Here is a 70,108-nt window from a genome sequence, read left to right as displayed (position 1 = left end):
GTATGGGACCCAGAATAGCCAAAGCAATCTTGGAAAAAGAGCAAATCTGAAGGGCTAACAGATCCCGATTTCTAAACATTATAGTAATTGAGACTGTGTTGTCCTGGCCGACGTATAGACATTTGTGCCCAGAGAATAGAATTGAGAGTAAACCCATTAAAATAAACTCATTCATTTATAGTCAATTAATTTCAACAAAGGTACCAAGAAAATTCAGTGAAAGAATGATCTTTTCAATTAATGGTGCTGGGACAACTGGATAATGACATGCAAAGAATGAAATTGAACCTCTACCTCATAACACATACAAAAATTAATTTGAAATAGAAGAGCTAAAACTAGAAAATTCCTAGACAAAGCATAGACACAGATCTTTGTGATCTTGGTTAAGCAACGGTTTCTTAGAAATGACATCAAAAGAAGCGCAAGAAATAAAAGAAAAAATAAGTTTACTGGACTTCATTAAAATTTAAAACTTTGGTGCTCCGAGGGACACCATCAAGAAAGTGAAAAGACGATCCACTAAATGGGAGAAAATATTCGCAAGTCATAAATCTGATAAGGGACTAGCATCCAGAATATATAAAGCACTATTCCAACTCAGCAATAAAAAGACAATGGACTTAAAAGTGGAGAAAAGATTGAAATAGATATTCCTTCGATAAAGGTATGTAAATGGCCACAAAGAGCATGAAAATATGCTTGATGTCATTGGTCATTGGGGATATGCAAGTGGAAGCACCATGGGAAGCGGCCTTGCGGCAATGAGGATGGCCACGTAAGGAGATGGGTGGCCGGGCGCCCCGTCTTGCCTCCAGGCCAGGGAGAAGCCGAGAGGCGGGGAGGCCGTTGCAGGAGGGCCAAGCGGGACTGCACCCTAACTGCTCTAGCAAGGGGAGCTACGGTTCTGGAGGGAGACTCCGTGACACCCCTACTCTTTAGTCCTTCCCTCCATTCACAGGGACTCAAAAAACCCCAACTGTGGGAAAAAATACATCACATAGAACTGGACCGTTCTGTGTGGCGTCAAGTATCTTCACATTGCTGTCGCGCCAGCTTCCACTCGGGAAGCCCCATCTTTCCAAGCTGCACGGCCTCACAAGGAGCTGGCAATGAGGGGCGCTGGCGGGGTGGCCGGCAGAGGCCCTGGAGGGCGTCTGGCAGGCCCTCGAGAGGTACAGTGTGGGGTCCACGCGTGACCCCGGGGGCCCATCCTGGGTGCGTACCCGAGGTGGCTGAAACGTGCAGCCACACGAACATGCGTACGTGAGTGTGTTCCAGAAGCCAAAGCGTACAAACAGGCCCCAAACGGTCCAGGCGCTGAGATGTCTGTGAGCCGATGAGCGGATAAAGCCGAACGGAGTGTGTCCATACGATGGGAAATTGTTCTGCCATAAAAAAGAACGAAGCACGACGCGTAGGCTGGGACCCGGGCCGGACCCTGAAGACACTGCCAAGTGGCGCAGCCACGCACACAGGGCCGCCGCTGGACGTCTCGGTTACACGCGGTGTGCAGCGAGACACGTCCACTGTGCTCCCAAGTACACTGGCAGCCGCTGGGACCCTGGTGGGGACACAACGGGGCGGGCCTGCTAACGGGCGTCGCGTTTCTTCTGGAGGTGTTGAGAAAGTTCTGGAATTAAACAGTGGCGACGGCTGCACGACGTTGCCTGTATACTAAACGCCTGCGAATCGTACACTTGGAAAGAATGAATCTTATGGTTCTGTGAATTATACCCCAATTTTCTAGAAAGGAAAGAAAATGCCCGTTGCGAAGCATAGCGCACACACGATGATCCGCAGCTCTGTGCCAGGAAGGCCTAGACTCCTGAAGACATGACAGCTGACGGGTCCTCCCGACACTCACGACACACAGAGACGGACACACACAGACGGGCTCCTGGCCTCAGAGCCCGAGCCCGCCGCAACGCCCCATGAGGGACGGTGAGCACATGCCAGCAAAGGTACCCGTGTCACCTCTATTGCCAGAAAAAACATGCTCCCACCTCGCTCCCCAGCATGTCGAGCCAATAACCGAGTGTCCTGCTCCTTAAACAAATATACGTCTGGCACATTGCTAGTCTCTCGGGGGGCGTCGCTGTATCATGGATCCAAACGACCCTCGTAACGCCCGCAGTTGGCCTCCTTGAGGAGTCTTTCTTTCTTTTTAGGTTTGTGAGACTCCTATACTTTGTTCTCTCTTTTTCTTTTTTTTTTTTTTTATTAATTCTTGTATTTTTTATTTTTTAAAGATTTTACTTATTTATTCATGAGACACACAGAGAGGGGCAGAGACCCAGGCAGAGGGAGAAGCAGGCTCCACGCAGGGAACCCGACGTGGGACTCGATCCTGGGACCCCAGGATCACGCCCTGAGCCTACAGTGGGCACCAAACCGCGGAGCCACCCCGGCGCCCCTCTCTCTCTCTTTTTTTTTAAAAATTGGAGTTCAATTTGCCAACATCCAGCATAACACCCAGTGCTCATCCCATCCACTGCCCCTTCTTTCGCTGCGCTAACCTCCCTGATGGACATGGATTGTCCCCATGCATTGTATGTCATATTTTCATAAATAAAAGGTTCCTTTGGAAGCTAAACGTCACACTTCAGCCAGAATCGACTAAATAACGCTGCTTGGTGACGCTCGACCCCAAGCCCCCCGCCCCCCCATTGCCACGCGACTTGTGCGCCCCGGCCCGTGTCGCTCACAAAGGCTTCTGCTCCAGGTGAGACCCGCGGGCCGCCCGGAAGGCAGCTCGTGGTGGACGATGAGCGATTTGCAGACGTGCAGGTAAGTCCTTGACGTGCGACTGCCGTGGTGCGATGGGCCCAACGGTGATCTAGACCTAAAATAGCCCTACTTCTTTCTCTATGCATTCCTTCAAGGGTTTGAGGCTGTTTCTCTCGTAAAGTGGCCTCATTTTCCCAAAACCTTCCGTCGTCCTTGGGTGGCAGGCTTGATCGTCTTGGGGGGTCAGAAGGGCCTTTCTCAGGAGAAGCCCAAGCGTGGACTGGTGCTGTGTTCCTGGGCTCCCCGCCTTCCCGGCTCGCCCCTGCCCTGGGGTTTCTGGATCCCTCCTCGGGCGCTGCGGGCTCTCAGGGTGGGTCACACACAGCGGAGGGCTCCCCGGCAGCAGCCGCTCCAGGATGAGGCTGCGTCTGTCTCTTCAATCTCTGTCCATGTCATGTCGTCGGCAGCTCCTCTTCTTGTCCTGAGCTTCTCTCGAGCGTCACGGAGACACTGGGGCTGCTTCTGCTCCCCGCTAGACACGGTCTGTCGCGACGTCCTGTCTTTGGGCTTCATCTGGGGTCCACATATTTGGTTGGAGACGCCCGGCTCTATCCTAGAGGCGCGTCCCCTTCGGCGCTGGTCATGCTGGGTCCCACTGCAGACCTTGGCCCTTAGCTCACAGGGTCGCTCTGCGTGTGTTTTCGTTTCAGCGTCTGGGCCTATTTTTAACTCCTCAAAGGAGCACTGCCAAGAGCTCTGGCTCAGCGCTGCCGAGGCCCGGTCAGCCCTAGGGGAGGCCAGAGCAGCCGCCATGAGGGAGCGCGAAGCAGCCGCGTCCGGAGCCCTTGGACCACATTCCTCGCCTGAGGCTGGTCTACAAGCTAATCACACGTTTGCTCCGATTTCCAGTGCGCCAGAGCAGCTTATCGTTTAAAGAAGCTCACCAAGGAATTCTTTGTAAAGTAATGAGCTTTGCAAATGAGTTTGGCTTCGGAAAAGCAAAATCTAGAACCATCCTTTAACTTTTCGCCAAGCTGTATTAGTGCCTACTGGGTTCTCTCTCTCTCTCTTTTCTTTTTGTAATAATAAATTTATTTTTTATTGGTGTTCAGTTTGCCAACATACAGAATAACACCCAGTGCTCATCCCGTCAAGTGTCCCCCCTCAGTGCCCGCCACCCAGTCACCCCCACCCCCCACCCTCCTCCCCTTCCACCACCCCTAGTTCGTTTGCCAGAGTTAGGAGTCTTTGTGTTCTGTCTCCCTTTCTGATATTTCCCACTCATTTCTTCTCCCTTCCCTTATATTCCCTTTCACTATATTTATATTCCCTACTGGCTTCTCTTAAAGGGAGGCTCACCTCTATTCAGAGAGAATGAGAACCCTCAGCTCAGAGACTAAAAGTCTTGAATTATCTTACCTCTTAGTTTGCCTTCTCATCAGAATTATAAACTATTTAAACTATTTTGCCTCCTTGGTTTTGGAAAAGTGACCGTTGGTGACCCTCTTAGGATGTGATAGGATTCGGGGTTCATGCCTCAGAGGGAGCTGCATGGTTCGTCTTTCCCAGGGGCTCCAGCCTGGCCCAGTGAAGACAGATGATCTTCCCCACGAGGAGGCTCCAGGAAATTCCAGAAGGAATCGTATTCTGCCTACATCATGAGCTAGCGAGTCAGAGACTCTCACCTGGTCCCCGTCTCTGGGGTAAGTCCCTCTTGGCCTAACCTGTAGGGCCACGTTGGTTGGACAGGTTGGCCCAGTGCCTCAGGACCGACCCCCGGACCAGACCACCTGGCTCCTCCCGTCTACCCCGTAAGGACGATGCAGCCGCTCACCTGGGCAGGAACACGTCCATTCTGGCTCTCGTGAGGCTGGACATCCAGGTGTGCAGGACGCTGGCTGTGAGGTGGGGCTCGATGTGGCTCAGCGGGGTGTCCTTGTCGCGCGGCCGCACCAGAAGCAGACTCGCGGTACTTCCCAGGTAGGGCAGCTCCAGCACCTGCACCTGATGGCCCACAGGGTCCTGGAACTGGCCTGGGGGTCCGCAGAGGGGGAGTCAGTTCCGTCCCGGGAGCTGGGGAACCGAACTGCGCCAGGCCCTGGAGGGGCCGTCTCCCGGGACTGCTAAGAGTACATTTTATTGACAGGGTGTGTGTCCCACCCTCGGGAGGCCGTTTGAGGCCAAAGTCACCTTTTCTGATGGCAAGACCTCGAATTTCTAAGATGGCCTCCCGGGGCTTGGGTCTCAGGGCCTGCAGTGCTGGGCAGCACCCCGGGCCCTCCGGTCCTACAGGGGACGCCTTCCAATCCTGGCCTTTTGTGGCCGCATGGGGAACCAGGCTCCTTGTGCTAGACCTTTCTTTCAACAAAAGCTCTAAACCCACGGATCATATAAAACTGGGAAATTTAGTACCGGGGACAGATGGAGCAGCGGGGGTCAGGGCGGCAGCAGGGGAGACACGGGGAACAGGAGCCTAAGTCACATGTGTGTCTGCTTATCCGCGGGCCTTCCTCCCCGCGCACCTCGCCTCCCCTCGGGGGTAGGTGCTCATCGGATAAGCAAAGACCTAAATTCACCGACCAGGCAACGTTTGGGATGGGCATCAGGGCAGGAGGGCAGCCGTGTTCTCAAGGCCGGGGTCCCTGAAACCCCGTCTGCGGGGCTCCCCCGAGGGAGCAGAGTCAGCCCGCAGCTGGAGGGGTGGAGCCCGGGGGTGCAGGGGGTGCAAGGGGGGCAGGCCCACGGGGGCCCTCTCGGGAGCCGTCCACCCGGGTGTGGGCCTCCCCCTGGCACCCCTCGGGCCCAGCACTCAGCCTGCGGCCTGTCCCTGGGCGCAGGGACCCTGGGGCGCCACCGCGGCTCCCCTGCGCCTCCTGGGGGTGCCCCACGCTCCCCACCTGCGCCCGCCTGCAGCTGAGCCCGGCCCGCTCGCTGCGCCCCTGCGGGAGGAGCTCACCGTAGTTGACCTCTGCCGTCTGGTGCATCGTGGGCACCTGCAGCGCCAGGCCCCGCGCGCCCGCGAAGGGCAGTGGCTGGGTGTCAGCGGGAGCGAACCCGCGGCGCCAGGTGCTCCGGAAGGACATGGTGCTCAGCAGTGCCAGCCGGGCCCACGCTGCCTCGGCCTGCCCCAACTCGGGGCCCGCGGGGCCGCCACCTGCGGGGACAGCCCGGCTGCTGAGTACGCCCACCGACCGGGCTCCGAGGCGCGGCCGCGTCCCCTCCTGTCTGCCTTGGCCTCACCCCTGCCTGCCGCCCGTCCTGGCTCTGGCCTGGGTCCCCGGCACCGCCGTGTCCCCTCCCGCCCGCCGCATGGCCTCACCCCTGCAGGCCTCCTGTCCTGGCTCCGGCCTGGGCCCCCAGCACCGCTGTGTCCCCTCCCGCCCTCCGCCCGGCCTCACCCCTGCCCCCCCCAACACCGCTCACCTGAGCGTGTGGGCGGGCCGCGGGGCTCACGGGGCGGCGCTGGCTGCAGGCTGCTGTTGGCCCAGCGAGACACACGCTCCATGAAGCAGGGCGACACGGCTGCGCCCGGATGCACGAACATGGTGCAGGCCAGCTCCACCTGTGGGCCGCGGCCAGGGCTGCGCAGGGCGGCATAGGCGCTGCGGATGGACGTGCTCACCTGCGGGGCTGCGGGTGCGGGACACGTCAGGCTGGGCGCTGCGGTCACTGTCCCCGTCACCCTCCCCATCACCCTCCCCTGCCACCCTCCCCCGTCACCCTCCCCCATCATCCCTCCCCCGTCATCCCTCCCCTGTCACCCAGTATTACCCATCCCCATCACCCCATCACCCTTCCCCCATCACCCCCCCTCCCCGCTCCTCCAAGGCCTCACACAGGGGGCCTTCCCCCTCCCCCGCCAGGAATCGGCCTGGGCCCATGGACTCAAAGCTGGGGCAAGGCCACGCAGGACCTGAAGCCATCAGGCCCCGAGGGGGCCGCACAGAATCACAGGTCCTCCTGGCAGCTGGTCCTCCGCCTCCGGGGCACAGCCAGTCAGGGCTGAGTGACCGAGACAGCCGCACCATCGGGCGTCACCGCCCCTGGTGCTCGGCTCAGCGGCCTCCCTGCACAGCAGGTCAGCAGCCTGGGCACGTCCAGGGAGGCATCTCCCAAGATCGACTGCTGGTTGACAGCCACGGGGAGCCCACGAGGCCACCAGCGCCACAGCCCACACCCCACGGGCCTGCTGCTACCCCACAAGAACCCGCCAGAAGGTAGAGGAACCAAGCCTGGGGCACAGGGGAGCCTGGCCACAGAGACACAGCACGGGCCTCACATGTGGGCCTCACACCCGGGGCCTCACACACCTGAGGGCCTCACACCTGAGGTCTCACACCCAAGGCCTCACACACCTGAGGGCCTCACACCCAGGCCTCACACCCGGGGCCTCACACCTGGGGCCCGACACCCGGGCGGCCAGCAGCAGCGCCTTTAACCCCATGACGTGGCATCGCCCCTATGATTGTGCCGCCACATACAGACCAAGGGGCTGCCCCCGGACAGACCTACAGATGGCTAAGGTGGTTCAGGGTCACGGGGCTGGGGAAGGGTGACCGGGGACACTGGCTCCACCAGGGGCTGCTACATCTGTGAAGGCCTGAGCGCAGCACCTCCTCCCTGCGGCCTTTGGGGGCTCCCGCCTCCTACTGATGGACGGGGGGATGTGAGCATGGCCGGCGCTCCTACTGCAGCCTCCGAAGGAGTCCTGTCCCTCCTTTCCCCCCAAAGCTCCTTCTTGCCAGAGGGGGGCTGGGATCCTACAGATGATGCCGTCCAAAAAGGCAGGAGGCGGGCAAGCTCTGGGCCCGCAGGGATCAGGACCCTGGAGGGCAGACACGGGGAGGGGGGTGAGGGTTGGAGAGGGTCTGTGGCCACAGAGTGGGAAGAAGCACTAGAAGAAGCAGGGCATTTTGTCCTCATTTCTCGTGCCCACGTGAGGCCTTGCACTCACCGGGGAGCCCGCGAGCCCCTTCCTTTAGGCCCCATGTGCCGCCCTGCGCTTCCTGATGGGGACTTCCTTCGGCTAACAACTAACTAACTAACTAACTAACTAACTAACTAACAACTCACTAACTAACTAGCAACTAACAACTAACTAACTAACAACTAACTAACTAAGGCCTGTAACCACGAGCCTGGGAGCTCCGTGACTGGGGTTTACCTGCCAGATGAAGCAGGTGAGCGGAGGTGGCGTCGAGGGTGTGCCTTGGTGACGGGGAAGGGGGCTGCGGTTAGAGGCAGAAAAGGAAGGTCCTCCTGCCGCATGCACCCGCTCAGGGGCGGCCCGGGGCCAAGGATTGTGGGGGGACGTGGGACTGGGGACCGAGAGCCTGGACTTGAGTTCTGCTCTGTGCCTGCCGGTCTGCCTCTTGTCCCGTGTAACCTGGGGATGAGGATGTGCGCGGTTTCCATGAAGACCAAGTGACGTAATGACGGTGGGGGTGACAGCGGTCGTGGCCAGCCAGGGCTCCCCCGAGGCCGCCGCCTCCCCTCGGAGGCTCCCCTCCCGGCCCTGGCCCCGTGCTTCCGGCGCCGCTACGAGCCTCCTTTGACAGTTTGCCCGGGAAAGCCCCCGACGTCCCCAGGACGTGCGGTGGGGACGGCGCTCCTTCCGGGCTGCTGGGCCTGTCTCGAGCAGCAGGTGCGACCCCGGGGGAAGACCGCAGGAGGCTGCCGAGGAGCTGCCTGCCACCGTGGCCGGGGTCGGTGCAGACGCCGCTGGGCGCCGAGCTTGCCGAGCTGCCGCCCTGAAGGCCGAGCCCAGCTGCTGGTGCTGGTCTGTGGGCCCGACGTCAGCGGGAGCCTCTGTCAAGGCCGAAAGGCGCACGAGGGCCCCCCTTGGGCCGCGGGCACTGGGCTCCCCTGCCCCGAGCTCACCTCGTTGCAACCCGCCCGCTTCGCAGCGGCGCCTCTACGAGCTCACCGTGCGGCCCCGCAGCCGTTGGGGACAGGAGCCCAGGGGTGCAGCCGCCTGGTGGGGGTGGCACGGCCGTGAGGCTGGAGCGGGAGCGCTGCCGGGTCAGGGCCGGCCTGGAGGGGAAGGGGCGACGGCGGCGCCCTGGGCCTGGCGCCTCAGGGTGGCCCTCGCGTGGCCCTGCAGGGCCCAGCTCCAGGGAAGTGCTCACGGCCTGCCGCCGCCCATGCGCTCTAGGATCCTTAGCTCAGGCAGTCGCCACCCCCATCCCTTGTTGAGGAGAAGAGAACCCCACGCGTGGCTGAGCATGTCAGCGGGAGCCGCTGGGCTCGGGGCCGGGCACCCAGGCGCCCACCCGCGGGGCGGGCCTCTTACCGTGGAGCGAGTAGCCCAGCGCCTGCACCAGCTGCCGCGCAGTGTCCCCCTGGGCCGCGAACTGCAGGATCTCCAGAGCCAGGGACACGCCGGCCGGGGAAATGACCACGTTGGTTCCATTGCTGGGCGCCGCCGCCGCGTCCCGGTAGAGGCGGAGCGCAAGCTGGGTCCTCAGCAGGCCCAGGTCCTCGCGGAGGCTGCCCCGCGCCCCGGGGAGGCAGGAGGGAAGCAGGAGGAGGAGGAGCGCGAGCAGGGCGGGCCGCATGGCGGGGGCTTCCTGCAGCGAGCGGAGCAGGTGCGGGGTGAGGCTGCCGGGCAACCGCGGGGAAGGCCAGCAGCTGTCCCCACGGCCCCCACGCGCCCTGAAGCCGAGCTGTGAGTTGCAGGGATCTTGGGCCACTTTGCCGCTCACCGAATGTATGACCTCGGCCGAGGCCCCGGTCTGATCACCAGTGAACCATTAGGTCGGAAAACAAGTGTAGGAAGGACACCCTCCCCCCTCACGGCTTTTAGTGTTTCTCCGGCCTAGAGCCGGGTCGTGTGTCTCATGAGCAATGACTGATGATAGGAATGGATCACGTGGCCCTGCCAAGCCTCTCCCCGGTTAACCACCAAACAGTCTCACAAGGGAGCCATCGTGGTGTCTCCAGCACAGGGAAGACAAGGCTTGGGGCACACAGTGAACCCTTTAAGAAAATACGCCAGGGAGCGTCCATCAGCCGACGAGGGGACAGAGAAGGGGGGTACACCTCCAGCGGGACGTCCCGGAGCCCTGGAGAGGGTGAGATGTGGCCGTGGGCAGCAGTGCGGATGGCGCTGGAGAGCACAGTGGAAGCCGAAGAAGTAAGGGACACTAATAGCACCCGGCTTCCCCCGTGCGTGGAATTTAAGAAAAAATACATGAGCAAAGGGGGGAAAAGAGAGAGAGAGAAATCAGGAAATAGACTCAACTCTGGAGAAGGAACTGCTGGCGAGCAGAGGGGAGGGGAATTGGGGATGGGTTATGGGACCAGAGGGGAAGGAATTGGGGACAGGTTATGGGACCAGAGGGGAGGGGAATTGGGGACAGGTTATGGGACCAGAGGGGAAGGAATTGGGGACAGGTTATGGGACCAGAGGGGAAGGGAATTGGGGATTGGTTATGGGACCAGAGGGGAAGGGAATTGAGGATGGGTTATGGGACCAGAGGGGAAGGGAATTGGGGACGGGTTGCAGGGGGTGCTTGTGATGAGTAGTCGGGGGGGGTGCAGGTGCTGAGCCTCCGTGTGCACAGGTACACGACCACATGCGGTCATGAGCAAGCCCTGGTCTCCCACGGGGGCTGCGTAAAACCTGGAGGACATAAGTGCGCCTGACAATCTTGGTACAGGAGCTGATGGCACCTGGAGCATGGGGGTCCCTGACGTCCTGTCCTCGGAAGGAACACACGTTTCCAGGCGGGGGTACAGAGGAGCTGCCCCTCCAGGGAACAGAGCATCAGCGGGAGGGGAGGTCGGTGCAAAGCAAGGGAGGCCCCGGCCCCAGTGCCCACGCCGTGCCTCCTGCAGTCGTCTCACTGGCGTCCTACGGCAGCGGCGTTGGGGCCCTGGTCCCCTGTGACGCCCCACGAGGAGCTGGGCCCTCAGGGGACAAGCCTGCTCCCCTCAGCAGGAGCGGGCTCGGGGTTCGGAGGGCCTGGTGTGGGGCGTGGTGGCTGGGCTCGAGGACGCAGCGGTCCCCCGGGCCCTCTGCCAGGTGGCCGAGCCCCGGCGTCCTCGAGGCTCCTCTGGCCTCCCGCCGGGATGCTCGGCAGCCCGCGTCCTGTGCCCGTCCCCCGGCCGGTGCCCGCCTGGACGGCCGCGACAGCTGCTTACCGACGGCCGCTCGCCCGGCCTCCCGCGGGCCCCGGCTCCGTCCCGTGCGTGTGCGCCTGCTGCATGGATGTGCTCCCCTTTTTAAAAAGTGGAGCAGAGCCCGCTCCGAATCACAAGACGGCCCGGGGAGGACGGCGGTGTTGGCTGTCTCCGCCGGCGACGTCTCTGCCACTCGGCCCAAATTCCTGGAGGCCGAGGCCCCGCGGGAGCCAGGGGACGGATCGGGCTTGGCGGCCCGGGGAGGGCCGGCCACACCCGCCGCCTTGTCAGGCTTGTGACCCGGTTGTGGCAGCGAGGAGCCCCCGCGGCCGGTGCACCCGCAGGAATTCCAGGGCTGCGGCCGTCCGGCCTGTGCTGGGCACCGCCGAGGCCTCTCCCCTCCTCCCACGGAGAACAATAGGTCAGTCATGGGCCTGGGCCTCGCAGCCCACGGGACTCAGAGGAGAGGGACAGCTCGAGACGGGGCACCACGAGGCTGAGACCCAGGGACCCACGGGGCGGGCTCACGGCCGCCAGGCCCACGGTCCCGCAGGCAGGAACCCGCCGGCGTGAGCCCATGGGGACCCCTGTGGTGCGACGAAGTGCTCGCTGGGGAAGTAGAGGCATGTTCTGTGGAGTCTGCCCTGCGACTGGCGCATGGGGCCACACGTTCCCATCAGGGTCTCAGACTTACAAGAGGCGACAGGCTGTGAAGTGCCCCCCGGTGAGGTCAGAGGAGGAAGGCACGGGGGGGGGGGGGGGGGGAACGGGGAGGAACGGAGCCCTCGGCTGTCCCCCCGGGCGGTCAGCGCTCCCCCTGGAACCCTGGGGCTCCACCCGCGGCTCACCCCGGTCGGGGGCCGATTGATTTATCAGCCCTTTGTTTATTTTCGTGGGCAATTCACTTTGAATTTTTTTTTTTAAAGATCTTTTCTTCTTAAAGAGGGAGAGCGCAGGGTGGGCAGGGGCAGAGGAAGAGCGAGCGAGCGGGTCCCACGGCAGCAGCACACCCTGTGCAGGGGCGGACTGGCCCGTGTCTCCGCCGCGCCATCAGGACCTAGGCACCCCTCACCCCGGGTGCGCAAGTCCCCGAGGGTCATCCTGCCGCTCCAGCCCGCGGTGCTGTTGGGTCCTGGGGCAGTCGCAGGCCTGGAATGGCTCATGGAGTCTCCAAATCTAGAGGGTGCGTGAAGGGCACGGTGGGTGTGTCGTGCCCTCGAGAACGGAGCACGATGGCGGAGCACATGTCACAGCACAGGGGCCGGGCGGCCCGCCTCCCCCCTTCCCGCCCGCCCTGCTTCCTGCTTCCTGCCTGCCTGCCCCTGCCTTCCCTTCCCTTCCTTCCCTCCTCCCTTCCTTCCTCCTTCCTTCCTTCCTTCCTTCCTTCCTTCCTTCCTTCCATTCTTTCATTCTTTCTTTTTAACCAAACTCTACTCCCAACGTGGGGCTCCGGTGCAGGACCCAGAGCTGCGTGCTGTACCTACTGAGCCCCCAGGCGCCCCCCGAAGGGTTTCATCACCCTAAAGCCTTGTGTGCTCTCCCTCCCCATCTCCCACACCCAACCCCTCAGCCACTGATCTTCCACGACCTCTATTGTGTGGCTTCTTCCAGACGTCACGGAGGTGGAATCACGCAGTACATCTGACTTCTTCCACTTGGCACTAGGCGTTTAAGGCCCCTGTGTGTCTTTTTGAGCCTTCATAGCTCTTTTCATCGATGAAGAGATGTGTGCATGTTCATGTATCCAGTCCCTGACGTCTTGATTGCTCCCAAGTTTTGGCGATCGCGTAGAGGTTGCTGTAAGCATTTGCGTGGGGGTGTTTGTGTGGATGAACGTTCCCAACCCAACCGAGTCAGTGCTCGAGAGCACGACTGGACTGTATGGTAAGAGTATGTTTGGTTTCCTAAGACACCACCAGCCTGCGCCCGGGGTGGCTGCGCCGTTACGGGCTCCCACCACCAACGCGTGAGAGCTGTGGTTGCTCCACATCCTCATGAGTGTGAGGTGGTGTGATCGATGCATGGCTGGCATGATCTTGAAGGTTGTAACGGAGGACGGGTGTCACCGGGTGTCACCAAATTAGAGGCAGCAGTACTGGGCACATGTTAGAGGGACTCAGGGTGAGCTTTTCTTGCCATACGCGGATTCTGATGGGAAAGAATGACATTTGTGGTTACAAGAAGTTTAAAGCATAGAGAGTGCACGAAGCCAGGTGCTGTGTACCGGAAGTAAGGGACCAAGTGACAAGGCCAAGGGGTGGAGGGGGTGTGGGGACGTTAGGAATGCCGGGGCTGCACGCCAAGGCCTCGCGTGGGTTTGTTCACGCTGAGGAGCTCTAACGCCCGGCCCAGCTGCTGTTTGTTCAGTTCAGTGGCAGAACCAGTGCGAATAGCAATTCTGCTTAAAAGCTAGTTCCAAATAAGGTTTTGGGATTAGCTAAAAGCAATTATTACTTAGCTTGGAGAAAAATCCTAAAAACAGAGCAAATTAAGCAGAGTAACTAAGGTTGAAAATAGAAAAAAAAAAAAAACCATCAAAATGTGTTTGGGTGTTCCGGGTCCTTCTGTCTTGCTCTCGGGGTTACTTTCTCACACGTTTGTATATGATTCGAATGTTGGCAGTTTCCGTCTAGTCGGATCTAGAAAATACGAGGGCAGAAGGGAGAGCTGGGGTCGGTGCCTGTCCTCGTCTCCAGCACTCGGGCTGGGATCCCCAGTGGCGAGGCCGTGAGTGTGCGGGGCGATGCACGCGGGCTGGACCCATGGGAGCCCCGGAGACCCTGACTCCAGGACAGCCTCGGCACCCTCGGCCCTCACCCACGAGGCTCCGCGCACCCGTCAAGGTCAAGGCCGCGGGGCCGGGACGCAGTCGCCGCCCGAGGTTCCGGAGGCAGCGGCAGGTGTGGCACATCAGGGGCGGGTGGTTTCCAGCTCCCAGGCAGCCGGCACTGGGGGCATCCCGTGGGGGATAGAGGTCACCATCGGAGCCCACTCAGGCCGAGGTGCCAGCCTTGGGGTCTCCTCGCCTCCTGGAGCTGCGGCCCCAGAGGCCGCCCGAGGGCAGGACACAGCGGGTGGTGGCGGGCAGGGTGCTTGTCGCAAAGGGCCCCTGGCTCGGCTCTGCAGCCCGTGACCTCCTGTCACCTCAGGGGGATGACACACGGGTCGTGGCCTGGAGGGGGGCTCCGGGGCTGGGCTGCCACCTGTGGCAGGTGTGGGAGGTGGCAGTGGTTGTGCCTGCCTCCAGGTGGCCAGTGGCCGGAGGCTCAGGCTGCACCCTGAAGTGGGTCCTCGCTTCTGGAGGGAGGACGGGGGGTGGGTGGGGGGGGATGTGGAGGGGGAGGACGGGGGGCAGCTCCAGGGCGTCCCTGGGAGCCAGGGGATGTGCAGGGTTGCCCCGAGCTGAGGCTGCTGCGAGCAGAGGCTGAAGCCCCAGGCTGCACAGGACACAGGGAGACACGAGCGGTGCAGGAGCGCTCGTTCCCTTTCCGGTGCCCAGGGCCGCGGTGGCCACTGTGGCGCGGTGGCGGCTGAGTGAGGCTGGGACGCGTGGGCGCGGGGCAGGGGCGGAGCGGGCCGGCTCCAGGCTGCACCTGTGGGTGGGCTGGGGGCCGGGCCGGACGCTGGCCATGGGCACAGGCAGGCCTCTGGGGCCCCGGGGGCTGTGGGCTCGTCTTCTGGGCGACGAGGGCCTGTGAATCCTGCAGGCCCCCCCAGGGCGGGAGGGCAGGAGGTTTCGGGGCCACAGGGTGGCATGCCCCGGGGACACCGGGCCCAGCACACCGTCCCTGGGGACGCCCTCACCGCCGCGCCCAGGCCTGGTTGAGGGACACGCGGGGGCTTCACACCCGCCGGGCTCCCTGCGGCCCTGGCGGTGGGTTGCACGGCTCCTATGATGACATGGAGGCTGACTTGTCGTGAGGAGTGACGCGGAGTCCGAACAAGACCTGGGGCAGGAGGTTGGCCAGGAGGAGCCACCCAAGCCCACAGTGGAAAGCGGGGTCCTGCGTGTGTTTCCTCCCCAAGTTCGGGGCCCCGCGGCCAGCGGGAGGGTGCGGGTGGGGGCGGGCTGCCCGGCGAGAGTCCCACGCTCTTGGGGTCTGTCTGCATCTTCCCCGGAGGCAGGAGTCCCTCCTGGTGCCCCCCCGCCGTCTCGGGGGTGCCAGGGAGATGCAGGCGGCCGTCGGGACGCACCTGCTCGGGTGGCCGGGGCTGCGTGGCCGCTGGGCCGACTGGGACACCCGGCCTGCCCTGCAGTGTGTCGGTTGGCGGTTACGTCGGCAGCACTGGTCGGGCCCCAGGTTCCGCAGCCGCGACATCGTCGGCACGTACACTCCTTGCAGGTTGACCCAACTCACCAGTATCGTCCGTGACTTTTCTGTGCCATTGGACTCGTGCTTTTGACTTTGGGGTACAGCAGATGTCCACCTCCTCTGGGGGAGGCAGTGCGTGCGGACTGGTGGCGGAGTGAGGACGTGCACAGCTCTAACTACGTCTGAGAAAAAAGTATTTATGAGCAAAGGAACGTTTGGGTGGAAAAGCTTGTTTACCCGTCTCAATCCCCGCAGACGGGTCCTGGTCGACGCCTGCTAAAGTATAGGATGCGACGACCGGTACCGAGATTAGCTGCACCCGCCCCAGCCCAGCCCGCACTTTCCCCCCAGCACCCACCGTGTGCCTCACACGTACCCATTGGCATTTTCCAGAACACCAGCTCCTCCCCCCGAGGCAGGAAAGCGCCACTTTCACTTGGGAACGTGTCATTGAAAAAATGGTCCCCAAAGTACTTAGGAGAATTATGATGATCTGATTGTTTTGGGTGCTCGTGGTCCGGGTTTGGGTTTCCTGGAGACCACGCTCTGTGGGGATGGGAGAAGTTCTTAAATCACAGCCGTAGTCCTGATTCTGAGGATAGCACCTGGCATGCGCAAGGTTGAGTAAATGAATGAATGAATGAATGAACGAATGGGAGAATGACTCCTAAGACACACCTTGCCCACTCCTACCCCCCACTGCCAAGGAGTTCAAAATACTCCATTTGACCCAAAAACTTCTTTCTTAGAGATGAGAAGAACAGGTGTTTTAGCCATTATACAAATTAAAAAAAAAGGAAAACTCTAAAAACTCTCTCCGTGGCTTCCCAGGTGGAGGGCTCTGTGGTAATGTGGGGTCTCCTGGGTCCTCATCCCGGTCCCGGGGGCGGGAGGCCCCCACAGCCATGGGGGAGCTGCTGCGCACCTGCCACAGGCAGCCTCTTGTCCCAGGCCGGCCCTAGGGCCCCGCGTCCTGCCAATCACGCTGGGGAGGGGCCCCCGCACCTGTCAGGCCCCTGGCTGGTCCTGAGTCCTGGGGGGGGCAGCTGCCGCCTGCACCTGTCAGGCCCCAGGCTCCTCCTGAGTCTCTCCCCCCCCCTCAGGGGAAGCACCTGCTGGGGTCAGGGGCTGATGTCTGCTTTACAGCCTCCAGGGGGACCAGGGAGCCAGGGTCAGGGCCGAGGGCCGCGATGCTGGCCGCCCTTCCCCGAGGCCCCGGGAGCTCTCCGTGGGGCAGGGGCCAGCCTGTGTGGACGCGGGCTGCGCACTGAGGCCCGCCCACCGGGTCCTGAGCCGGGTGACCGCCGCCCGTGGGGCGATGCCGGCCCTGGCCGGCCGCTGCCTGAATCCCTCGGGGCCAGCTGTCTAAAGCGGCTGAGCCTCCGGTTTCCGATCCATAAGTCTGCATCAAGGGAGTTGTGAGCTTGGAAGCGGCACCGAGCATCCAGAGGAGCCCGTGAGCGGGAAGTCCCTACAAGCTGGCTGCTGCTTTTGGGGGGAGCCCAGCCTTGGTAGCTGGTGCTGGGCTGAGCCTCTTACGAGCATTGCCTTATTTAGTCTTTATAACCGTCGTGTCGGGGAAGATCTCTGGGTCGGGGTGGAAATATTCTAATGAAACTGCGAAAAATGCGAAGAAGGAAACTAAAAATACCCGTGATCCCCGCGATCCAGTAGCATTAGTTGGCTACTTCGATTTTCCTCCCTTCCTCTGGAATGCTGATGCTGGCGAGGTCGGGAGGGAGGGCTCGGGACACGTGGGGGGGGGGGGGGTGTGTGCGTGTGCGAGGGTTGTGCGCAGGTCTGTGCTGGCCCCTGGCTCCGGGGCACTGCAGGTGGGGCGCGGGGGCTCGTAGCTCTCGTGCCACCCGCTGTGAGGTCTGCCAGGCTCAGGCAGTCAAACAGGAAAAGGGTCAAGACACACTTGGCGTCTCCAAGCCCAGGAGAGTGCATGTGATAAAAGTGTTTTTTAATTTTTTTTAATTTTTTATTACTATGGGAAAAGTGGTTCCCAAGTATCCGGGTCTTGCCCGTGTCTCATGAAAGCTCACAGTACCTGGAAGGCGGGTGGCAGCCGTGGTTCCCGTGGCGTAGAGCACGGGGGGCGTGGAGAGGCTCCCCGGGACCCGGCCAGGACGTGCCAGCACCCCGAGCCCAGCCGGGATGGACTGGCTGCCTGGCCCCCGAAGCCCCTCTGGCGTCCAGGAACAGGGTGCCCACTAAACTCGGCCTTTGCCACCAGGCTGCCGGGATTCTTTCCTGCAAGATGGGTCTCGGTGTGGAGGGCACCTGCCTGCAGGCAAAGGGGAGGCGGCGTCTGGGCCACGAGCGGGGCAGGGCCGTGTCTGGCGGCCGGAGGCGCCCCGACCCCCAGAGGACCGCATACCGATGCCCCCTGCCCGCGCCGGGCGGCTGCTTGTGTGCTTTCAGGGACTTTTGTCCAAAGAGTGAAGCTGAGCAGCCGGTCCTCTGAGCGCCCACGGGTGGATCCCCAGGGCAGGCTCAGGCCCTGCACGGGGGGTACGGGGGGGGGGTCGGCGTCCTTCCAGCCCAACACAGGCCGCCTCTGGGGCGGGGGGCTGCGGGGAGGGCAGCGAACCGCGTGGACACTGGGAAAGCGGGAAGCGCAGCTGTGGCCGTGGGTGCTGCGGGTGGCCGGCCTGGGCTCAGGCTTGGGCTACTCACGCCCCCTGCCGAGCCCTGGGGTCCTCAGTCCGTGAGACGGACACGGTCGCCGAGCGTCCCTCCCAGACTGTGAGGAGGCTCCCCGCGGGGCCACGGGGTTCACGACACCGGGGCTCCACGAGGGGCGGCCAGTCACGGTCACTGCGGTTCTGAGGCCTGGACCCACCCGGGTTAGCCCACCCGCCTTCCACGTGTGCACTAAAGAACCACCTGCGCTGCTGCGTGCGTCTCCTCGGGCCGGAGAACCGCCGCACACCCGGGCCTCAGGGCAACGCACAGCTCTGGCCCGCAGCCCGGGACGCTGGGGGTTGGCAGTCGAGCAGTCGGCGGCTTTGGTTCCTTCGAAGGCTCTGGGGGGCACGTGCTCCCTGCCCCCTCTCTCCACTCTGGGCTCGCCCGTGCCTGGACACACGCGATCTGACTCCTGCCTCTGCCGTCACAGCAGTCACGCCGGGGCCAGGGCCCCCCAGCCCAGTGCGATCTCATCCTACTCTGATCGCGCCCGCGAAGACCCTGATTCCAAGCAAGGTCACACCTGCAGGAGCTGCCTTTCTGGGATCTGCAGTTCGACCCACGACACCCGTGCACCCCGCTGCAGCCGGGCGATCCGCACTTTCCCGTTCGCTCTTTTCCTGCCATTATTTTCGAAGAGTTGGTCACATAATCCCCCCAAGAGTTCGGTGAGTCCATTGCGTTGGCTGAACCGCCGCATCCTGAGTCCAGGCAGAAGTGCTCCGGGTAGCAGGGGAGCACCGCCTGGCCCGAGGTCCTCACCCTGCTAGTCAGGGCTCCGTCGCTGAGCCGACAGGTGGATCGTGACGTCTGGCTCTGCGCAGGACACCGTGTGCGGTCGGGGATGCAGACTCAAGGAGGGCGCCGGCCCTGCTCCCAAGCCGCTGGGCCTGGTGGCAACAGACGCGGGTGAAGAGCCACGTGCTAAATACGGTGATGCCGCGTGGCCTGTACGGGACCCGGGAGGCCAGAGAGGCGGAGGGGCCCAGTGGGAGGATCACGCCCTGCTGGGGGGTGGAGGGGGCCTGGGACTCACGGCTCCTGCAGGGCTCTGAGCAACCGAGAGGACGATCCCGGCAGGCACCCGGCTCGGCAGGTGTGGGCAAAGTGTTGGGCAGGAGGAGACACCCCAGGAACGGGGAGGAGGGGCCGTCTGCACAGAGCAGGCGTGGGAGGGAGGGGCGAAGCCTGGGGCTGCGGAGGTGGGGACACACGCCTCGGGGAGGGACCCAGGACCACGGCTGGGGCCGCAGCCCACTTCTCCACCAATTGCCCCGGACAGGTGCCTGGGTCGGCTCCGCGGGGGACCAGAACCAACGGGGCGTGTGCTGGGGTGTGTAAAAGCACTAGAAGAACCTGGCTCACACAGCAGGGCCACGGAAGGAGCCTCGGCGGCCAGGCAGGAGCAGGTCCCTCTCCTGCAGTCTTCTTCTTCCCCTCAGGCCTTCAACTGCTGCGGTGAGGCCCACCCACACCAGGCAGGGCAAGGAGCCTGACTCCGGGCACCCATTCAAATAGTAACAGACACATCTGGAAAGTCTGATCACCCACCGGGGCACCCCGGGGCCCAGTCGCGTCGAAACAGAACCAACACCCTCGCAACGAATCTCAATTTCTGGAACATCCGGATCTTTCCCCAGGCCTGGGAGGGGACCGACCTACCGTGCTGTTACCTGCTGTGAACACTGGGAAGGTAGTCTAGCTTGGCCAAGGGCAAAGCCGGCCATCGATAGGGAGGGACGTCTGTCCAGTACATTAGGGACAGTTGTGTCCCCAGCTCTGGCGGCCTAGGGCGGGCGGGCTGGGCGGGCTGGGGTGGCGCCAGGACCCCGGGCCTGAAAGGCCTCCGGGACACTGAGGCAGCCGAGCTCGCTTCCGGGAGAGCCTGGCCCCGCGATGCCCTGGGGGCCCCAGCTCAGTGTGGGGGGCCCTGGCCTGGCGCTTTCTTCCTACCGAAGGGCAGCGCGGTTCTGGGGTTCTGGTTCCTCCCTGGTCCCGGGGTCCCTCGCCCCGGGGCGCTCCCCTCTGTCGGGGTCAGGGTTGGGGTCGCCGCGGGGCTGCCAGGGGTGGCGCAGGGGCCTGGGGATGGTGGGCTGGGCGTGGCGCTGCCACCCTTGGTGGGGTCCCCGGCTTGGGCGCTCAGGCGGGGTGACGGCTCCCTGCCAGCGGGCCGCGGGCTCACCCCGGAGAAGCACGCAGGTTACGGGGGCACAGACGTGCGGACGCCCTCCCCGCCCCCGTGCTCAGTCCCAAATGAGGGAACAGTTAACAGTTGTCACAATTATTGGCCCGTTTTCATGGATGAAGAAACCGAGATTAGAGAAATTTCTTTCGTTTCCCCCTTCCTCCCTTCTGACCGGCTTGGGTGTCTCCCCCCACCACCACCCCGCACACCTTTTTTTCCTTCCTTTTTAAAATTTGTTACAATAAACAGGTATTTCCTGAGCACCTCCCACTGGCCAGGCACTGTGCTTGGGGGCTGGGAGGGGTGCCGGGGGCCGGGGGCTGGGGGCTGGGAGGGGTGCTGGGTGGGGTGCCAGGTGTAGGTGTCAGGGCTCGGGGGCCGGGGGGGGCGTCCGTGCTGGGAGAGGTGCAGGGTGCTGGGTGGGGTGCCCGGTGCTGGGTGCCAGGGCCTGGGGCCCGGGGCCCAGGTGCTGGGAGGGGTGCGGGGGCTGGGTGCTGGGGACTGGGTGCCAGGAGGGGTGCTGGGTGGGGTGCTGGGTGCCGGGGGCCGGGGGCCGAGAGGGGTGCTGGGTGCCAGGAGGGGTACCGGGAGGGGTGCCAGGGGCCGGGGCAGCAGTGAGGTGCACGGCAGGCGTCCCCCGAGGGACTCACAGCCGCTGGCGCAGCAGCAGGGGGCGAAGAGCATCAGGCGCGGGCAGTGCCATCACCCTCGGGCACCGGTTAAGGGGTAACGGGAGCTTGTTGACCGAGGTCGCAGGTGCGGGCCGAGGCGCTGCCGCCTGACTCTGCGGGGTGGGTGGGCTGCGCCCCGTCCTTGCAGAGGCCGCGTCCTGGGGCCCAGGGCCGTGACCTGGGAACCCCCGGGGAATGGGGTGGAACTGGATCGCTGTCGCTGGTCAGTCCGGTGGCGCCGCCGAGCACGGGGACCGCCCGGCTGCACCTGTCGCAGGTGGTGTCCTTCCTCTGCGCGGCCGACAGCCCGGGGCTCGGCACCTGCCAGCCGGAAACCAGGTGGCCTCGACGCCCCCGAATCTCCGAGACCGAACCTGTTGTGGAAAAGAGGGACCTGAAGGTAGGAAACCAACAGAAATCCACTTGTTTGCCTGCCAGCAAATCCCAAAATCTTATCTTTTGAGCACAAATCGGAGGCTAAGGCCCGGGTTAGGTGCTGGAGGGGTGAGGGAGGGGGACTGAGGGTGGGGGATGAGTGAGGGCGAGGGGCGTGGGGCGAGGGGGTGGTGAGGGGGTAGTGAGGGCTAAGGGGGGGTGAGGGGGCGAGGGCGAGGGGGCGAGGGTGGGGGGTGGGGTGGGGGCAAATGCGGTGGGCCAGGCTGGCAGCTCCTCTGACACCGGATGGGGGGCTGGGTGTCCTGGCGCCATGTCCCCGGGCCGCGGGGTTGGGGCCGCGCAGGCCGGTGGCCGGTGCCTCCTCTCGGTGACCGGCCGTCCCGAGGGCGCTCAGACCCCGCATGTACTGGGCCCGGTGGCCAGGGTCCAGCTGTGTGCCTGTGTCTCCCGCGCTGCCCCGGGCCGCGTCCTGCGGTCCCTCCTGGCGGGGGCAGCAGCAGCCCTGGGGAGGGGGGCAGCAGGCGGCGGGCGGCTGGCTCCCAGCGCTCCATAAATGTGATTAGTTCACCCCAGAATAGTTCATTGCCTCCCCCTCCCAGGAACGCAAGCCCCGCGACATCCCACCTGTTTCTCTGGTTCCCTTGCTCCGCTCAGACGCGTTGATTCGCTCGTCAGCTCATCGTGGACGTCGGTGCCTCCCCCCCCTTCAAATGCGCGTCCGTATCAATTTAGTTTTGATCTCAACTGTGTCTACAAATAGAGCAAAAGCATTTTGACTCGCATGCGGTCAGGCCTGTGGGTGTTTCGGGAGCTTGTCACGCTCACGGAGACGCGTCCCGCAGCCGCGGCGGCGACCCCCCACCCTGCAGCCGGGTGAGCCAGCCTCAACTTCCTCCACCGCACCCGCCGTCGCTGAGACCCCGGCTCCGGGTGGCCCGGTGGCCTGTGTGTCCCGGAATGCCCCGGAACGCAGCATTATTTGGGTAAACCCCTGGCAGTGGGCGCTCCGGGGAGGCGTCCTCAGACGAGGGTCAGGCTCTGCCTTTCTTCTCTGCTCGTGGAAAAGCACGCGATGTTGTGGGTCCGCCGCTGTCCTCGGCCTGCTCCGGGGCCTCCGCGGCCTCCCCCGCTGTCACCTGGGAGCCAGCCCCACCCGCTCCAGGGCCAGGCCGGGCCCCTGCAGAGAGCCCCCCCCCACGAGGGCGGACCTGCACCCCTCTGGGCCCCGGGAGCTCGCGGTGGGGCCGCGGCGGCCCCTGTCTTGGGGCCGCACCTCTGGGACGCGGGTGTGGGCTGAGCGGCAGGAGTCCGGGTGGTCCAGGCCCGCGACAGCGGCCCCTGCCCGGCCTGAGCCCTGAGCCCGCATGTGTCCGCCTGCAGCCCTCGCCCCACTCGGCGGCCCAAGAGCCACGGCGTCACCCCATGCGGCGGCCGCTATTCCCTCCGTCCACACTGGGCGGCCCAAAAGCAGGGCCGTGGCGAGTGGACCCTTTCCGCTTCCCGCTTTGGTAAGTGCAGCCAGGCCTCTGCTCGGACTCCAGCTGGGCTTTTTTTTTTTTTTTAAATTAAATTAATTAATTAATTTATTTATCCATCCATCCATCCATCTCCCCATCCCAGGACCCCGGGGTCATGTCCACCGCTGACCCCCCAGGCGCCCCGTCAGCCAGGTCCCACTCGGACCTCCCGTTCTCGTGGCCCAGGTCAGTGGCGGGGCCTTGACTGACCGCGTGGCCCCTTCTCATTGCTTCGGGTCATTGATATGTCGAACCTCAGGACTTCAGGAAATGGCAGTGTGTCCGTCTGTAACCGTGTCCTCCTGGATCCCCATCATTTCTTTAGAAAGCAAAGGCCCATCTTGTTGGGGAAGCTGACAATGGTTGTCAGCCTACGCGGGTCCTTTGGTGATGAACAGGGAAAAGCGTGAATTTCAAAATAAGGCGAGAACTTAAAAAAAAAAAAAGTCTTTGGGGTCTGTGTGTGTGTTGAAATGACACGTGGCCTGACGGATGTCTGGCCGCCTGGTCTGACACGCGGGTGTTAGAGAGCTCTGCCCCGCACCCCATCCCACGCGTGTCTGGTTCTCGCTGGTTCAGGGTTCATCCCATCCCTGCTCCTGTATTCCCGCCATATATCTGGGCTTCCGGGACGTACTAGGTGCTCAGCCAATTCGGGGCAACTGTAAGAATGCGGCGGCTTCCTGGGAGCACCCCCTTGTCCCGGTTGTGGCAAGTGTAGTCCTTATTTTTTGTTCTTTGTATTTTTAATTTATTTTATTTTTAAAATTCTTTTCTTTTTCTTTTTTTTTTAAAGATTTTATTTATTTATTCATGATAGACATAGAGAGAGAGAGAGAGAGGCAGAGACACAGGCAGAGGGAGAAGCAGGCTCCATGCAGGGAACCCGATGTGGGACTTGATCCCGGGACCCTGGGGTCATGCCCTGGGCTGAAGGCGGTGCTAAACCACTGAGCCCCCCAGGGATCCCCTATTTTTATTTTTTATTTTTTTTTATTTTTATTTTTTATAAGTGTGGTCCTTGAAAAGGATTTCCTCTCCTTAAGAAGGAGCACCTGGTAGGTGCTGGCTTGGAGGCTTTCCACACACGCGTTGGGTGTCCTCCTCCAGGAACCCTCCGAGGAGGGGACCCCTGCTCCCATTTGGCAAACAAGGGCCCTGAGACTCGGGGCAGGTGTTTGCAGGTAACTGGGGGCAGACTCGGGCCTCCTTGGGGTCTCTGTCTCCTCAGGGGCTTCTTTCTGACCTGCCTTTGGAAGTTCTCAAGCCGCCAGCCCCAGCCATGCGCTGGGAGCTCAGAGGGCAGGAGGCCAGCATGCAGCTCCCCAGGTCTCACGCCGGGGCTGCGGGCAAATCACTGCTGAGTGCTCCCCGGCGTCAGGCTGTTGACCGGCCTCGTGACGAGCCTGTCTCTTTGAAAGGCTCCATATCCACGCGTGGGCTCGGGGTGTGGGTGACAGCGAGGCTTGTCTAGGGACAGGGCCGGGCATCGGGGCTGGGTCAGGGTCTCCGCACACCTGGAAGCGTGGTCGGCACGGCCTAGAGGAGCCCCGGCCCCACGCGGGGTGCAGCCCCCCGCAGGCCAGGCACTGGGCAGAGACGCCCACTGTCCCTGCCGCGGCTGTGCCCATGGGGTGCTTGGGGCCAGGAGCACCTGCTGGGCCCAGTGGGAGGGGCAGGGCCGAGCCCGGGGCGGTTGACGTCTCCCGGGGCCTTTGTCGTGGGGGCCTGGCCCTGGGCCGCCGCGTGTCCCACCGCCTCTCGGAATGAGGACGCCCGCCGGGCTGCGTTGGGTCCAGCCCCCCCGGCCCCCCGGCCGCCCCCGAACCTCGCCAGCTCACTATAGCCTGGGGTCCCGGGACTCGCGCCGCTCGGGGGCCATGGCTCGGGGGCCATGGCTCGGCCCGGCAGGGAGGTCACCACTGCGGTCACATGAGGGCTCTGGGGGGCGGCGGGGTGGTAGGAGGAGCTTGTCCCCCCTCGGGTGCGGGCCTCAGTGGACCTGACCTGGCCTGGGTCAGACCCCGCCCCAGGACGTCACGGGTCTGACGGTTCTTAGCTCGCAAACCAGGCAGCTGGTGAGACCTGAGGAGCGACTTGCTCGCCCCAAGGTGTCGCAGGGGTGACGGTGTCGTCTGGCAAACTGAAGTGTCAGGGCTTCCGTGAGGAGATCCCGCCGCCCGGGGTCCCTGCTCCAGAACCCCGCTGAGCCGCCGCAGCTTCCTGCGGGCCTGTGGGGCCTGTCAGGGAGCTCAAGGCCCACTTTCGGCCTTCGTGGCCGCAGAAGCGTCAGAGACCAGTTCTGGCCGCTGGGAGGGGAACTAGAATTACGGCGAGGGCACTGGTGGCCCACCGCATCCCGGGGCCGGGCTACAGCCCCTAAGCTCTGCCCGGGGCGTCCGATGAAGGCCCCCCGGGTGCATGCTGGTTGCTCGCTGCTTGCTGGGTGCTCGCCAGGTGCTCGCCGGGTGCTCACTGGGTGCACGCCAGGTGCTTGCTGGGTGCACGCTGCTTGCTGGGTGCTCGCTGGGTACACGCTGCTCGCTGGGTGCACACTGCGTGCACGCTGGGTGCTCGCTGGGTGCTCACTGGGTGCTCGCTGGGTGCACGCTGGGTGCACGCTGGGTGCTCGCTGGGTGCACGCTTGGTGCACGCTGGGTGCTCGCTGGGTGCACGCTGGGTGCACGCTGGGTGCTCGCTGGGTGCTCGCTGGGTGCACGCTGGGTGCTCGCTGGGTGCACGCTGGGTGCTCGCTGGGTGCTCGCTGGGTGCACGCTGGGTGCTCGCTGGGTGCTCGCTGGGTGCACGCTGGGTGCACGCTGGGTGCTCGCTGGGTGCATGCTGTGTGCTCGATGGGTGCTCGCTGGGTGCTCGCTGGGTGCATGCTGGGTGCTCGCTGGGTGCTCGCTGGGTGCATGCTGGGTGCTCGCTGGGTGCATGCTGCGTGCTTGCTGGGTGCTCGCTGGGTGCTCGCTGGGTGCATGCTGGGTGCATGCGCACAGGCCCGCCCTGCCCGTCCCGTGCTCCTTTGCACTCCGTTCTCAGCCAGCAGCTGGGAGCTCGCCCAGGTACGCATGCCACCCCCTCCACGCCTGCCCCCACCTTGCCTCTCTCCGCTCCACGGACACAGCTGTCCTCCCGCCTCTCGCGTTGCCCCCCACCGCCGTCCCCCTGACCCCTGCAGGGTGGCCAGGACACTTCGGCGTTCTCTGCAAATGTCCTGCTGCCTGAAAAAAGGCCTTGACCGGGCACCCGCCCCACGGGAACCGCCCCTTTCCCACGACCCCACTCAGCGCAGCACTGCCGGGCCCTATGTGCACAGACACATGGTGTGTGTTTCTTGGTTGGCGGGTCCCTGGCGGTCTCCCAGCTCCAGGCCTCGTTGTCTGCGAGTCCCCCCGTGGGCTCCCCGCTGTCTGGCCCGGCGAGTGCTCCGTAAATGTCACAGCTCTTCTTCCACAAATGTTTGCTGAATAAATAGATGGAGGAGCCACGTTGGCCGGAGAGGAGGGGAGGGACGTTGGTCCTGGGCAGGGTGGGGCCAGGAAGTTGATTTCATTTTATTTTATTTTTTCTTAAAGATTTTATTTATTCATGAGACACAGAGAGACAGAGGCAGAGCCCCAGGCAGGGGGAGAAGCAGGCTCCATGCGGGGAGCCCGACGTGGGACTCGATCCTGAGACCCCAGGGTCACGCCCTGGGCCACAGGCAGACGCTGCACCCCTGAGCCCCCGGGAGTGAGGCAGCCTGGGAAAATGGCCCTGATGGGAGCCCTTTGGCTGTTTTTTCCCCCGCAAAGCGAGCTCCCCTCGCAGGCCTGCAGGCTCCGCGCATGACGTCTGGCCACCCCGACCGCGTGGGGTGAAGTGGTCTCCGGCAGGGCCTGGGCTCCTGCAGCGGCTGCCGGCCTTTCCGTGGGGGAGCTCCGGGGGGAGGTGAGGCCACAGAGGCCGCAGCACAGACCAGGGTCCTCAAGCTTCCATGCTTGCGGTGCCCGGGGGTGCCCGTCCCCACTCGGCGGCACCGTCCTGAGCTCCGGACACCAGGCCGCAGCCTTCAGACCTCTGAGGCCTGGGATCCGGAGCTGCAGGTGGGACTTGACGGGGGCAGCAGGGGACTCCGACGTGGCCATGGGTGCCACCCCCGCTGCTCCTGGAGGGCCCTGCAGGCCAAGGTACGGGGCCTGCCCCCACGCGGGGACGTCTACATCCCGGGTTTGCCGGCGTGGCTCTGTGCCCACTGTGCGTGTGCTCTGGTGAGCGGGATGCCGCCGTCGAGGCAGCGTCCAGGGCATGGCTGATGCGCCACCAAGACGCAGCCTGGGGATGATGCTTCGAGCCTCTCCTGTAACCCTTGATGCACAGCACCTCGGACTTGGAGGCCGGGCTACTCAGACCCAGCCGGGTGCTTTTCCCTTTTCCAGGTTTGCATTCAGGCCTCTGGGGCGTCTGTGCCCCGAGAGTACCCCAGGCCCGGGAGGCCCCAGCGAGGTGCTCTGCATTCGGACTGCTTCTCCGGACCAAAGGGGCTCTCGGTCTCCTTCATCTCTGCGTCCCTCTGGTAGTCGCAGTCGCCGGCCTTGTCTTCTGGACCCTTCCCTGGAACCTTCCAGCGCCTCAGCCTACAGCCGCATCCATCGTTAGGTTCCCAGCGCCTTATTGTCCCCGGCACGGGCCTCCCCTGCAGGGAACTGAAAGATGGGAGGGTCTCCGCTCTGGCTCCGTCCACCGGTTTTGGAGGGACAGCTGGGCTTCCGCCGTACCCAAGCCGTGCTGACGGGTACCAGGCCCCAGGCCGGGGAGGCGGCGCCGTGTGGTTCCCGGGAAGCCCTCGGAGATCGTCAGACCCCGTAACCATCGCGGTTTGAGGGTGAATGTACCAGCCATGGCCTCCATCAGCGGTCCTCAGCCCCGGCGGCCCCTGGGAGCTCCCCGAGGAGGACACGTAGCTCGGGCTGCGGGGTCCTCCTCTGAGGTTGGAGTCCTGGGGATCCCTGTAGCTCGGGGGAGGCCGGGAGCACTGACCTGATACGAGTGAGCCCGGCAGGAGCTGGAGAGGTGGCTGTTCCGGGAGTGCCTCCTGGAAGCACCGGGGTTGGGGGCGGCCCGAGGCTTGGAGGCGGCCCCGCATCCTTAAAATGTGGTCCCGGGACCCGAAGCCTCAGCGGCACCCGGGAGCCCGTTGGAAATGGGGATTTGCAGTCCAGGCCTGCTGGGGCAGGAGATCTGGGGCTGGCACCCAGCAATCCACATGGTAACAGCGCCCCAGGGCATCCTGTGGCAGGCGTGGGCTTGGGACTACCGTGTGCGGACCTGGAGGATGCACCGCGGGGTCTGCTCCTTGTCCCTGCCGGCCCCGTGTCCCGCGGGGTCCCTTATGTGCCCCGAGTCCGTGCATGGAGCCGGTGTTAACCAAGCCTCTATGACGGCTGGGCAGATGGGACAGGACCCCGTCCTTAGGGGACTCGCAGCTGGTCGGGGAGGAAACGTTTCATCTCAAAGTCACAGCCTGGTAGGGACTAAGTGGGGAAACCTCCTGTGCAGGGAGAGAGCAGCACACGGCGGGGCCTCGGCCTGGCTGGGGAGGACGGCCTTCTCCAGAGCCGGGCCCTAAGGTCGGCAGGAGCAGGGCGTGTTTGTGCGAGAGCGGGTGAGGAGGGGAAGGGTACGTGTGAGGGACCCACCGTGGTGCTGAGGGATGCGGGGGCCGGGCTGAGCGCTGGCCAGGGCCCGGGAGCCGAGGTCGCCTGGTGCTGCCGCGGACACGGCGTGGAGCAGTGCGTCCCCCTCCCTGGTGGCTCCCCCCGCGGCCCCCCCGGCGGCCCGCACGGGAGTCTGGTCTTGGCCGGAGCTCCTCGGGCCTCAGGCAGCAAGTCGGCTCACTGTGCAGCAAGGATAGGCCTGGGCGAAGCGGGTCGTCTAGCTGGGGTCGTGTCTGCGGACCCACAGGCATGGGACACACCCGCGAAGTCGCTGCCCCACGGCTGGAGCGACCGCCAGGCGCCCCGGCTTCGGTCGGGCGGGCACGGGCATCCAAGGGCGCAGGGAGGCTGCCGTGGCTCGGCGGGGAGCACCGTTGGTCGGCCCCCCGGGCCCTTGGTTCTCCGCGGTGCCGTCTACACTGCGTGGGCCCAGGCAGGACCCGAGAGCGAGGTGCGGCCGCCCCGGGCCCCCCCGGCCCTTCCCACTGCGTCTCAGACCCACCGGGTACTGTGCGCTGGGCACTGCCGAGAGGAGGTGGGGGTTCCGGAGGGAGGGGGGGTCGAGGAGAAGCCGAGCCAGGCGTGCCCGGCGCGAGGGAGGGGATGTCGGGGCAGCTGTGCGGCAACACCCGTGCGTCCTTCCCTCCCGGGGGCAGGCAGCCGGCTGGGCTCGGACTTCACCTCCTGGCGCCTGGAGCCGCCCTGGGCTGGCGAGGCCATGGAGGACGGGGCGACCAGACGACCGGGGCAGGGGAACAGGACAGCCCGGGGGACAACAGGAAGGGAGGGGGGACAGGACGGGCAGGGGAGCAACAGGGCAGCCGAGGGGGGACAGGACAGCCGGTGGGGGACAGGACAGCCAGGGGGGACAGGACGGGCGGGGGGGGGGCCAGGACGGGTAGGGGGGCGACAGGATGACCGGGGGGGGGGTGACAGGACGACCGGGGGGTCAATAGGACGGCCGGGGGGGCAACAGGACAGCCGGGGGGGGCAACAGGACGACCGGGGGGGGTGACAGGAAGGCCGGGGGGGGGCGACAGGACGGGCAGGAGGGGGACAGGATGGGCAGGGTGGTGACAGGACGACTGGAGGGGTGCCAGGATGGCCAGGGGGGGCAACAGGACAGCGGGGGGGGGGTGACAGGACGGGCAGGGGGGCGACAAGATGACCGGGGGGGTGACAGGACAGGCACGGGGGGACAGGACGGGCAGTGGGGTGACAGGACGACTGAGGGGTCGACAGGATGACTCGGGGGTCGACAGGACGACCGACCGGAGGGGGGGCGACAGGACAGGCGGGAGGGCAACAGGACAACAGGGGGTGGACAGGACGGGCGGCAAACATCGTGCACCCAGGACAGAACCTAGCGGGCGGTTGAACAAGAAGGGGACGAGCAGGGCGAGGGCCACCTGGGCCGGGCTGAGGGGCTTCTCTGCAGAGAATCGGGGTGCGGGGTCGCCATACACGTGGGAACGACGGCCGACGCTCGTTTGAAAGAACACCCGGGCCGAGATGGCCCACCAGTGAAAAGAAATATTGACCCTTGTTTTGTTTTGTTTTGCTTTCCCTCCGTGGGTGTTGGCGACCGCGGTTCACCAGGGGGCGGTGACAGCGCGCTGTGCGGCCCCGCGCTCCCCAAACGGGCCGTCCACGGCCTTCGGTGCTTTCGGATCCCATCTTCGTGGCGTCTTCATCCACTTCCAGGCGACGGTGACCCGTGATGGCCAGGCCGTGCTCTCATAGACTCTCACGATCCTCTACTTTGGCCGTTAGTGAATTCTCAAGCTAAAGCAAAAAATTAGGAACTGCCTCTGGTCGTCCGCTCAGGTTCCTGTACCCCCCGGAAAGCTCTTGGATCCGTACGGGTCGTCGCAAGCGGCAAGATTTCTTCCCTCTATGGCCGGGCAGTAGTCCATCGTGAGTTGAGTTTTATGAGTTCTTTATATATTTCGGATATTGGGCCCGCCCTTGTCAGACAGACTATTTGCAAATATTTTCTCCCATTTAGTAGGTTGCCTTTTCGTTTTGTTGATGGTTGCCTTCTCCGTGCTGAAGCGTTTTTAGTTTGACGTAGCCCCGCTTATTTTTGCTTTTGTCGTCTTTGGTGTCAGATTAAAAAAAAAAAAAAAAAAACCGTTGCCTAGACCTATGTCAAGAAGCCTCTGGTCTGTTTTCTTTTAGGAGTTTTATGGTTTCAGGTCTTATATTTGTGTCCTTAATCCGTTTTGGGTTCGTGTTGTGCATGGTGAAAGGTGGTGGTCCAGTTTCATTCTTTTGCATGTGGCTGTCCCGTCTTCCCAACACAATTTATTATCAAGTTTTTAATTTAAATCCCAATTTTTACTTACATTTTATTAAAATGCCGTAGTGTTATATTAATTTCAGGGGCACAATATAGCGATGCAACACATCCTCCGCGCGCACTGTGACAGGTGTTCTCTTAATCCCCGTCACCTGTTTCACCCATCCTCCCCCCGTAACCGTCGGTTTGTCCTCTATATTAAGGGTCCGTTTCTTGGTTTGTCTTCCTTCCCAACACAATTTATTAAAGAGATTGTCTTTTTCCCATTGCACATTCTTGGCTCCACTGTTGATAATTAATGGACCATGTATGCTTGGGTTTATTTCTGGGCTCTCTATCCTGTGCCACCGATGTGTTTGTGTTTATGCCACTCCCAAACTGTCTTAATTTCTAGGACTTTGTAGCATTGTTTGAAATCAGGGAGCATGTTGTCATCCGCTTTGTTCTTTCAAGATTGCTTTGGCTTATTCAGGGTCTTTCGTGGTTCCATATACATTTTTCTTCAATTTCTTTCATCAATGTTTTATAGATTTCCATATATAATGTTTTATAGATTTCGCCTCCTTGGGTTAAATCAATCCTAGGCATTTCATTCTTTTTTGATGTGATCATAAAATGAGACTATTTTCTTAATTTCTCTTTCTGATAGCTTATAATTGGTGTATAGAAGTGCAGCAGATTTTTTTTTGCATATTTTGTATCCTGCGACTTTATTGAATTTATTAGTCCTAATGAGGTTTTCTGTACGTAACATGTCATGTGTAGACAGTGACAATTTTACTTCTTCCTTTCAAATTTGGTGATTTTTATCTTTTTTTCTTGCTTAATTGCTCTGGCTAGGACTTCCAGTACTGCGTGGAATTAAAGTGGTAATAGTGGAAGTCTTGGGGCCCCTGGGTGGCTCAGTCTATTGAGCATCCAAATCCTGATTTCCACGCAGGTCATGATCTCGGGGTTGTGAGACCGGGCCCTACACTGGGCTCCACACTGGGCATGGAGCCTGCTTAAGGTTCCCTCTCTACCCCTCCCCACCCCAATCTCTTTAAAAAAATTAAAATAAAGTGGCTGTAGTGGGAATTCTTGTCTTGTTCTGGATCTTAGAGGAAAAGCTTTCAGCTTTTCGCCACTGAACATGATGTCAGCTGTGGGCTTGTTGTACATGATCTTTATTAGGTCAAAGTATGTTCCTTTTAATCAATTTTGTTGAGAGTGACTTTTTTCCTGTATATTATTTTTAAATGGAAGGCCTAGGGGGTTTATAACAATTTTAAAAAATCATTTCTGATAATTCTATCATTACCGTTGGATAGGACCTTTGCTGCCTGGTTTGAAGATTGAAACTCCATCCTGTAGATTCAGATTCAGGCTGAACTTTGGCGGAAAATTCTCAGAACAAGCATGGTGGGTACATCACCTAGGGAGAGGGCAAGACCAGCTGGTGGATATGCGATGGGGCAGAGGCAATAGAAGCATATGAGACCACGGCAGGGAATAGTGATGGTTCCATTCAACCTATGACCTAAGGCATTTATTATCCCTTACCCCAGGCTAACGAAAACTGTGCGAACTGTCTCCATCCTCCAAATCTAGAATTCTTCTAGAAACCTAGCAGCGCTGGCTGTAAATACTGAGGGTATCAGAAGGCGCTTTACTAACCAGAATTTCGCTTAGATTTTTTTTTAAGACTTAAGAATAATGACGCTCATCTTTATAAATTAAATAACGTACTTTAAAATGCCTAGCAAATGGTGGGTATTTGTTGTTTCTAATGGCTGAGTAATATTCCATTGTATACATTTGCTTCGATGTGGATGGAACTGGAGGGTGTGATGCAGAATGAAATAAGTCAATCGGAGAAGGACAAACATTATATGGTCTCATTCATTTGGGGGAATATAAAGAATAGTGAAAGGGAATAAAGGGGAAAGGAGAGAAAATGAGTGAAAATATCAGAGAGGGAGACAGAACATGAGAGACTCCTCGTTCTGGGAAACGAACTAGGGGTGGTGGAAGGGGAGGTGGGTGGGGGGTGGGGGTGACTGGGTGACGGGCACTGAGGGGGGCACTTGATGGGATGAGCATTGGGGGTTATTCTATATGTTGGCAAATTGAACACCAATAAAAAAATAAAATAAAATGCCTAGCAATTTCTGTTACTTAGGAGATGCCCCATAAATATGATTTTCTTTCTTTCTTTGCAAAAAAAATGGCATTAATTCCCTCTTACTCATGTGATTTAAGTGTTCTAGGGTGGCGTTTCAGTCCTGGAGAAGCAGCTGCTAAGATGAGATTGGATTTGCAGGAGATTCACTGGGGAAAATCCCTAAGAAGGATAAAGGGGAGAGAGTGTGGAGGCTGGAGAGCTCCCCTGGGACCGGGACGCTCGTCCGACACCTGGGAGAAGAGGAGGAGAGAGGAGAGCTTCAGAGTTTGCTGCAGCTCCGAGAAGGTCTGGGCCAGGCAACAGGGAAGCCCGGAGCCATGATGGCCCAGTAGAGCATCCTGTGATGGGGACGGGCTCCCGGGCTTTGTGTGAGAGCTGCCTCGCTTCACCTGAACCACTGTGCATCCTCCCGGTACAAGCTGGCAGCCGGCCGTGTTGCCTGCAGCAGCAGCTCCTGGACGGAAGGATTGAACAGTGCATTCCCATAATTGTCAGCCATACAGGGAGTATTTCCCCCCAAATGCACAGCAAAAAAGAAACAAAAAAACCCACCTAAAATTTGTTGAGGGCTTCTCACAGATTTCAAGTTATAGCTAAAACCAAACCTTCAGTAGTTGAAGGTTTTTGCAAAGATTACACTTAATAGCCAGGAGGTAGAAAAAGCCTCTCCTGCGGGACGGTTGAAAGCAGCGCAGCGGCCTGGGAATTCGAGGCTGCCCGGCAGGAGCTGGGCCGATGTCCGGTCCTACAGAGGAGACTGCGAAGTGTATCACTCTGCGGATGCTCTGTCGCTGAGAGCATTAAGTCTGATAATTAATTCTCCGCTTTTAAGAGATGAGATGACAAGTGCAGCGAGGCCTTGAGCGTGGTGGGATCGCGCTTGAGGATTAGCAGGGTGAGGTGGATGCAGATTTGGGGGGGATCCTGTTTTGTTCCCTGCGCCCCAGGGAGACAGAGGTGGAGAAGCGCGTTCATAGGGGATTTAGAGACCTGGGCTTCGCTTCCGGCATTTTCGCAGATTCAGGTTGCTTGGCGCATCTGGACGTCAGAGTCTCGGGTGGAAACGTGGCAGCTGTCCCGCGGTTCTAACCTGCCAGGGGCAGGTGGGCAAATTTAAATTTTAGGTCGACCGTGAATACCAGGCGTGGGTCCACGTTTTCTGGGGGCCCGACGCTTACATAACCTGTAGGAGCCCCTTTTATTTTTTTATTTTATTTTATTTTTTTAAAGATTTTATTTATTTATTCATGAGACACACACAGAGAGAGAGAGAGAGAGAGAGAGAGAGAGAGAAGCAGAGACACAGGCAGAGGGAGAAGCAGGCTCCATGCAGGGAGCCCGATGTGGGACTCGATCCCGGGTCTCCAGGATCAGGCCCTGGGCCGAAGGCGGCTCTAAACCGCTGAGCCATCCGGGCTGCCCAGGAGCCCCTTTTAGAAAAAGGACAGAAAATGTTTAAAATAAATTGGACGAAGAAACAGATACTTAGAAGAAAGAAAGAAATCACAACAAATTGCAAAACTGAACAAATGGCACAAATCACAAAATCCCGAAAACCTAATATTTTAATGAGCTAAGTACCTGACGCACCTCTGATACTTTATCTCACGTTTTTTGGTGGCATGCTTCTGTCCACCTCTCGAAACGACGACTTTGTAGGACCTGCTACATCATATTATCCCTTAGAAGATAATTTAGACTTTCCTCTAGCATGCTTGATCAAAAAATTCTTTTTTTTCCAGTTTATTGATGTCGACACCTAAAATTAGATTTTCATTGACAGTTAGGATGTGTGAGACCTGTGAGCCCGTGTACTTCAGTTCAAGGTATTGAGTCATTGCTGTAAGTTCGTGTGTCACGGACACAGAAATTCTAACAAATCCTATTTCATGTAATTCTCACAGAAAAGAAACGTGTGGCATATTTTTAATTATAGATACTGTATTTTTGAGTGTATCCTTTAGGGGAGAACTTCTCTTTCGATGAAGCATCTGCGAACGGAAAACTCTTTACAGAGAGAGAATTTACACGTCTGGGGTTTGAAAGGATTTTCCCCAGACAAGCTGGTGGCTGGGAACCTTTCAAAACCGTTTCCTCCGGGCCCCACAAGTGTTTGGGGTGTCGGGTGCCAGAGAACACCGGTTCCAGGGCTAATAGGCCTCGGCTGGGTCTGGTGGGGCCTCCTGGAGGCTGTTCTTACCACTCTTAACAGCAAGCGGATGAGCACTGAGTGTTATTCTGTATGTCGGCAAATTGAACAGCAATAAAAAATAAATTTATTATTAAAAAAAAATAAAAAAATAAAATAAAATAAAATAAAATAAAATAAAATAAAATATGTCTCTTGTAGACAGAAAACAAAACAAAACAAAACAAAAACAAAAAACAGCAAGCGGGGCTCGAGCAGACTCAGGAGGGACAGTCGGGCCACGGAAGTCCATCCCACTAGGCCCCCGAGGAGCGGATCCCCAATTTAACTCCCCTGCAGGGTGTCCCCAGGACGCTGCAAGGCTCTTCCGTTGCCCAGTGGGGGGACTGATGAGGGGAGATTGCTGTCGAGACGTCTGTGTTCGTTAACAACGTGCACTTCCAATCTCTGGCTCCTGCAGGTGTGCCCGGGTACCTGGCTGGCGAGGGCCTGCGGCAAGGAGGAACCCTGGTCAGCCCGCCCCGAGATGCCTGCAGGTTTGCAGTGAGACTGAAATGGGAGTTGCTAATGTGAGGGCTGTTCTCCGTTCCTCCAGAATGTTCCCCGGTTGATCTTGCTAAGATACCGAGTACGAGAAAATAGGCGATCGAAGGGCAGAGGAGGTCTCAGGATTAAAATCTGATCTGAATTCTAAAGTTCTGATTTTTTAGTCTCGAAAATAATATCTTCCAGTGATAGACTCTCTTTTCAGGCACAGTATTTAATCCCACGTTGTATTTGTAGAAAGGTGTAACAAGGTCGCAAGGTCAAAGGGCACGAAAGTGAACACGTGCAAACTGCAGTGTCCTTCCCATGTCCCCAACACCCGGATCTGCTTCCCCGCGGGGACCAGCGGCACGGTGTTTCCGGAGGCAACAGCGTCCTGGTCTCTAATGTTTCAGTTTCGGGCAGCCGACAGTTGGGAGCGTGTGTCATTAAATTTGTATTCTTTTTGCATGTTTTACCATACACGGATCTATCTTTGTAGGCTCCCCCTCTTTTTTAAAAAGAATAAATGCAAGCCTACCGTAGGCTTTTTTTTTTTTGCCTACTCCATGCTTTTTCCTTGACGACTGTGTCTCACTGGGCACGGGGCGACTCAGTGGGTGAGCGTCGGCCCTCAGCTCAGGTCGTGATACCGGGTCCCACGTCCGGCCCCGTGTTGGGCCCCTGCTCAGTGGGGAGTCTGCCCCCTCCCCCTGCTTGGGTGCGTGCTCTCTCTCTCTCTCACGTTCTCTGTCAAATTAATAAAATATTTAAAAGAAAAGAAAAAAACGACTTCTAAAGCAAAAAAAAAAAATGACTCACGGACTGTTTGTTGTTCGTATCAATCAAGAGCTTCCTGGCTCCTGACAGCTGCATGACCTCACACCGCCAGAGCCCATGTGACTCCTCCCCACCAACGGGCACTTGGAGCTCTTGTGATTTCTTTTTCTGTTCTAAGCAATGTTTCGGGGCACAGAGCATCTCTCCTGCAGCAACGCCCGGAGGATAACGTGTGCGTTAGAACTGCTGCTTAGCATCAGCATTCAGGAGCTGCGTCCTTTATGAATGTCTGCAAGCTGCCACCCACACACATGGTCCCAGTAGCCCCTGGCCTGCTGCATACGGCGATGCCTCCGCTCGTTTCCTTGCCAGCAAAATGGGGCTTAAACTCTTTGATCTTTACCAATCTGATTAAAAATAAATTAGTTTTGGAGTGTGGTTTTTCGTGTGCATTCCTTTACTATGGACGCAGCTCCTTTGTTATGAATGTACCCCTTTGACCCCGCTTCTGTTGTCACTGTCTCTCCTGCTTCTCCCTTCCACCTCCGGAGGTCCTCGGGGTGCGTTGGGCCCTCCCCAGGGCTAAGGGCAGCTGGTAAGCAACATAAATTCCCTGGTAAGCTGGGCTCCTTCTCCTGCGTTTCACTGTATTCTTTGGCTCTGGTGATTTTTGTTATTGCTATGTAGGAATTCTGTGTGTGTGTTAAGAAAACCGGCCCTTTGTGGGAGGTACAAGTTGCTGACAGTTCCTGCTCTTCCCATAGCTTGTCATCTGACTTCGCCTATGATGCTTCTTGTCTTGAAAAATCTTAAAAATTTTATAGAATAGAATTTTTCTGTTTTTACTTTATCTGATTCTTGTCTTGAAAAATCTTAAAAATTTTATAGAATAGAATTTTTCTGTTTTTCCTTTTTGGCTCTCAGTGGTTGTTGTATATTGTTGTTGTTAGGTTTTTTTTTTTTTTTTTTTTTTCCATACGCCTTCCTTGTTCTGAGGTTACAAAGAAAATCTCCTGTGATTTCTTCTGCTTGTGTGATATTATTTTATTATTTTTTTACATTTAAGTACTTGAACCACCTAGAGTTTGTTTTGGTGTAAAATCAATGGCTCCAGCTTCCTGCCCCCACCCCCCGCCCCACCACCCAGATGACCACCCAGTTAATTACCACATGGAGTTGAGATTCATCTCTGCTGTTATATAATAATTCTACACATTTAGATTAGTTTCAGTTTAGTGTCCTGATCTGTTGCTTACGCACTAATATCACGCTATTTAGGAGCTTTATGTTTGCGTATCTGATAGGGCTGACTCCCTCTTATTATTTTCCTGGTCATTCTTGTTTGTTTTTCCATATACACTTTACAATTAGCTTTTCCACTTAAAATATACTATTGCTATCTAAACTGGAATCATGTTAAATTTTTTTTCATGTTAAATTTATAGACTAACACTGGGAGAACTTATGATATCTTTATTAGTACAGAGATTTCCCATCCAAGAACATATTACGCTTTTTCATCTGCCCGTCTTTTCTGTGATTTAAAGTTTTCTCTATGTCTTACAATTCTTTTGGTTGACCTTATATCTAGGAATTTTTAATTGTTGCTATTGGAAATAGGATTTTTCTTCCATTTTAACTTACATTTATTGGTTGCATACATAAAGGCTATCTATAAATATCGCTGATTCCTGTATATATATTATATATAGAAATTCCTATATATAAATATTATACCAAGTCACATTACTGAATTCTTTTTTCTAGTTTTATTGAGCTGTAATTGACATAAAACCTTATATTAGTTTAAGGTATACAGCCTTACAGCATAATTATTTGATCTATGTATATATCATGAAATGATCACTGGAATAAGATTAGTTAACACATCTGTCACCTCATATAGTTAAAAGTTTTTCATGTATTGAATTTTAAAATCTACTCTCTTAGCGACTTTTAATATACACTATTGTTAGCCATTGTTACCATAGTTTACATTACATCCCCAGAAATTATTGATCTTATAACTAGAAGTTTGTACCTTTTGACCACCTTCACCTATTCCTCTTACCAGCCCCCAACCCCCCGCTGCCCTTCAACTTTTGGCAGCCACCAATCTGTTCCTTGCGTCTGGGAGTTTGGTATCTGTGAGTTTGGAAACAGGATTTTTTAGCACCTTGGCTACTTTAAAAATGCTATACTGTGGGGATCACTGGGTGGCTCAGCGGTTTAGCACCTGCCTTTGACCCAGGGTGTGATCCTGGAGACCCAGGATCGGGTCCCGCATCGGGCTCCCTGCATGGAGCCTGCTTCTCCCTCTGCCTGTGTCTCTGCCTCTCTCTCTCTTTCTCTCTGTGTGTGTCTTTCATGAATAAAAAAATAAAATCTTTACAAAAAAATGCTATACTGAACTTGGAGGGTATCAATACCTCTTTGAGATAGTAATTTCATATATACATATATCTCCAGAAATGGTACTGCTAGATCACAGGGTGGTTCAATTTTGAATTTAAAAAATTTGAAGTGTAGTTGGTGTGGTGTTGCATTAGTTTCAGGTGTCCAGCACGGTGATTCCACATTTCTGTGCCTTACGTTCCCACCTGTCCCCTTTAAGCACTGTTACAGTAACATCGACTATACTCCCTATGCTCTACCTTGGATCCCCGTGACTTATTTATTCCATAACTGGAAGCCTGTCTCACCCTCTTCCCTTCACCTGTTTTGCCCATCACCCTCCCGGACCCCCGCAAGCACAGGTTTGTTCTCTGTAGTAAAGGCTTGGTTTCTGCTTTTGTTTTTTGGTTTGTTACTTCATTTGTTTTGTAGATTCCACGTATAAGTGAAATCATGTGGTGTTTTTTTCCCTCCTTCTTTTTTTTTTTTAATTTTTTTTTTGTATTTATTTATGATAGTCACAGAGAGAGAGAGAGAGAGGGGCAGAGAAACAGGCAGAGGGAGAAGCAGGCTCCATGCACCAGGAGCCCGATGTGGGATTCGATCCCAGGTCTCCAGGATCGCGCCCTGGGCCAAAGGCAGACGCTAAACCGCTGCGCCACCCAGGGATCCCTCCCTCCTTCTTCTTTCATTTAGCATAATACCTTCTTAAGCTGGGTCTGTCCATGTTGTTGTAAATGACAAGATCTCAATCATTTTTATAGCTGAGTAATATTCCTGTGTGTGTGTGTGTGTGTGTGTGTGTGGAGATGGGGGGAGGGAGAGGGGGAGGGAGAAAGGAAGGGAGGGAGGGAGAGGGAAAGGGAGGCAGAGTAGGAGGGAGAGGGAGGGAGAGGGAGAGGGAGGATGGGGAGACAGAGATGAGCATCTTGTTTATCCATTCTTCTTCTGATGAGCACTCAGGTTCTTCCAAGCCTTGGCTGTTGTGACTGATACTACAATAAACATAGGGGTGCACGTATCTTTTTGAATTACTGTTTTGTTTTCTTTGGGTAAATACCAGTAGTGCAATTATTAGATCATGTGATATTTCTATTTTTAATTAAAAAAATTTTTTTTGAGGCATGTCAATACTGTTTTCCACAGTCTGCACCAGTTCACATTCCTACCAACAGTGCACAAGAGTTCATTTTTCTCCACATTCTTGCTAACACTTATTATTTCTTACCTTTTTGATAGTAACCGTTCTGACAGGTGTGAGGTGGTATCTCCTGTGGCTTTGATTTGCATTTCCCTGATGATGGGTGATGCTGAACATCTTTTCATGTGTCTGTTGGCCACCTGGATGTCGTCTTTGGAGAAATGTCTATTCAGGTTCTCCTCCCATATTTTATTTATGTATTTATGTATTTATGTATTTATTTATTTCTTATTATTTTTAAAATACAGGTCTTTTTTTTTTTTAAGATTTTACTTATCCATTCATAGAGACAGAGAGAGGCAGAGACACAGGCAGAGGGAGAAGCAGGCTCCATGCAGGGAGCCCGACGTGGGACCCGATCCCGGGTCTCCAGGATCACACCCCAGGTTGCAGGCAGTGCTAAACCGCTGTGCCACCAAGGCTGCCCTCCTCCTATTTTTTAAATAGATTATTTAATTTATTATTATTATTATTATTATTATTATTATTATTTGTGTGTGTTTGTGTTTGTTTCTCTTTGTATGTTGTCGTTGTTAACCCCTTATTGAACATATCATTTGCAAATATCTTCTCCCATTCAATATTTGCCTTTTCATTTTGTTGGTTTCCTTTGATGTGCAGAAGCTTTATATTTTGGTGTAGTCACAATAGTTTATTTTTGTTTATGTTTCCCTTGACTGAGAAGACCTATCTAGAAAAATGTTTCTAAGGCTCATGTCCAAGAGATTACTGCCTTTATTTTCTTCTAGAAATCTTATGGTTTCAGGTCTCATATTTAGGTTCTTAACCCATTTTCAGTTTATTTTTGTGGATGATGTAAGAAGTAGTCCAGTTTCATTCTTTTGCATGTTGCTGTCCAAGCACCATTGGTCGAAAAGACGGTCTTTACCCTCATTGTATAGTCTTGCTCCCTTTGGCATAGATTAATTGACCATAAGTCATGGTTTATTTCTGGATCTGCTATTCTGTTCCATTGATCTGTATGTCTGTTTTGTGCTGGTACCATACTGTTTCGATTACCACAGCTTTGTAGTGTATCTTGAAATCTGGAATTGTGATGTCTCCAGCTTTGCTATTCTTTCTCAGGATTCCTTTGGCTATTCAGGGTCTCTTGTGGTTCCATACAAATTCTAGTATTATTTGTTCTTCTGTGAAAATGCTATTGTTGTTTTGATGAGGATTGCATTGAGTCTGTAGATTGCTGTGGGTAGTATTGGCATTTTAGAAATTTTAACTCTTCTACTTCATGAGCTTCAAATGGAATAGTTTTCCATTTGTTTTATGTCCTCTTCAATTTCTTTCACCAATGTTTTGTAGTTTCAGAGTACAGGCTTTTTACCTCCTTGGTTAAGTTTATTTCTAGGTATTTTATTCCTTTTGGTGCAGTTTTTATCTTAATTTTTCTTTCTGCTGTTTTGTTATTAATGAATAGAAACAAACCAACTTCTGTATATTAACATTGTATTCTGTAACTTCACTGAATTCATTATTTCTAATAGTTTTTGGTTTTTTTTTGTGAAATCTTTAGGATTTTCTATGTATGGTATATCAGGTCATCTATAAATAGTGACAGTTTTACTTCTTCCTTACCAACTGGGATACATTTTCTTTCTTTCTTTCTTTCTTTCTTTCTTTCTTTCTTTCTTTCTTTCTTTCTTTCTTTCTTTCTTTCTTTCTTCTTTCTTTCTTTCTTTCTTTCTTTCTTTCTTTCTTTCTTTCTTTCTTTCTTTCTTTCTTCTTTCTTCTATCTACCTATCTACCTATCATCTCTCTATCTAATGGCTGTCACTAGGATTTCCTGTACTATGTTGAATAAAAGTGGTGAGAGTGGACATCCCTGTCTTATTCCTGATCTCTGAGGTAAAGCTCACAGTTTTACACCATTGAGTATGATGTTAGCTATGGGTTTGCCATATATGGCCTTGATTATGTTGAGGTGTATTTTCTCTAAACCCACCGTATTGAGAATTTTTTACATGAATGATATTGTACTTTGTCAAATGCTTTTTCTGCATCTATTGAGATGATCTTTAGCTTTGTTAATGTGACATGTCAGTTGATTTGTGGATATTGAGCCATCCTTGCATCCCTGGAAAAAATCCCACTTGATCATGGTGAGTGATCCTTTTAATATGTTCTTGAATGTAGTTTGCTAAAACTTTGTTGAGGATTTTTGTGTCTGTGTTCATGAGGGATACTGGCCTTTCATTTTCTTTTTTTGTAGTCTGTCTGGTGTTGGTATCAGGGTAATGCTGACCTTATAGAATGTATTTGGAAGCTTTCCTTCCTCTTCTATATTTTGGAATAGTTTGAGAAGACAGTTACTAACTTTTCCTTAAATGTTTGGTAGACACTGTCCTGGATTTTTGTTTGTTGTGAGTTTTTTTTTTTTTTTTATCACAAATTCACTTTTGTTACTAATTGGTCTGTTCAGGTTTTCTATTTCTTTCTGATTTAATTTTGGAAGGTTATATGTTTCTAAGAATTTATCTATTTCTTCTAGGTTGTCCAATTTGTTGGCATATCATTTTTTCATATGCTTTGTATTTCTCTGGTATGTGTTGCTGCTTCTCTTTCATTTCTAATATTGACTCCTTTCTCTGTTTTTCTTGGTGAATTGGGTAAGGATTTATCCATTTATCTTTTCAAAGAATAAGCTCTTGAATGTATCGATCTTTTCTATTATTTTAAGTCTCTATTTCTGCTCTGATCTTATTTATTTCTAAATTTGGGCTTTGTTCTTCTTTTTCTAGTTCATTTAGATGTAAGATCCGATAGTTTGAGTTTTTTGTTTCTTAAGATAGGCCTGTATTGCTATAAACTTTGCTCTTAGAACTGTTTTTTTGCTGTTTCTCACGTATTTTGTACCATTGTGTTTTCATTTTCATTTTTCTCTATGTATTTTTTCTTTGTCTTCATGTATTTTTTAAAAATTTCTTTTGATTTCTTTGTTGACATATTGGTTGTTTAGTAGCATGTTGTTTAGCCTCCATGTGTTTGTGTTTTTTGTAGGTTTTTTTTTTTTTTCAAGATTTTATTTATTTACTCATGGGAGACACAGAGAATGAGAAAGAGACACAGGCAGGGGGAGAAGCAGGCTCCCTGTAGGGAGCCTGATGCAGGACTGGATCCTAGGACCCCAGGATCCTGACCTGAGCTAAAGGCAGATGATTAACCACTGAGCCACCCAGGCATCCCTGTTTGAGAGCTTTTATCATGAATAGTTTTGAGTTTCATTTAATGCTTTTTCTACATCTATTAAGATGAAAGATTAAAAATCATACAATTGTTCTATTAATGTGATGTATCACATTGATTTTGTGGATGTTGTGCCATACTTGCATTCCTGGAATTAATCCCACTTGATCATGATGTATGGTCCTTTTAATATATTTATTTAGGTTGCTAATATTCTGCTGAGGATGTTTGCATCAATGTTCATCAGAAATATTGTTATTATTTTTTAAAACGATTTTATTTATTTATTCATGATAAACATAGAGAGAGACAGAGAGAGGCAGAAACACAGGCAGAGGGAGAAACAGGTTCCATGCTGGGAGCCCAACATGGGACTTGATCCCAGGACTCCAGGATCATGCCCTGGGCCAAAGGCAGGTGCTGAACCGCTGAGCCACCCAGGGATCCCTCGTCAGAAATACTGATCTGTAATTTTCCTTCTTTCAGTCTATATGTAGTAATCAGGGTAAAGCTGGCATCTTAAAATGAGTTTGAAAGTATTTATTCCTCTTCTATTTTTTAGAAGAGTTTGGAAAAAAATTGGTACAAATTTTTTCTTTAAATGTTTGGTAGAATTCATAAGTAAAACTATCTGGTCTTGGCCTTTTATTTGTTGGGAGGTTTTTGATTACTGATTCAATTGCTTTACGAGTTATCAATCTGTTTACATTTTCTGTTTCTTCCTGTTACAGTCTGGTATACTTTACATTTCTAGGAATTTATCCATTACTTCTAGTTTGTCCAAATTATTGGCATATAATTTTCCCTCATTTCTTATGTATCTTTGTATCTGTGTATCAGTTATAACATTTTCTCTTTAATATCTGAGTTTGAATCTTCCTTTTTAAATTTAATTAAATATTTGTCCCTTTTTTATCTTTTAAAAAGCAAGCTCTTAGTTTCTTTTTTTTTAAAGATTTTATTTATTCATGAGAGACACACAGAGAGAGGCAGAGACACAGGCAGAGGGAGAAGCAGGCTCCCCTCAGGGAGCCCAATGTGGGACTCGATCCCCTGAGCCAAAGGCAGACACTCAACTGCTGAGTCACCTAGGAGTCCTGCTCTTAGTTTCATTGATTTTTTTCTTTTGTCTTTTTAGTCTGTATCTCACTTATCTGTGCTCTGGTCTTTTTTTTTTTTTTTTTTTTTTTTGTGCTCTGGTCTTTATTTCCTTCCTTCTAACTTTGGTATTAGTTTGTCCTTGTTTTTCTAGTTCCTTGAGGTGTAAAAGTTAGGGTTTTTTTTTACCTGAGCTTTTTTTCTTTTTTAACTGAATGTAGGTGTTTATTGTTATGAGCTTTTCTCTTAGAACTGCTTTTGCAGCATCCCATAATTTTGGTATGTAGTATTTCCATTTTCATTCATCTCAAGGTATTTTTAAAAATTATCTGTTTGAGTGCTTCTTTGATTTATTGGTTGTTCAGTAGCATGCTGTTTAATCCCTACTAATTTGTGAATTTTTCAATTTTCATGTAATTGATTTGTAGTGTCATATCACTGTGGTTGGGAAAAATGCTTGATATGATTTCAGTCTTCTTAAATTTATTGAGACTTGTGGTCTAACATACACTCTATCTTGGAGAATATTTTATGTGTACTTGAGAAGAATGAATATTCTGCTATGGTTGGATGGAATGTTTCATAAATATCTGTTAGGTCCATCTGGTCTGAAGTATAGTTTAAATCCAATGTTTCCTTATTAATTTATTTGGATGATTTATTCATTGTTTAAATGGCATGTTTAAGTCCTCTACTGTTATTGCACAGCTATTTCTCCCTTCTGGTTTGTTGCTATCGTCTTTATATATTTATGTGCTCTTCTTTTGACTGTTAAATATTTACAAATGTTACCCTCATGTTGCTTTGACCCCTTTATCATTGTACCTTTGTCTCCCATTTCACTGTCTTAAGTTTATTTTGTCTGATAAAGTGTGCCCAACCCTGCTTTCTTTTGGTTTCTATATGCATGGAATATCTCTTACAATCCCTTTCACTTTCAGTCTATATGTATCCTTAAATCCAAAGTGAGTCTCTTGTAGGCAGTGTATGGTTGGGTCTGGGCTTTTTGTTGTTGTTCATTTTTTAACCCAGTCAGCCACTCTGTATCTTTTGTTTGGAGAACCTAGCTTATTTACTATTAAAGTAATTATTGATAGGTATGGACCTACTTTTGCCATTTTGTTAAATGCCTTCTGACCATTTATAATGTCTTCATTCCTCCTCTATTCTTTGTGTTTTCTTTTGTGATTTCATTATTTTCTGTGGTGGTATGCTTAACTTCTTTTCTCTTTCTCTTTTGTGTATCTATAACAGGATTTTGCTTTGTGGTTGCCACAAAGCTTACATTAAGCATATTTATAATAGCATATTTTAAGCTGATGACTTAAGTTCAAATGCATACTAAAGCCTATATATTTATAAGACACTCCCATGTCATATATTATTGATGTCACAATTTATATTTTTTATTTTGTGTATGTATCCTTTAATTATTATACTTATTTTAACTACTTTTGCCTTTTATCCTTCATACTAGATTTATAAGTGATTTATCCACCACCATTACAGCATTAGGGTATTCTGATTTTAACTATATATTTACCTTTGCCAGTGAGATTTATACTTTCATAGATTTTTTTTTTTTTTTTTTTTTTTGCTACAAATCAGTATTCTTTTGTATTAGCTGGAAGAGGTCTCTTTAACATTTCTAGTAAGGCTGGTCTTAGTGGTGACAAACTCCTTCAACTTTTGGTTGACTTGAAAACTCTCCTTCAGTTCCAATGGACAGCTTTGTGGGATAGAGTATTATTGATTGGCACAGTTTTTCTTTCAACACTTTGAATATATTGTGCCACTCTCTTCAGGCCTGCAAAGTTTCTGCTGAAAAATCTGCTGATAATTTTTGGGGGGCTCCCTTGTATATAACAAATTGTTTTTCTCTTGCAGCTTTTAAGAGTCTTTTTTTGTCTTTAACTTTTGACAATTGAATTATAATATTTCTGGTGTGGATCTTTTTAGTTTCATTTTATTTAGAGCTTTCTGGCTTTCTGGTATCCTTTTTTTTTTTTTTAAGATTTTATTTATTTATCCATGAGAGACACACACACACGAGAGAGAGGCAGAGACACAGGCAGAGGGAAAAGCAGGCTCCATGCAGGGAGCCTGACGTGGGACTCGATCCCAGGTCTCCAGGATCAGGCCCTGGGCTGAAGGCGGCGCTAAACTGCTGAGCCACCGGGGCTGCCCCTCTGGTATCCTTTTTTGTACTTGATCTAGTCAGCTGCTAAACCTTTCCATTGAAATTTTCAGTTCAGTTAATGTATTCTTTAGCTCTTTATTTTCTATCGATGTTTGCTTACCTTTTCTATCTTTTTGTTGAAATTTTCACTTTGTTCATTCATTGTTCTCCTGACCTCATTCTCTTTTGACCATTATTTTAAACTCTCTATCAGGTAAATCATTTTTCTCCATTTCATTAAGGTCTGTTTCTTGAGTTTTATTATTTTCTTTTGTTTGTAACCTGTTCTTCTGTTACTTCATTTTTCTTAACTCTATTGGTTTCTGTGCATTGCCTAAAACAGCTACCTTTCTCAGTCTTGATAGGATGGTCTTGTGTAGGAGATGAACTGGGCTTATCTCTTGTTTGTTGTTTGTTTTCTCAAAATTTTGTGATTGTCCAAGCTGCATCTTTGTTCATAGTGGCTCCCAATAATGAGGGTATTCCGAGGCTTGTCATTATTTCAAGAGAAGGATCTCAGTTAACACTTAGACGCAGGCTGATTGGAAGCCAGACCTTCAGGCAGCAACTTTTAAAGTATGTAAATAAACCTCTTTTAGGAAAAGGCAGGTTGGGTGTATCTATGTTTTCTCTCTGCACTGAGCATTGGAGTTTAATTGGTTAAAAAGTATTTCTTTGTCACTACTTTGTTGGATCTGGAACTCAGGTCCCAGAACTAGGCAGAGAGAATGAAAATGGTGTCTACCAGCCTCCTCAATTTCCAGGGAGTATTGCAGACTGTCCCTGGATATATGCCTGACCCTCAGGCAGCAGCTTTTAAAGTAAGCAAGTAGTCTTATTTCCAGGAAAGACTGAGAGATGGGCATTTCTCTCCACTGTCTCTGCATGGTGTCCTGAGATGTGGAATAAGCACGGCGAGTTCATGCAAGGTTATTAACTATTTGTTTGCTATAGTCTTGTGGGTCCTGTGGATGGAAATTTTGTTGGCTCTCAGAGCTAGATGTTTTGGGGACCCATCCCTCAGGTGGAAGTCTTAAAAGCTAAGGGAATAAATATGGGTCCAAATCCTTCACTCAGGGAGAAGCTGGGGGTTTTGGGTTATATGTTGTGCCAGGAGTGGGGGTTTATGGTGAGAGTGTGTATCAGTGTATCCTACTCATGTCAGTCTGGGTTTTTCTCATTCATTGAATGTGTGGGAGTTATTCAGTTAGTTTCTGGATTTCTCACAGATGGAATTGTTCAGTGTATAGCTGTCGATTTGATGTATCCATGGGAGGAGGTGAGTTCAGGAGCTTTCAATGTTGCCATCTTGGACTGGAACCTCTGAATTATTTTTCTTTACAACAGTTTTGGTTCTTTTGGTTTTTTCATGTGAACAATCTTATAATATGCAAATAGTTATCTTCTCCATTCCAATTTTTATAGCTCTATTTTTTTCTACTGGCTAATTGTTTTAGCTAGTACCCTGGAACAATGTGAAATAAATAGTCAAAGTTATAGTGGATAATCGTGTTATCTTATTTCTGACCTTTATGAGAATTCTTCTAGTATTTCCTAATCTGGCTTTTAGACTGAGGGAAGGAGAGAGAAAGGGGAGGGGAAGAGTGAAAGAGGGGTTATTTTGTGATCTTGAAGAAGCGTACATCTATTTAAGAAATGAAGGTTTTATATCAAGAATCCCTGATGATTCCAAAATACCACATATTTGTAACAAACAAACACTTTCTCATAAGGGAGACATTTAGGATATGTCACATTTCAAATATTTTGCAGAACTATAAAAGGGATTTATTTCACTCGAAAAAAAAAGAATCCCTGATGAAATATATAGCCTGGCTGTGTATTATTAGCATGAGTAAGCATTTGATTGAGACATCTGATTGAAATTGAATCTTCATTCACCAGTTTTGGCATGGAAAACCTTCCAGGTATATTAAACGTATTATGTCTCTACTTTATATCACTAGAGAACCAAGAGGACCCCTTTATGCATTACTCACTGTGACCCACCTGCCTCTTCCAATCAGTTGGTGAGAACCATGCACATGGCCCAGAAGGATTATTATCAAAGGGAAAGAAATGGTTGCAAAGAAGCAAAGGAATGACTGAATGATGGTGTAATAGTGTCCTATTGCTGCTGTAACACCACAGATTTAGCAGCTCAAAACAACACAAGCTTATTTTCTTAAAGTTTTGTAATTCAGAAATCTGTAGTGGGTCCCAGTTGGCTAAAGTCAAGGTGTTGTCAGGATTGTGTTTCTGTCTGGAGACTCTAAGGGAAAATCTGTTTTCTTTTCAGCTTGCAGATGCTGTCCCTTTGTCCATTTTTGGCTCATGGGTCTCCTTCCCTCATCTTCAAAGCCAGTAGCATAGCATAGCTCCAACTCTGCTTCTGCCTTCAGCTTTTCTTATGATTTTCTTATTATGCCACCTCCTTCTGCTTTAAGGCTCATTATGACTATACTGGACCCATCCCAGTATTGTTTTTAAAGATTTTTATTTATTTATTCATGAGACACACACACACACACACACACACACACACACACACAGAGAGACACAGGCAGAGGGAGAAGCAGGCTCCATGCAGGGAGCCCGATGTGGGACTCGATCCCAGGACCCCAGGATCACAACCTGAGCTGAAGGCAGACTCAACCACTGAGCCACCCAGCCATCCCAAGACCCATCACAATATGAAGTTTATTTGATTTCCAGCCTTAACTCCAGCTGCGACCTTCATTTCCTTTTGCATATAACCCAACATATTCAGTGGGTCCAGAGATGAGAACACCTTTGCGCATCACTTTTCAGCCTACCACCAGTGGCATACTTTTAGGGGTTTGTGGAGTCTAAATGCAGGGAACCCAAACTGAAGGAACCACGTGAAGAGGAGAGAAGGTGGCTAGTATTGAGAGATGACTCAGGTCTGGTACACTGTGCACACCGGGAAGCCATAGGAGCCAAGCCAATACCTGTAGACTTTCCAGTGACTTAAAAAAAAAAAAAATTAACACTTTATTTCTTTGGAGACTCTTAGATTGACAGAAAAACTGGACAGAAAGTACAGAGAATTTTCATTTATCCCCATATATGCAGTCTCCCCTGACTTAAGGGAGCCTTGCATGTCCCCTGGGCGGAGGTGGGAGGTCATGGCTGTCCTTCTCATTGGTATTTGGTGTGAAGTGGATGGGATGCCTGTACTGGCCCTGAGATCCAGATTCTATTTTGACTTCCATATGGGGCCACCCTTTTTCTAATGACCCTGGATACTGTCAGGACCCCTAAACAAAAGACAGGTTCCTTAATGACTGGGGAGAGGGGGTGGGCAGAGACTGTGGTGCTGAAAGAAAAGTCCCCAACATCAATATTGGTGAAGACCATTCCTGTGGCACTAATATCAGCATTTAAATTCTTACTTTCAGGACACCTGGGTGGCTCAGCGATTGAGCATCTGCCTTCAGCTCAGGTCGTGATCCTGGGGTCCTGGGATCGAGTCCCCCATTGGCCTCCCTGCTGGGAGCCTGCTTTTCCCTCTGCCTGTGTCTCTGCCTCTCTCTCTGGGTCTCTCATGAATAAATAAATTCTTACTTTCTGGTAATTTATATAAGATAAAGGCAGAATGCAACCACATGTCAAATAACTATGCAATCCGTTGAGCCAAGGTGATGGTTGGCTGGATTGAATGGTTGTAGCTTAGAACTGCTGGTACGAGCTCTGAGTGTGACTGAAAGGCTGACTCAGACTCGGGAAGTGGGTTTAGGAGTCTCAGCTTATAGTGTGAAAGAGTTTGACTTGGATAAGATTCAAACATAGAGAAGTTGAGGGCCTGGCAGGGTCTCTGTAATCCCAGAGGGAAGCCTGAGGAGCCAGACCCTTTGTTTGCTAATTCGGCCACATTAGCTTTATTAATTGTTCACTTAAATTTTGGGGTAAATGTAATACCTTTCCAAACAGAGAAGTAAAGAAAGCCTTACTGTCCTTTCTTTGAGCCTTCAGAGCACTAAAGGAACAAATCCTAGCTTCTTGGGCTGTATTTAAGAGCCCTATTTATCAAAGTAGCAAAAGATCCTGGTTTTCATCAGGATCGCAGAGTCCTTGGTGTGTGGTATTGGCTTCCACTGGTGCATTTCTCTCTTTCTTGCAAGGTGTCTCTGATGGGCAGGTCTGGGTGCAGAGGCTCGGTGGAGGACACACTGCCTTTCTTGGTTAAAAAAAAATTAAATAGAATACAGCCAGTTTGTTACATGTTGGGCTTTAGCATTTATAAAACATCATTATATATGATGTCTCCAAGAGACCCTTCCCGTAGCGGACAGTACTCTATGCTCCTGGGGAGTATTAATACACATTAATATGTATGTGGTATGTGTGCATCCATCTCTATAGCATTTGAATGATTTATAATTTACAAAACACTTTACAAATATATCCTCTCAAGGAGAGGAAACTACTTAGTGCTCCTGCTCCCTTGTGTATAAGTAAATATTAAATTGTGTTTCACAGCACTAGGATTGCTTCCTCTGTTAAATTAGATCCTTTGCTTAAAACCTGGACGCCAGCAGACTTTTAGCTTCACTGAGGGCCATGATTTGTGCTGGGAAGGGCAGCATTATTGTGCTAATATAAGACACCTCATTGGCTCTTTCAGAGATTTCCCTTGACATGCTCATCATTTCTTGCCAGCAGAAGAGAGCTTAAAGCGATAGCTCTTTTGCAAGCTGTCCTTTCTCCACCTTTGGGAATTCCTGCCTAAATTTCTCATTCTTTTTTCATTTTTAAACCTCAGGTAAATGGCTTTTCACTTCAGATACAAGTGAGTGCGTGGGGAGTCAGACGCCTGGTGCAGGGATGTGCCTGCTGTAGGGTGTTTTACTTCCACAGGCACCATTTCTGAATTCTGTTGTATTTGAATTCTGTTTTCCTTAGTGTTAAGTTACATCTTTTTCTGGCATTTTTAATGTCATCATGGCTTCAATAGAGATTGAAAGCACCATCAGATGCTGAGTCTGCTCACACTTCTTATCCCTTATATTGGGTGCTGACCCTGAACCCCACTTGTTCTATTTGTGACACCTGCTAAATTTACATTCAGAGGCCAAATCAAACTATATGTTTGAATTAGTGATAATAGTCATTATTCAATGAAGCGAGAATTGTTTCAAGTAAGTACTTAAAGCCTTACATCATCTGTTCTTCCTGAAAGATTGATTAACTTTAAGGAAATCTGATGCCCAATCTCAAGAAACACCTTCAACCATACGTGTGGATGGTCTTAAATAAAAAGGTCCTTTGGTATCCATTTTGGTGCCTTCTTTTAGTGATAGAGCTGGGTGATTTCTAGCTCCGGTTCTGTACTAAATGGCCCCGTTTAGCTCTGAACCGTAACTGTCAGCCTCCTTTGCAGCTGTGCACGGCCATCGCCTGAGTTCGGGGCACCAGGCCATGAGCGGGAATAATGGATGCAGCTTCTGGATTTCCACCACCCGGGAAGAGGCGAAGACAGGAGCAACCTTGTGAGCCAAGAGCCAAGGGCGCGGGGCCCCCCCCGTGGACCCCATTCCACTTCCCCCAACTGCCCACCAGTGGACTGTAGCACTGGTTTGGTGTAGCAGCTTGGGCTGTTCTTTAATAAAAATGCTAAAAACAAGCCCCCTTATGACAGGACATGCCAGGTTTCAGTGAAAGCTGTCTATGTGGAGCTAAAAATCACAGTGGCTGGTGGCTGCCTTCATTCTCTCCTTTTTCCAATCCGTTCTGCAAGTGGCTGTCGACCACGAAAGGCTACCCTGATGTTTAAAATCTTAAAGTCTTGGGATGCCTGGGTGGCTCAGTGGTTGAGCGTCTGCCTTTGGCCCAGGGCATGATCCTGGGGTCCTGGGATCGAGTCCCCCAATGGCATCCCATCATGGAGCCTGCTTCTCCCTCTGCCTGTGTCTCTGCCTCTCTCTCTGTGTCTCTCATGAATAAATAAACAAAATCTTTAAAAAAAAAAGTAAAATAAAATCTTAAAGTCTCTTGCCAACCCCCAGACACCCAGAACCCCAAACCCCTGGCATCAGGTTGAAGCCAAATCAGTGTTTGCTTTGGCTGAAAACAGACTGCCCGACTAAAAGTAATCTAAAAGAATTATGAAAAATTCAAAAAAAAAAAAAAAAAAAGTTAGGGCTTTGGTCTTCTCTCCCAACAGGAAGTCTGGAGGAAGGTGTTTCCAGTTTAGCAGTTCAGTGATGTCCGGACTCTGCCTGCCTTTGCGTAGCGTTGTTGGCTTCTCCTTAGAGCCCCACCGTCCTAGGGGGAGGCCGCACGTCCTCTCACCTATCCCAGTGTAGACGGGAAAGGGGCTTTTCTTTTTCCCAAGGAAGAAAATGTGTCCTAGAACCCCCGGCAGCTTTCCTCAGGCCTCTTGGGCCAGACCTCGTCACATGCCTGCTCCATAGCGGGAAGTCGCCCGGGCACAGGAGACTCTGCCGTGGAAGAGACACTATTTATGCCGCAAAAGGGGGAGCAGGAGGATGGGAGGGCAGGCAGTTGAATGTTTGCTCCCACAGCCTCGCGTACGCTCCTGAAGCAAAAATATGACTGTAAGTTGGCGTATGAAAAAAATGTATTTCCTGTGACATAAGCCTGGTTACAAAGATTTCTTTTGAATTGTTAAGATTTACGGGTCAGAATGCAACGGACCAAAACAACGTAGGGTACAAATTTTGATAAAAAAAAAAAAAAGAGAGAGATAAAACGAATAGATTTGATTTTGTTGGCAATGTATTTTTTAGTGCTATTAAAACACACACAGCCGAAGAGTATCCTTTATTTTCTGGAATAGGATAGAGTTTAGATTCAAGTGCATTCTAGTTTTTGTGTTTGTGGATTTAGGTGTTGAGTGACCTTGCTCATTAAATACGTGGATGGAAATGGAAAGCATTTTAGAGCTGCAAGTTCGAATGGTTCTTTGGACCCTTCTGAGATCTTTGCTAAAATCCACCTGGGGATCTGTAATAAAAATTAAACACAAAGTTCCAGATGGGTGCAAGGCATGCGGGAGACAGGCAGGTGGAAAGGGGGCCCTGCTAACACCCCCACCAAAGGGAGACAAAGTCATCAGCAGATCAGCTACTGGGAGAGGGTAGGAAAGTTGTGAGCTAAACGTTGATTCTTTTAAAATCATCTGTGCTCAGTGCTCCTCTTGGAGAGTTTTGGAGAACCCCCCCCCCCCCAGTGATACGGGTGCTTGGGTTGCAAGGCCACGGATTGTGAGGATCAAGTGAGATAATGCACACGAAAGCCCTTTGTGTGCTGTAGAGAGTGTTGCAAGTGACATTAATAATAATATATTCCCTGTGGCGTGCTTTGTTATTCCAAAATCGTGGCTACAGCCCACGAAGGAAAAAAGACTCTAAGTACTTCATGTTCTAAGTCTTCAAAGCCGCCCACTATCAGGCAAGCCGGCTCCCCCACCGGGTTTGCGAAGAACCACCCCCAGCAGCCCCCAGGATAGAAGAGTGTGGAAGGAAGGGAGTGAGAGATCACCTTTTCTGGGGGTGTTGGGTGTGCTTGGAGCAGGTGGTGGAGGGTGGGGAAGGCTCACGGCACAGGGTGTTCCCTTGTTCTCCGGCTGGGTATCTGCTCTTTCACGGGGTCTGCTGACTAGATCGGGTCTATGTGGACAGAGGGAGGAGGCTCGGAGGGAGCCACTGTCCCCCTCTAGATGTCCCCGTTCTAGGGCATATGGAAGATATCGCCTGCTCAGGTGCTGTGACCCAGCAGGTCAGACAACACTGGGGTCTGTAGGTTTGCCAGGCTGCAGAGTGGGGCGCGGGGGCTTCCCGATGGCATGAAGTCACCGGCTAGGGGCAACCAGGCCACAGGTTCAGGCTGCTGTGACCAGTTGGGGCTTGCTGCCTGGGGATGTGTCCTCTGCCAGCAGGGCTTGAGGACCACAAGTTCGATTGGTGATAATGACCAACAGAAGGTGGAGAGTGACCTCAGCCCTCCCACCAGCAATTACAAGGCTGGAGATGTCCTTCGGCCCTCTTACCTTCCTTCCTACTCCTACAGCAGGACAAGGCCACACAAATCCCTCTATTACCTCCGCTCAGCTTGGAACGACCCCATGTTGGGCGGCACCACCTTGGGAGCTTCAAATCTACCCGGTGGGACTATTGACACGACCGCAACAGCAAAAGCTACAAGTCAGTGCTTCTCCCCTTCTTCGGAGGGCATTAGGGCACGTCACTGACTCCATGTCTCCGGGACCAGGAAACTAGCCCAGGGTGACAGGGAAGCATGTACGTCGGAAATGACATTGTGACTTTTAAAAATACACAAGACTGGGGCGCCCGGGTGGCTCAGGGGTTGAGCGTCTGCCTTCGGCTCAGGGCATCATTCCGGGGTCCTGGGATTGAGTCCCACATTGGACTCTCTGCCTCTCTGTGTGTCTCATGAATAAATAAATAAAATCTTAAAAAAAAAAAAAAGGACAGGGCTGCGGCTGAGCACCCCGAATGAGACTGTGTCAATAAGACAAAGTGATTGAAAAGCTGTTAATGGAACTAAAGGGTGCTCGAGAGAGACTGCTATGCAGCAGAAGAGGAGAATTTGGCCAAGAATAATGGTCTATTAGAGAACAGTCTGGGTCCTGCCTGTGTGCTGTATATTGAGTCGAGCCACGCGTCTCCACACAAGGCGATGTATGCAAAGGGACCCATTTATCAAGAGCTGCCGAATATGATGACGTGTTCAGGTCTTAAAGAACTGTTCCCCGGTGGGGTCTGGTTGGCCTCAATCTCCTTCTCCCCATAGAGGTGGCTGCTGTGGCCTCTGAGCCACGAGGCGGCCCCGAGGGCTTGGAGGCCTTGCCCGGCTGGGCTCCCGGCGTGACCCCTGCCTGGCTGGCGGCTCGGGCTCCCCGGCTCTGCGGCCACCTCGGGACCAGCTCCCTCTGCTGCTTGGGCTGGGCCATTTCTAAGGACGAGCAGCTGTGCAGAGAATTAGTTCTTTTGCTGAACAGAATCCTTTAATGAGACTAATTGTTTTTATAATAGGACTTTCACAGGAGAGGAGGAAACCTCTCTCATCAAAGCAAATGGATTCTCTGCTCAGAATGCACATCTTCAGCCCAGCAGGGGCGGAATTGCAGATGGTGTTTTCACATCCCCAACTGGGTATTTAATGAAGAAGGGTCTAGCCTGCCTCCCCTCTCCCTGCCACTAACATGCGCAGTGTATGGCCTCTGTTCTTTGAGATTCACTCCGAGAGGAGAAAAGTCTATTTTAAACAAAGGTGAAGGATTCCAGATTCAGATGGAATTTAAATCAAGGGCTGGGGGGGGGTGGGCGGGGGAGGAAGGAAAAAGTGTAGTTGTTTCCCGAAAGGCTGACGGTATTTTAAGAACCAAGCATGTTGCCCATAAGCTGCCGATTCCAGGTGATTTCAGGAACGTGGGGAGGCTTCATGCCAGTTAGGGTGGAGGTTGCCTGGCACAGTAGCCTGAGCACGTGGGATCTGTTTTCTCATGTAACAAAACATATGGTGTAGACAGCCCAGGGCTGACGTAGCTGCTCAACAGAACTACTGTGGACCCAATCCCGCCTAGCTTCCAGCACCTTCTTCAGCATGGGCTGCCTCGACGTGGGGGGTGTGGGCTAAATGGCGCTGCCCTTGACTTGCGGACAGGACGAAGGGCGACGGGTGAAGTCCAACGGTGCTGGGCCATGAGTCAGGTTTCATGCTTCTTGCTATTCACTTAGTTAAAAACTTAGGTTCACACAGAAGGCTGCACCCGGATCTTTCTGGCAGCTTTATTCACACTTGCCCCTGCAAGCGACCGAGCGATGGAACGGTAGTCCGAGCTACGAGGGAGCGAACTAGGGAGCCGCTGGAAGGCACAGAGGGGCTTCGGGCGTGTTGCTGAGGGACAGATGCCAGCCTGGGCAGGCCCTGTCAACCAAGCGATGCTGCTACGTGACGCTGGGCGGAGGCCACACCGTGGAGACGGTAGGCGGCTCGGTGGCTGCCGGGGGGCAGGGGCAAGAAGATGAGACGGCGGCACCCAGCATGTCTAGGGCAGTGAAAGTCCGCCGTGTGCATCCACGTCACCATCCGGCGGCCGAGATCCGCAGGGGTGCCCCCAGAGCGAGCCCTGATGTAGACCTTCCACCTTCTGTTGACCACGGGCCCACGTCCCTTCACCAGCTGTAGCAAATGTGGGGCACGTGTTCGCGGGTGAGGGCCATGGGTGTGTGGCATCTCTGAACTTCCTGCCCAATTTGCTGTGAACCTAACATTGTCCTAAAAATTAAATCTGTTTAATAGAATGACCCGTCGAGTCTGTCCCTTTTCACCCACAAAATAATCCCTTCTCTAGAAACCCCACCTAATAGACTTTTCCGTTCCTGTCTCATTGGCCCAAACTGGGCCCTGTGACTCCCCCAGGTTGCCAGGGAGTGACTCTTTTAGGATTAATTAATTCATGTGCTTCTCTCCCTTCTGATCTTACTGTGGTTTAATAACCGACACACTACTCTGCATAGGTTTAAGGTGCACTGCTTGGTGACTTCCCGTAAATACGTCACGAATGATTTTTACCACATTACGTTCAGTTAGCACCCGCCTCCCCGTGTGGCTACACAATTTTATTTTCCTGATGATGAGAGCCTTTGGCATTTACACCCTTAGCAGCTTCCGTGCGTGCCATACAGGAGTGCTCATTATGGTTATCATGTCGTGTATTATTCCCGGCGTGCGTTTACTGGAAGTTTGCACCTTCGGATCACCTTCATCCGATTTCCCCACGCCCACCCCCGGGCTCTGGTAACCACAAGGCTGACCTTTCTCTGAGTTTCTTTTGCTTTTTGTTTTTTAAGATTTCACATGTAAGTGAGATCCTACAGCATTTTTTCTCTCACTTGTTTCACTAGGCATAATGCCCTTGAGGTCCACCCATGCTGTGGCTGACGGCAGGATCGCCTTCCTGGGTATGGCTGGACGCTGTTCCACTGTGTGCATGTATCACTTTGTCCGCTCATCCGCTGACGGACACTGGTTGTTTCGGTGCCTTGGGTATATAAACATGGGGACGCAGATATCTCTTGGGCATCGTGATTCCATTTCCTTTGGGTACATACCCAGAAGGAGAATTGCTGGATCATATGGTGGTTTCATTTTTAATTTTTGAGGGAACTCCCATCTGTTTTCCACATTCCCAGCAGTAGGGCACGAGGGTTCCTCCTCTCTACAGCCTTACCAGCATTTGTTATTTCTCATCTTTTTTTTTTTTTTAAGATTTTATTTATTTATTCATGAGAGACACAGAGAGAGGCAGAGACACAGGCAGAGGGAGAAGCAGGCTCCATGCCGGGAGCCCGACGTGGGACTCGATCCCGGGACCCCGGGATCACACCCTGGGCCGAAGGCAGGCGTCAAACCGCTGAGCCCCCCAGGGATCCCCCAGTATTTCTCATCTTTTTGATAATAGTCGTTCTAACAAGTATGAGGTAGTATCTCACTGTGATTTTGATCTGCACTTCCCTGAATAGCAATGTTGAGCACCTTTTCATGTACCTGCTGGACATTTGCATGTCTTCTTTGGAAAAATGGCTTTTAAGGTCTTTTGCCAATTTTTAAGTTATTTCATTTTTTTTTTTTTTGTTTGCTATTGAGTTGTAGAAGTTCTTTATGTATTTTGGATATTAACCCTTTACCAGATATATGATTTGCAAATATTTTCTTTCATGCTGCAGGTTGTTTTTCCATTTTGTTATCATTTCTTTTGCTGCGCAGAGGCTTTTTAGTTTGATACGGTCCCCCTTGTTTGTTTTTTATTCTGTTGCTTGCGATTTAGGTGGCAGAGCCAAAAAAAATCATTGCCAAAACTCATGTCAAGAAGCTTTTTCCTTGAGTTTTTCTTCTAGAAATGTTATGGTTTCAGGTCTCATATTTAAGTCTTTAATCCATTTCAAGTTAATTTTTGTGAGTGGTTTAAAATAGGGGTCTAGGTCTAGCTTTATTCCTTTACATTTGAATAAGCAATTTTTCCCAGCTCCATTTATTGAAGAGACTATCTTTGAAGAGACTTTCTCCATTGTGTATACACGGCTCCCTTGTCAAATATTAGTTGACCACATATACATGGATTTATTTCTGAGTTCTTGAATCTGTTCAATTGGTATGTTTGTTTGTATGCCAGTATCATACAGTTTTGATTACTATGGGTTTATAGTTTGAAATCAGAAGTGTGACGCCTCCATTTGTTCTTCTTTTTCAGGATTTCTTTGGTTATTCAAGGTCTTTCATGCACACACACACCCCTTTGAATTGTTTATTCTACTTTGTAAAAATGCTATTGGAATCTTGCTAGGGATTGCATTGAGTCTATAAATGGCTTTGGGAAATATGGCCATTTTAGCAATATTTCCTTCAATTCAAGAACATGGGATAGCTTCCCATTTGTTTGTATCTTTAATTTTTTTCATCAATATCTAATAGTTTTCATTATAGAGATATTTTAACTCCTTGGTCAAATTTATCCCTAAGCATGTTATTATTTTTGATGTTATTGTAAATGGGATTAACTTAATTGGTTTTCTTTTTTAGATAATTTGGTGGTGACTAGTTTTATAGAAGCACGTTACTGTCTTCTCCCACCAAAACTGCAATACTGTTAATAAGAAAAAATAAGAGATTGGATATTGGATAGGCAATCTAGGCAAATGTCTATCACCTAATGCACATGTTTGTCCCAGCCTCCCCTCTTGCCCCACTGGCTGCCTGCTACCAAAAACTGGCCACTAGGTATATTGGCCTTTTTACTTAAAGTATTATTTTCTATTAAAAACACAGAATCCTTGGGAAGGTAGCATATAAGCATGCTTGGACATTTTTATTTCAGGGTGAATAAACTTACTACAGATTGTTAATCTTCCTCAAGTTCTGGTCGCTCAGAAGTGTCCCATGCGGAGTCCAGGGCCTTGAACTCTCTGTGGCTGTAGGTCAGGAGATGCAAAGCCAAGTCCACAAGAGGCCAGCTCACACTGCGCCTTTGCAATGGACATTTGTTATGAATGTGGCCTCCCATATCCTTGAACAATATTCTTACGATATTTGGCTGCTTCCCCAAGAAGGCAGAGCTCATTTCCCCAGCCTGGGAACGAGGGCGTAGGCATGGGAGAGAGGCACCAACGGAGAGCTGTTCCTATAGCAGAGCGGATAAGGAAGATGGCACTTGTGGAATCCATTTTCTGGAACGAAGGGTGGTCTGGCTGTGGAGGCAGCACTGCACTGTGAACTTCGAGGGGGAGGCTGCGAGGTTGTCTCTCAGCAGCAGCAGCAGCAGCAGCGGGTCTTTGCTGAAATTGTCTCAGGCTGGAGTCTGGGCTTGGCTTCTGGCTGCATAACCTCCAGCCTGACCCTTCAGTGCTCCCAGGGATTTGGTGAGCAAACTAATTTCTTCCACGAATTCTGACTAAGCAAGCTAGAGCGGGCGCTGCCGCTGGTAATTCACAGCGCTGCCCGGTGCAGTCTTATAATCTACCATCCTACCGTCCTGCTGTCCTACCATCTTACCATCCTACCATCCTAACGTCCTACGGTCCTACCGTCCTACCGTCCTACCATCCTACCATCCTTAGGTGACTGTCCAAAATGCAGGACCCCTTGGACCACTCTCCTCTCCTATGCTTGCATGATCACAATGTTCTGTGTTTTGTCGTCTCACTGGTGGCCTCCTTCTCCCCTCACTACCCTGCCCAGTGATCCCTAAAGAAACACTACTGCATGAGAAGTAAGTTCCTGCATGCTCTTGGATCTACCACTGACTAAGGGAAGTGAGATCTTAGATCCCTCTGCCCTTACAGGGGACATGGTCATTCCTCCCTGCCCCACGCAGGCCAGCATGGTGAAGAGGGCCAGTATCTTTACCCATTCCTCCTCATTGTGGATGACATCTGTGTCTTTCAACTGAAAATCCTCTGGAGGTATCTTTTCATCCATTACACCTCAATGCCCCGGCTCACAGAAATTGCCCACAATCCTCTGCCTATTTGGCTCTTCTGTGGGTGGCGGCCTTGGGTGGTTGGTCACTTACGTTATCTGATCAGATTCCATTTCTCCAAGGACCAGATTTCGGACTGTATTTCTTCGTACTTGAAAGCCTTGAGTCTGGTGTCCTGCTCTGCATGGAGTAGGCCCTCAGCAACTGCTTACTTAATGCTATTTTTAGTGGACCTAAATCTTTTTGTTTACCTTCTCCTTGTTTTCGTAGTTTCCATATTGTGAGTCTTATGTCTTTAAAAAAAAAACAAAACAAAACACCCCCAGACTATGTCTCCCAGACTCCCTTCTTCCACCTAGGTGTGGCCATGTGATTCAAAGTCCCCTGATTAGGGACTACTGGGTGGCTCAGCGGTTGAGTGCCTACCTCTGACTCAGGGCCTGATCCTGGAGTCCTGGGATCGAGTCCCATGTTGGGTTCCCTGCATGGAGCCTGCTTCTCCCTCTGCCTGTGTCTCTGCCCCCCCCCCCCCCCGGTGTCTCTCATGAGTAAATAAATAAAATCTTAAAAAAACAAAACAAAACAAAAACAAAGTCCGCCTGATTAGAAGCACTCACAGAAGACATGAATGGGAAGTGAGCAACGGCAGGCAACGCAGGCAGGCTGCCCTCCTGGCAGGCATTTTAACAGTCGCTGAGTTCTCAGGGGCCTTGTAAGAGGCCTCTGGCTCCTCTGGGGCAGTTTTAGTCGAGAATCTGATGTCCGGGCCCAGGTACGATCTGTGCCAACCACGGGTCAGAGCAGCAGTGGGGCTTCTGCTGGCAGAGTTCCACAGGGCAGTTGGCACCATTCCTGGCTACGTTACTTCTGGCTGGGTGGCTGGCAAGCCTGGGTCTCTGCCCCTTCTAACGACTCTGGGATCTGCCTGGCATCCTTCAAGAAATTTCTTTCCAGATTCAACTAGAAGATTGGCTTCTGCTGTTTACAGCTAAGAATCACTTCTAACCAAGCGTCGGGGAGGCAGTACAGCACTGTGATTAAGAGCCTGGGTTTTGGGATCAGACAGACCTGGGGCGGAAACTTGAGCCAGCTGTGAACTAGCTGCAGGCCATGGGACAGCTAACTAAAGCCCCCTGGATCTCTGTGCTCTCACAGATGAAACAAAACCTATCACACTGGATTGCTCTGAGGATTAAAAACAGAACGGTTGTAAAGCTTTTAGCACAGTGCCTGGCGTGTCGTTGATGCTCGGGGAGTGAAAGGGTAGCTCCGCCAGTGAGCCATGCATATATTTTCTCTTCCAACCTATTAGATTGTTTTAGAATTTTTTTCAGGCATAACGATGAAAAGCAAAAGTTTGGAAATGGCCCGAAGCAAAAGCTCTTCCTTTTGTCCCCGGGAGAGGCAATTTTCCCACCTGTCCTGTTCCGTGGGACTTTCGTGGGACATTCCGTGGGACATCCTCTGGAAGCCAGCAATGGGATCAGGTGTTGTGGCTCTAGAAGGTGCCGTGGCTCTAGAAGGTGCCCTGGTCTTTCTACACTAGACATTGGTTTGGTCACTGGCGCACTTGGGCGAATGCTACAGCGACCCTGAGGTCAGTAATTTGGGTGAGTCAGAGGGAGGAGAACCAAACACTTAGCATCAGTCATGACTTCATCAAGCCTCTTGCAAAGATACCGTTTTATCCCGTGCACTATAAAAACAGCTTCTGCCTAATGCATATCTCTTTGTTCCTTCATCATGCGTTTTTCCTTAGTGTTTAAATCGTTCATCCTGGCCTCCCTCTCCATTTGGTCCAAACATCCTCTTTGGTTATTTCTGGTTCAGCTGTTCAGAACACGCTGATTTATGGTGCCTTGCTAAAGATATGTGGTCGGGGAGGAAGCTGCCAAATGCAATGGAAGACATTTGCAATTCAGCAGAATGGTCTTAACTACGGTGCCATCCCTCCGCTGCAGGAATTGTAGACAGTGTAATTAAATGAGCAGACCAGAATCCAGACAGGCAGGATGGTTGCTTTGAAGACCCTATATTTGTTCTATGGAAATCAAATACATTCCCGAGTTGATTGTACGTAGCTGCGGAAAAGCTGGATGAACTCTGATGATTTAAGGGGACACCGTGACAGGCGTTGACTGCACAAATGGCCTTCGTTCAAGAATGAAATCCGTGTGGGACCGTGGGGCTCGTCTGCCTGCACGCTCCAGACGCCTCATCCTCGTTGCTTCATTTGTTCTGATGACCCCCGAGCTCTGTTATAGCCTCCCAGCCCTCTGCTCAGCGCTCCAATTCCAGAGGTAACATTACAACTTCCCAAATAGAACAAATGAACGTGAATTTTGTCTTGAAAATGTTGTGACCTCTACTGACCTAATCGAAAATGTCACAGATCTGACTTTTACAAACTCTGTGATCTCGCATACGTGACTATGCCTTTCTGGGCCTGATTGTCCTTATCTGTGCTAAGAGTTTTAAGACACCTGCCCTCCGTGGGCACCACAGGGCACTGCAGAGATGCAAATCCCCCCCCCCCCTTGAAGGGAGGAGGGTGCAGGGTGCTTTAATGGTGCTGGTGTACAGGGTTGGGTCAGGGCCTCCTAGGAACACCTGTACCCTGTGAGGCCCTCCCACCTCCTTGGACCCCCAAGACCACAGCAGTGTGGGAGCTTTCATCTGTTCCATCCTTCTTGCTCTTCTTCTTCTTTTTTTTTTATTGAAGTTTGATTTGCCAATATATAGGGTAACACCCAGAGCTCACCTTGTCGAGTGTCACCCAGTCACCCCATCCCCCCACCCCTTCTGGCTCTTTTCCCCTTACTTCCCCTTCTTTTCTTCTGCTCCAGGCATCACAATGGTGGAAAGAATTTGGCTTTGCTAGGGGGTGGAGGGAAGGCAGAGACTCATCCCCCTTCCCAGGCCCCCCTGGTTGCAGGGGGAGAAGCTGGTCTCCCTGTCAAATCACGAATGTGACAGTTCAAATGCTACTATGTGATCCTCTGTACGCTGCCTACGGAAGGGCCTGAAATTTTGTATATTTGACTTTCATCGACCCAGATCTTTCATGTGTTATACCTGGAAGCTCCTGAGGACTCCCCGAGGCAGGGTCAGACTCTCAACCAGGCACCATCTACTTCTACCCAATATGGGCAGGGTCTTCCTGTTTAAAAGGAGATGGTTTTCTCTATAGTCTGGTTAATGACCATAATTAAGTCAGAGGGATAGAATTTTAATAGAATCTTGGGGATCCCCGGGTGGCTCAGCAGTTTGGTGCCTGCCTTGGGCCCAGGGTGTGACCCTGGAGACCCGGGATCGAGTCCCACATCGGGCTCCCTGCAGGGAGCCTGCTTCTCCCTCTGCCTGTGTCTCTGACTCTCTCTATCTCTCTCTGTGTCTTTCATGAATAAATAAATAAAATTGTTTAAAAAAAAAGAATTTTAATAGAATCTGCTTATAATTTTTGAAACCTGAGTTTAGCCTCGGACAGCTATGCTCTCCTCCTACCAGGTTTTTACCATCGGGTGTCGTGTCTGAGAAGAACTGTACTGCGCACTCTGCTTATAATTAAATAAGGGAATATGGAAATGAAATGCATTAATATTTTGTTAACAAAATGATGACAACATAATATATGCTGTACTGGATGTTGCTGGTTTAATTATGCCTGTTGGAGGGGGGGAATCTCCAGAAATGTCTCTGCTTAGGAGGACTTTCTCGCGTTTTATTCTTAAAATTTTACGCGTCTTCAAAACCCAGCAGACTTGTTACTTGCTTTCACAAGAGTGACTCCTCACTTCTGTACGAGAACAGGATACTCCTGTCCCTGCCAGGCACCTCACCCTTCCTTGTAGGTTGTCTGTGGTGTTTGCCTCACCTGCTGTACCGTGAGCTCCCCAGGTTGGTCTCCTCAGCTTTACATGTTCCGATGCAGTTCGACAATACTCAGTATATTTATTTAACAGAACTAACGAGCGAGTGAATGATGAGAATGTATTATCTGCTGGTGCGTGATCACGGGCGATTTCCTGTCATCTCTGGGCTCGTTTACCCGCGAGTACATGGCGAATACTACAGCCTCGTACATCTGAGAGGAGGTGAGGTCGTGTGTGTAGAGCACTTAGCACAGGGCACGCGCGTCGATTCGGGGAACGTCAGCTGTTCGTCATGTTATCGTCGACGTGGAATGTGGGTCCCTTGGGAGGAGGCGGTTTCTTTGCTGACCTCGGGCAGAGCCGCACGGGAGGGCTAGATCCCATCAACGGTATCTCATAAAAGCAAAGTACCAGTAATGGAGCCAGAGTCCTTTCAACGGGTAAGATGATGCTCCAAGTTCTCTGCACAATAGCGGGCAGGTTTCCAGAAGGCCCGATGGACCCTCAGCTATACACTCAGCACGTGAAAATACAACTGAACCTCATAAATTTGACCTACAGCCAAGATAACCACGTCCACACCAAGCGAGTGCACACGATGCTGGTGTCCCGCGGTGCCCTGTGCCCGGCGGGGCCTGCAGGGGCTGCTCTCCCCACAGGCCTCTCCGGGGAAGGCTCCCTCCCCGCCTGTTTCCTCGGCGTCTATTTTCCTACAGCAGCCAGAGACCTTCGCCTTCCGCGACCCTCACGTCAACAGCCGGGGGACGTTTGGCCAATCTCTCTGGACAATGAGATGGAGGTAATTTCGATCACGACAGATTCCTTCGTCAAAGAGCCAGATCCAGCCTGTCTTTTCTTCCCGTTCTCCGACTTCCCCGACGACGCTAAAGCTCCACTGCTCTCCTGTTCCCTGGCGTCCTGGCTTCCACGCATCTCCGCAGGCCAAGCACAGACATCGCCCTCCTCCGGGAAGCTCTCCTTGATCCCCAGGAGGAGTTACTTGTCCTCCCGCCGGGCCACACGGAGATGGCTCTTGCCGGGTCGTTGCCATCAGGCAGGGCGAGCGTGTATTTAAGGGTTTGCTTCTACTGGGAGGCTGTGAAGCACTCATAAGTGTTTCTGTCTCTACGTTGTCACGGGAGGGGTTGGGGACGGTGAGATGGGCAGGTATGAGGTTGCCTTTGAGCCTGCCTGCGGCAAAGTGCCTGTCATACTTGGGGCCCAGTGCTCTTCCAACGGCACGATGGACTGGCTCAGGCCCTGCTCCGATTTCCCAGCACCGGGGAGGCCCTTCCCGGAGAGGGTGTGGGAATTCCAGTGAAAGCTGGAATCGAATGTCCTTCGGAGACATGGGGGCGGCAGGTCAGAGCTTCAGGAGATTACATTTGCTCTATAGAAACAAAGGATTCGGGCAGCCCAGGGGGGCTCAGCGGTTTAGCGCCGCCTTCGGCCCAGGGCCTGATCCTGGAGACCCGGAATCGAATCCCACATTGGGCTCCCTGCATGGAGCCTGCTTCTCCCCCTGCCTGTGTCTCTGCCTCTCTCTCTGTGTCTCTCATGAATAAATAAATAAAATATTAAAAAAAAAAGAAACAAAGGAATCTGAGAGATCCCGTACTCTAGGGCTTGGACCAAAATCCCACAGGCCCCCGGCAAGTGCTCATCCCTCACACAAGCATCCACTCATTTATTCGCTCACCGAACAGCACCTGCTGCATGCCAGGCCTCGAGGGATGATGGTATGTAAGTTCGAGGGGCCCTTCGCCATCACGGAGGGTATTCCAGTCAGGGCACCAAGGAAAATATAATGCAATATATGGAAAAAGATGCTTAGAAATCGTGGTCAAGATTAGAACAAAAGGCCAGAAGTTGGAGAATGCAAGGAAAGGCAGGAAGAGGACACGTGTGTGTGGAGAGTGGGGTGACAGGAGGGCAGAGACAAACGGTCAAGAAGAGATGCCATTTCACTGAGCCCAAAGGGGTGAGGCCACCTGGGAGCGACCTGCAGGGAGGTCTCTGGGCAGAGGGGAGGCAGGTGCAGGTGGGAGAGTGGGGGTGGGGGGAACTGCAAGGAGCGGGTTGGGCGGGCAGAGGGAGCCAGGCAGACAGGGGTGGGAGGGAGGGACGGTTGAGAGGGATCAGGAGCCCGATCATGCAGGCCCTGGTGGCCCGGGGACGGGCCCTGGGATTCTTGGTCCCCAGACAATGAGACGCCACTGAGGCAATTGCAGGGGGGCAGTGAGGTGTGCAGCACACGTCTGCCACCTGCTCCATGTGATTCTGCTCTCCTGGGTCTTACGGGGAGGCCCTTGACTGCAGGCTGGGGTGGGTGGGTGGGTTCCCCGCCTCCCGGGATCGGTCGGGACCCGCCGGTCCTCCTGGGGTTGGGCCCGTCTCCGAGCAAGTTGGCCTCTAAGCTGCTCCCGCGCCAAGTGGAGGACGGGGCTCCGAGCCACAACCCGTGGAGCAGCTGGGCGGCCTCCGAGGTGGCCTCACACTGCTGGTCCGCGATCGGCGACCTGCTCCTGGGGCGTCTGCCGCTGCCCGTCGGGTCCTGAGGCCGCGTGGGGCGGCCGAGGGTGTGCCCTGCTGAAGTGCCGAGGCCCCGGCACCTGCGCTCCGGGGCAGCCCTACAGGAGCCTCCGCGCCCTGCTCCGCTCTGTGCGAGGGGCCCATGGGCTGTCCGGCCACGCCTGTGGCCCCCCAGGTCAAGGCTGCAGGGGCTTGGGGTGCTCTCCCCTGGGGAAATCTTGGAAGGGGACTGCGGGAAGGATTTTCAGCGTGCGGCAAAGGAACAGCCAGGTCCTTAAAGCCCTGGTCGCCCCCCTGCCCCCCGAAAGGCTAATTCTAACCTAAAAAATATTGACGAGAGCAAGTAAGCGCGCTCATGCCACCCCAGTGTTCCTCCTCAAACATGTGGGTCTAAGCCAGCTGGGCTTGAAAGCCGTTCAGTTCGTGTTTTTGCCAGGAGTTTTGTGGGTGTAAAGTTTAAAAATAACTAGGTACACACAGGATGTCTGTGGGGAAATGTGGGGAAATTCTAGGCTGGGGAACGGTGCCCGGGGCAGGGGCCCTGGCGGCTGGGCCCTGAGTGTAGGACGAGCCACAGTGTAGGGGTCGGGCCCACGGCCCTGGCTCCAGGGCCAAGCCGGCTGTGTCCCGGCCCTGATGTGGGTGTGGGTAGTGACTCAGAAATCCATCACGGGGAGGACGGGGGGGGACGCAGGGCCTGGCAGAAAAGTAATTAAAGTGAAAAACAGGTGGGAGGGGGCGGAGGAACCCGCACGGGCAGGTGGAGGGCGGGAGCTTGGCCTGGAGGCGCGAAGGCAGAGGGGACTGAACAAAACCGAAGGGAGCGGCCGAGGCCTGGTGAACCCGCACTCACGGGTTTTCCTGCCTGCGTGGACTTCCCCGTCCCCAGCCTGCAGGACGCGTGAGTTGCGTAGCCCTGGATGAGGGGGCTGCTTCGGGCCGGGGGGCCCCGTGAGCTGGGGGCGAGCACGGGGAGTGTTGGGGGGCCGCAGCCTGCGGCTTGGGGCGTGACCAGGGCCCGGGACCGAGGCCTGCATCGGGCTCCCTGCTCGGCGGGGCGACCGCTCCTCCCTCCCCTACCACTCGTGTGTCCTTGCTCTCTCTCTCCCCGTGGAATCTTACACCTACCGACACTCGCCGAACAACCAAACCAAACGCCAACCCGTCACTCCGGTGCTCGCTCATCGGGATCTTACTAATCGAGGGGCTGCTCTGCACCGGGGCCCGGTACCGAACCTGCAAGGCCGAGCGTCCGGTGATTTGCCCTGAGTCGGGCACAAGCGGGTGCTCGCACGTCGCGGCACCAGGAGGTGTGCTCGGGCGGCGAGAGCCAGCAGGCTTCCTGGAGGAGGTGCCGGTGGCGTCGGGATGCGGGTGGCCTGCGTTGGGGGAACAGCCTGACCTCTGGCACGTGGGTGGGAAAGCACAGCGTGGACTTCGTGGAGCCGAGGGCCTGCTGGGCGGGAGCAGGGAACAGTGGGCGCTCGCAGGGGAGGGTGACGGCTGCCGGGGTGAAGGCCTGGAGGGCGGATCTGGGGGGAACACTTCTGCCTGGTTGGCCCCAGGGGGCCGTGGCAGGGTTTTAGCAGGAGGGTGTGCAGAGCATTTTCTAGAAAACTTGGCAGGAGCGGGGCAGGTGTCGGAGCCACAGAAACCAGTTGGGGGTCTGTGGTCACGGCCTCAGACGGTGATAACTCGGTTTATGAAGACGCACCAGCGGGCCCGGCTCTCAGACGACAGATGGGGGTGCAGGAGTGCTAGAAATACTGGTGCTTTTTCTTCAGATCCAACTAATTCTTTCTTTTGTTTGTTTTTAAAGATTTTTATCTATTTATTCATGAGAGACCCAGGCAGAGGGAGAAGCAGGCTCCACGCAGGATGCCCAATGTGGGACTCGATCCCAGGACCCCAGGGTCATGCCTTGGGCTGCAGGTGGTGCTAAACCGCTGAGCCCGCCCCCCCGGGCTGCCCTGATCCAACTAATTGTGATTTAAAGCCATGAGCCACAGGGAAATCCCTTTACACTAATTGTAATTGAGGGGGACCCTCCCCCGAATGGGACGTGAGAGTCTGGGAGGATTATACGGTACGTGAATGGGGGAGGGCCTTGCCGTCCTCGCCGTCCAGCCCCAGGAACGGGGACAGATTGGGGGGACGCTGAGAACACTCAACGGGCACTGGGGTTTTGCTGTTTTATCGCCCTTATTTTTTAATTATGTGATTAATAAATGCTTATCATCGAAAACACGTCAAGTGGAGAAAAGGAAAATGAAGCAGAAAACATCCACCCCCCGTGATGGCAGGACGCGGATGCAAGGGAGCACAGGGCGGGCTCTGCTGTGTTGGCGTCGCCCTCGCGGCCCGTGCCCCTCTGGCCTGTTCCCGAGGCGGGCGGCGACAAGCACAAGCGCAAGGCTCTGCCTCGGTTCGGGATGATCTCGTCTGTCCAGGCCCCGAGCCCTGGGGGCGGCGCACAGGGCGTGAGTGTCGGGCGGGGGGCCAAGGAGCTCAGGCCAACCACTGTGAGGAGCCTCGTGCACATGTCCCTGACTCGAAAGGTGACCCCACCTGTTGTGGCGTCAGGCTCTGCCCCCGAGGCCACCTGTTCCTTACAATGACCCCCTGAAGGCGGCCTCTTCTGCTCAAGTGACCGTATTGCAGCCCCTTGAACCTCGCCCGGGGAGGGTCACCCTGCACCCGCACCGCTCGCCGCCTGTTGCCAACGCAGGGACCAAGGCCGAGAAGTGGGGCCGTTTGATCCGCGTCCCACAGCCACTGAGTGTCCTGATGGCCTCACCTCCGCCTTCTGAGTGTGGTGGGGAGGACGGAGGGGACCCCGCGGGCGCCAAGAGGCTCGGCGGAGGAGCTGGAGCTGCGGGTCCCACCGACGGCTGCCGAGCTCCGGGGCGTGTGGTCTGGCCCAGGGAGCCAGAGGGGCAGGGGTCGGGGCAAGGGTGGGGTGGGGGGTAGGGGGGTAGAAGGTGGGGGGTCGGGGGGTGGGCACTGGCTCGCTGCCGGCACGCTGGCTGGCGGGGACTTGGGCCTCCTGGGCAGTCGGGGCGCAAGGCCCAGCGCTCTGCACCCCCCGGGTCAGGGGCTCCCAGGGGGCTGACAGCTGGGGGGGCTGAGCCTGGGCTCACACTGGCACTTTGGGCCCGCCCCGCCTCACCCCTCGCCCCCCATCACCCCCTGCCCCCCGCCTCACCCCTCACCCCACCTCACCCCTGTCCCCCACCTCACCCTCTGCCCCTGCCTCACCCCCTGCCCCTGCCTCACCTCTTGCCCCCACCTCACTCCTTGCCCCCTGCCTCACCCCCTGCCTCACCCCCTGCCCCCATCTCACCCCCCAACCCCCTGCCCCATCTCACCCCTCGACCCCTACCCCCTGCCCCCCG

At 53.7% G+C, this 70,108-nt stretch overlaps 1 protein-coding gene and 2 long non-coding RNA genes across 4 annotated transcripts in view; 2 read left to right on the top strand and 1 right to left on the bottom strand.

Moving 5' to 3' along the window:
- SERPINE3 (serpin family E member 3) overlaps nt 1–11,246 on the bottom strand; it is a 29,380-nt gene extending 18,134 nt beyond the window's left edge. Inside the window, exons 1-5 of one of the 2 annotated variants that reach the window (XM_077855840.1) lie at nt 10,876–11,246; nt 9,023–9,299; nt 6,147–6,360; nt 5,687–5,904; nt 4,565–4,763 (exon numbers count right to left, since the gene is read on the bottom strand). In XM_077855840.1, coding sequence (XP_077711966.1) covers nt 4,565–4,763; nt 5,687–5,904; nt 6,147–6,360; nt 9,023–9,287 — 896 coding nt within the window. In that variant the 5' untranslated portion in view covers nt 9,288–9,299; nt 10,876–11,246. The remainder of the gene's footprint in view (nt 1–4,564; nt 4,764–5,686; nt 5,905–6,146; nt 6,361–9,022; nt 9,300–10,875) is intronic. The other variant, XM_077855839.1, reaches the window with a different exon arrangement.
- An 18,423-nt stretch (nt 11,247–29,669) lies between these two features.
- LOC144288120 (uncharacterized) lies at nt 29,670–36,663 on the top strand. The gene is made up of 3 exons (XR_013356120.1): nt 29,670–30,249; nt 31,945–32,035; nt 32,876–36,663. It is a non-coding gene; the product is annotated as an uncharacterized LOC144288120 (long non-coding RNA).
- A 30,620-nt stretch (nt 36,664–67,283) lies between these two features.
- On the top strand, nt 67,284–69,578 carry LOC144287594 (uncharacterized). The gene is made up of 3 exons (XR_013355372.1): nt 67,284–67,614; nt 67,918–68,023; nt 68,533–69,578. It is a non-coding gene; the product is annotated as an uncharacterized LOC144287594 (long non-coding RNA).
- Nucleotides 69,579–70,108: the final 530 nt, after the last annotated feature.

Source organism: Canis aureus, chromosome 17 (genome assembly GCF_053574225.1).
Source record: "Canis aureus isolate CA01 chromosome 17, VMU_Caureus_v.1.0, whole genome shotgun sequence".
Taxonomy (NCBI): domain Eukaryota; kingdom Metazoa; phylum Chordata; class Mammalia; order Carnivora; family Canidae; genus Canis; species Canis aureus.
The sequence above is the reverse complement of the archived record's forward strand: the minus strand, read 5'-3'. Positions and strand labels throughout refer to the sequence as shown.